The 72,089-nt window shown below is 47.0% G+C and overlaps 2 protein-coding genes across 3 annotated transcripts in view; both read left to right on the forward strand.

The window, feature by feature from the left end:
• Positions 1 to 2,389, forward strand: part of LOC123068287 (cysteine-rich receptor-like protein kinase 6) — a 4,392-nt gene extending 2,003 nt beyond the window's left edge. Inside the window, exons 3-6 of the mRNA XM_044490819.1 lie at positions 1 to 186; positions 766 to 1,009; positions 1,775 to 1,934; positions 2,052 to 2,389. The exon at positions 1 to 186 is cut by the window's left edge and continues 25 nt beyond it. Of these exons, the coding sequence (XP_044346754.1) occupies positions 1 to 186; positions 766 to 1,009; positions 1,775 to 1,934; positions 2,052 to 2,387 (926 nt within the window). The 3' untranslated portion in view covers positions 2,388 to 2,389. The remainder of the gene's footprint in view (positions 187 to 765; positions 1,010 to 1,774; positions 1,935 to 2,051) is intronic.
• Positions 2,390 to 15,897: 13,508 nt separating this feature from the next.
• On the forward strand, positions 15,898 to 45,403 carry LOC123068288 (cysteine-rich receptor-like protein kinase 6). 2 transcript variants are annotated; one of them, XR_006431683.1, is made up of 5 exons: positions 15,898 to 16,842; positions 43,224 to 43,488; positions 43,775 to 44,199; positions 44,741 to 44,831; positions 44,937 to 45,403. XR_006431683.1 is itself a non-coding variant. In XM_044490821.1 (2 exons), exon 1 carries the CDS (start codon positions 15,951 to 15,953, stop codon positions 16,794 to 16,796), a length of 846 nt encoding a protein of 281 aa, XP_044346756.1. In that variant the 5' UTR covers positions 15,898 to 15,950; the 3' UTR covers positions 16,797 to 16,842; positions 43,224 to 43,721. The 2 variants fall into 2 exon arrangements, 1 of the variants encoding a protein (XP_044346756.1); XM_044490821.1 differs by lacking the exons at positions 43,775 to 44,199; positions 44,741 to 44,831; positions 44,937 to 45,403 and having other exon boundaries at positions 43,224 to 43,721.
• Positions 45,404 to 72,089: the final 26,686 nt, after the last annotated feature.

A 72,089-nucleotide genomic window follows, 5' to 3' on the forward strand; every position in this document is an offset into this window, starting at 1 on the left:
TAGCTGTAAAAAGATTAGACAAAGCTTCAGGGCAAGGTCTGAAGGAGTTGAGAAACGAGCTACTGTTGGTGGCGAAGCTGAAGCACAACAATCTCACAAAGCTTCTCGGCGTGTGCTTGAAAGGAGAAGAGAAGTTACTTGTGTACGAGTACCTGCCCAACCGAAGCCTGGACACCTTCCTTTTTGGTACGTATGCAGACGACATTGGCATAATACTCCCTCCTTTTATCTATAATACAAGACTTTTGAAATTTGAATCTAAATTTGACCAACAATATATATATAATTACATGGCACAGAAGGTATATCATTGGATTCAGACTTCGATGATATTTTTTTGGCATGTAATGTACTCACTCCTTGTCAAACTGTAGTAATTTTTCCCATAGTCAAACTTTATAAAATTGACGCAATTTACACAAAAGCTTTATTACTCCCTCCTATCCTATTAATTATCACAGCTTTAGTACAACTTTAGTACAAAGTTGTACTAAAATTGCTAAAATTAATTTGGATCCAAGGGAGTAACATTACTGTACCAAAAAATACCATTAGGTTTATCATGAAATACTTTTTATTAGGGTAAACATATGGTATTGTAAATGCCCACAGTTTGTTTTAACACAGTTGGTCAAAATCTACATCAGAAAAATCTAATATGTAGTATGATTAGACCCAAATTATAACGTGACCTTGTATGTATGAAAGAAGAGTGTAACTAATCAAGATACCAATGTATACATGAATGGGTTGATCAACTTGCAGCACCTGAAATTGAGAAGCGTCTGCTGCTGAGCTGGGAGATAAGGTTCCGTATAATCTATGGGACGGCACGAGGTCTCTTATACCTTCATGAGGACTCACAGATAAAGATCATACACCGTGATCTCAAGGCTAGCAACATCTTGCTCGACACCGACATGAACCCCAAGATCTCGGATTTTGGCCTGGCAAGGCTCTTCAACAGTGACAAGCCGAGTACCACCACGGGCCAAGTCGTCGGAACATTGTAATGCATCTAATTATCTATCTATCATCACTATACTAAATTTTAGATTCTCCAACGATTTCTGTTAAAAACTATCTGAAAGCCCATCTAGGTGGCGCCTAGGTATATTGGTCTAGACAAAAATTTAAGTAAGTGTATATAGTCCCTACAATTTTTTGGATAGTAACATAGTCCAATAACACATTTATGGCAAAACTAGAGGCACATGGTTTCTCATTGGTCAACTAATATATGCCTAGGAAATAATTATTCTATATGAAATGCCTAGGAATTAATTATATAGGAAGTCCAGTCACTTCTAAGTAATATACTCTGTTTGTAAGATTTTTTTGGCCCCGTTGCCTTTAATAATACAGTGGCTATGTGCATTGTTGGATACAAAGCCTTGTGGCCTCTTTGATTCACAGGATTCCAAAAAACACAGATATATAGATAAAACATTGGATTGTAATGTCACAGCAATTTGAATCCTACATGATTTTGGCTTGTTTGATAGCATCACAGAAAAATCAAAGGATTCTTACCAAGTGTTTTCGCTGAATGCTAAAATTCATCTGAAATTTAGTACATAGGTATCCTTACGAAAGATCCTTATAGAATTCAATCCTATGAATCAAATGATTAGTGTAAGAAAATTTTCGAAGGATTCTAATCCTCTAAAATTTCTGTGAGAACCCTTTGAATTAATCAAAGCGCCCCTTTGATAGAGTATACTAACAATTTCTTTTAAAAAATTATATACATTATATTCTTGCTGCATGGCAGAGGATACATGGCCCCGGAGTACGCGGTTCTGGGGCACCTGTCGGTCAAGATAGACGTGTACAGGTTCGGCGTGCTGGTCCTGGAGATTGTTACGGGCAGGAAAAATACAGACGCATTTGAAGAATCATCTGCGGGAGAGTCCGGCACTCTGCTCAACTATGTAAGCACTACCCTAGTAAGAAAGAAAAAAAAAACTATGCAAGCACTACCTGAGATCATTCATGCATGCCGCGTGCATGAGTACTTGTGAACATGTTGCCATGTAACATACCTGCAGGTGTGGGATCAGTGGTCCAAGGGAACGGCGCTGGCGACGATGGATCCAATGTTGGAGTGCATGGTTGCGGAGGAGGGCGAGGTGATGAAATGCGTCCACCTGGGGCTCCTCTGCGTCCAGGAGAACCCGGCGGACCGGCCGACCATGCTGGAGGTTCTCGTGATGCTGCATGGCCACGCGTCGAGCTTCGTGGCGCCGTCGAAGCCTGCATTCACCTTCACCTTCGCGAGCTCGACGGACGACATTGTGCTGTCCGCATCAGATCCAGGCGTCCAAAGTGCATCGGCCACGCCGTCCGTCAACGAGATGTCGGTATCAGAGTTCGAGCCTAGATAGATACAGAGATCATACATAGATTTCCTTCATGGGTTCCTGTGTACTCCCTCCGTTCCAAAATAGATGACCCAACTTTACACTAACTTTAGTGTAAAGTTGGGTCATTTATTTTAGAACGGAGGGAGTAGTACCTTATGTCCTAGTGGATAGGCACCGTGCATATAGACGTACGAACTCATGCATCTAGCTAGTCAGCTAGAGGAAACCATAATAAGAAGTAACATGCTAGCAGGTGCCTGGTAACTCGAGAAGGTCGTGGCGTATATGTTCGTGCACACTGTGATATATAATAAAATTTATTTATATAGAAAAAGAAGAAGGGTAGAAAAAGCTGCATATATTCACAACTCGAGAAGGTTGGCCATAAGATTTTTTAAGCTCTGACCTCCTCCGGCGCACTCAAGTGGCACAATCATGTCCACCGTGTTCTCCTCAAAATCATCGAGTGGTGCACTAAAGTCCACCGTGTTCTCCTCCAACAATTCGCTATATGTTGGATCAACATGATAGCTACAAACTTGGACGACCAAAACACTAAGAATCCTTTGCAAAGCTCGATCAAATTTGACTGGCGCAAAAAGACTTTTTTTTACATCTCCGGCATTTCATCGAGCACGTTGTGGGCGCCAGGGCCGATGGGATGAATTGGCTCATTCACGGCAGGAGGGGGTGGAGGAGGGCCCCTTCGCTTGGCCGCCTTCTTCTTATTGGGGCCCTTAGCCTGTGTCTTTACACGGCCGCTGGAGGGGATGAAGGAGGCGGCCGTGGGAAGAACCGGGGGACGAAACAGCACCGATGGTGCGGCGGCCACCACGACGCCATGGATGACGTGGCTGCCCTGCAGCTTCTATTTTCCGACGGCGGCCTAAGGAAGATGCGTGCCAGTGACAGGAGGACGAGGAGGCCCCGATTGGGCCGCCGATGGTTGGAAAACACGGGCGGGGGGGGGGGGGGGGGCTGCAGCGGCTCCCTGGCAGCGATCGGAGATGGCGCGGGGGCAGACAGAATTGCGGCAGCGGCGACGCGGGCGGAAGGTGAGCCGTTTCCCTCCCGCCAAATCACGGGTGGAATAGGCTCGGCGGAAAATGGAGGAAGAAAACGCAAGATTTGGCGGCCGGAGGGCAATTTTAATTTATAGCCCTCACTAAAAACATTTACAGGCCGTCCGGATATATGGTACCTGTTCGAGTGTTTTTTCCGGCCAGATACCGTATATCGGTGGTTATTTTGCGGGCCGGACCGATATAACGGCTCTGCTAGGGATGCTCTAACTCGGAGCTAGCTAGCTCCGCGTTCGCCCCTGCAGCCTAGCCTCTACTTTCTAGCTTGTGCTGTTCGACCAAATCCTTCTAATCTCAAGGTCAAATGCTCCTTTTGAGAACAGTAAAATAGAAAATACATTAAAAAATTCTGATTTTTTTTATAAACTTTAAGAAATGTTTGTAGTGCATGAATAATTTCATCACAAAATCACATTGGAGGAAGTCCTGGCAAAAAAAAAAAGAATCGGAGCTCCAAAATGCGTTGGAAAGTAACATTTTCAGAGCATCATTTTTTTACCATGCCCGACACCAATGAGATTTTGCGATGAATTTTTGCATGCGCTCCAAACATTTCTTAAAGTTTCCCAATAAAATTTTCAGATTCTTTTGAATTTTTTCTTATTTTTTTAGTTTACTGTTCATTCAGGAGCATTTGAGCTCTAGATTAGAAACTCCACGTCCTGTTGAACCTCAATTCATGGATTTTAATATTCAAGGCGATGACGCGTTACGAGCTCAACGACGAACCAACACGAAACTGATCAACGAGATCAAAGTATGCATTGTGGGAGAAGCTTCCCTATGATTGGTGACCCTGCGGACTGCAGTGTGAGAGCAAGATAAGTCGTAGCTAGCAGGAGAGAAAATATTGATTGATTTAAGTCATATCATCGTATCATCACGGGCTTATTACCTTCAATCTTTCTCACGCGAAGGCGACTAATCGAGCAATGATGTATTTGGACCACATTTTAGGTTACGTCACTAGTAGAAAACAGGGCTAACGTTCGGGCCTGGCCAGCCCATTAGTCCCGGTTCTTCAAGAACCGGGACCCATGGTGGCTATTAGACCCGGTTCGTGAGCCCAGGGGGCCGGTCGGGGTCTCGTGGGCATTGGTCCCGGTTCGTGTGGAACCATTTGTCCCGGTTCAAGCCATGAACCGGGACCAATGGTTGGTCCCGGTTCGTGGTTTGAACCGAGACAAAAGGGCCGGCTTTAGTCCCGGTTCATGCTACGAACCGGGACAAATAACTTGCATATATATACCCACCGCCGCGGCAGAGCACTCCAGAGTGCTCTGTTTTGTCAAGCCGGCGAGGGGAGGGCATTTGGGTGCTCTAGTTCACCTCCTATGCACATGAGGTGTTCGATGAAATGTCCGAGCCACACTAGTTAAGCTTTCTCCTCTCAAAACTCGACCTCCGAGCTCCATTTTCAACGTGATTTGTCTAGATTTAGCGGTCCGTCACGCCCCGTCCCCGCCCCGTCTTCACCGCCGTCGATCGCCCGCGCTGATCTCGTCGCCGGCACCACCGTGGTGAGCCTCTTGTTCTTATCTTCTTTCCGAAAGAAAAAAAAAATCTGACTTCAGATAGATAGTTGTCTAATTTTCTTACTTTTATTATTCCTTGTTATTATATAGTGCGATGGTTTTGGTATCCGCCCCCATCGGCCCTCGTCCTGTCTATGATTCAGATGTGGTATATATTATCTTTTCATAACTATTTGGTTCATTTATTGTTTATGACAATTATGCCGACCAATGTGACATAGATTTTATTTATCTAGGAGGTTGTTGAACCGGAAATTCCAACCGACCCTATTGTCGAGAGGTTAAGTTCAGGCATAGCAGTAACAATTAGGCCCGTAAGCCTGGAATGGAGAGAAACTCGAGAGGGGTGCGGCAGTGGGGCTTATAAAGCACCGTGCGCCCCTCTCAACTAGCGAGGTGGGACTAAACTTTGGCCGCGATGCGGACAACACAGGGGTCTTTGGTCCCGGTTGATGGCAACAACCGGGACTAAAGGGGGTGCATTGGTACCGGTTCGTGGCACCAACCGGTACCAATGCCCCCCCTTTAGTCCCGGTTGGTGGCACCAACCGGGACCAAAGGCCTCTGCTTCCCGCTCTTTGGGCTGCTGAAAAGAGACCTTTGGTCCCGGTTGGTGCCACCAACCGGGACTAATGCACCCTTTAGTCCCGGACTAAATGCCTCGCTATATAAGTTCACACTTAGGATTTTTTCACTCTCATCTCGCAGTTGCCGCCCCCGACCGCCCCCGACGACGCCGACGTCATCGACGCCACCAGGCTGCCCCGACGCCGCCCGCCGTCGCCGTCACCGTCACCCGCGCCCTCGCCGTCGCCGTCGCCCGCTCCCCTGCCCCGACGGCGCCGCCCCGGCCCGCCCCCGTCGTCTCCGTCGTCGTCGCCCCCTACCCCGCCCCCGTCGTCGCCGTCGCCGTCCTCCTCACTTGGTCCGGCCGGCGCAGCATTTTTTTTTCATATATATATATATATATATATATATATATATATATATATATATATATATATATATATATGCTTATTTTTTTCATATATATGTATATGCTTGTTTTTTCATATATATGATGATATATATGCTTGTTATCATAATTGTTTTTGTTCATATATATATGATGATTTTTTTATAGAATATGATGTTTTTTTTCATAGATGATCACATATATATATGATGTATGCATGGATGTGGATGAAATATATGATATTTTTTTGTTCATAGAACATGATGTTTTTTTATTCATAGTTTTTTTGTTCATGAGAGAGGCGGGGATGTCGAGGGATCATAGATATGATGTAATTTTTTCAGAATTTTCTCTCGTGCATAGACCGATTTTAGACCACGGGATAGGAAAAAAGAAAATAAGAAGAGGAATAAAGAAGAAGAGGAGAGGAGGAAGAGGAGAAATAAATAAGAAGAGGAAAAAAGAAGAAAAAGAAGAGGTGAAGAAGAAAGGAATAGAGGAGAAAGATTTTTTAATCTTTCTCCTCTATTCTTTTCTTCTTCTCCTTTTTTTCTTTTTTTTCTTCGATTGCTTCTCTTCTATTCCTTTCTTCTTCTCCTTTTTTTATTTCTTCTTTTGTCTTCTTATTTTTTATCGGGTATGTCGTTGTCGATATACCCCCTCCCGATATAACTTCAACACGAGGGGGGCGGTCGATATACCCCCTCCCCGATAACATTATTTTCCCATGTATGTATGTCGCGTAGTTATCTATATAACCCCCTCTCGACTGTGATAACTTATACCACGGGGAGCACCCCCCTCGGCCCTCTCGCTCAACCAAAACTCTCGAGGACACCCAAACCCTAGAAAAAAAACAATGTTGGTCTCCTACCCCCTCCCGCCGCGCCCCTACCCGACAAACTCTCTCGAGGCCACCCAAATTTACCAAGTTAAAAGAGCGTTGTCATCGAGGCCACCCCAAACCCCTTGAAGCGTTGTCGAGGCACCCCAAACCCTTGAAGCGTTGCCGAGGCCACCCCAAACCCTAGAGAACCAGCGTCGAGGCTACTAATATGATTCCTTATTGTGATTATATTAGCTAGCTAGTTCTATGTTTGCCAGTAATATATCCAGCTGTCATGTTTGAATAATAATTGCCATGTTGTAAATATTTGTAGAAACTATGGAGCACCCCCGAGATGAAGAAACAGAAGATATGTTGGGGGACATAATCGCAAAGGAAGTGATGTCGTTGCATCGTTTCTCAACGACACCGATGGTCTGGAAGGACAGGGTATTGAAGAAGAAGGTTATGAGTATGAAGGCTCCGGTGACCCAATGACGGCTTCGGTACAAGAAGAAGTAGACCGTCATGACGGCTCCGGTGACCGAACCGAGTCCGGCCAGGTATATATATTAGTTAAGCCTGTGCTGACTAACTAATTGATGCATTCATTGTTTTCCTATGTACACATATTAATTAACTCTGGTCTTTCTTCTTTTCTCTAGCCCTCCGGATCGAGCACAACTTCAGTAAAGAAACGAGGCCCGAAGAAAAAGTTGCGCCTCGGATGAAAGGTTTGAGATCACAGCAATCGCGCACGATGGCAAGCCGATTGAACCCATCCGGACAAGGGATGCATTTCGTGCTCAGTGCGGGGTTCTTGTTAGGGACAAGATCCTGATCAGTATCCAACAATGGTTAAAGCCTAAGAAGGAAGACCCTCAGGTGTCTTATGTCTTCGATATGCAGAAAGAAGATCTGTGGACATCGCTTAAGGCAAATTTCACCTTACCGCCAGAGGAGGATCCGGAGAAGCCAGTTAAAGAGCAATTGATCAAGTCTCATGATCTTAAGAAGATGACAGAACTATTCAGGAGGTGGAAGAATGAGCTGAAAACAGAGTTTGTCGACAAAGATTCGACACCAGAATTCACCGGAAAGTATGAAAAGATCAGAGATCACTGGCCCGCATTTGTGGCCCACAAGACATCAGAAAAGAATAAGAAGATGTCAGCGATAAACAAGATAAATGCTGCGAAGAAGAAGCATCACCATCACACGGGGTCAGGTGGCTACCTCAAAGCCCGACCTTTGTGGGACAAGGCGAGAATGACCTGATTGCTAAAGGGGTCGAACCAGAGACATTGAACTGGCCATACCGTTGTCGGACTTGGTTCTTCGGGGTTGGCGGAACCTTGGACCCTATAACAAGGAAGTGCGTTTCGACGAATGAGCAACTGCGAATACCCGTCAGAAAGCTTCAGGAGTATATCGAGAAAGCGCAGCAAGGGACGTTCGTCCCAGACAGAGAGAATGACGAGCTCACAATGGCCCTCGGAAATCCTAAGCACCCTGGACGGACACGAGGCACGCCAGGCTCCATTCCGTGGAAGGCTGGTTTTCCGGACGCAGGGGGTTACAAAACCCAGGAGATGAGGAAGAAAGTGGAGTATAGCCAACTGCAGGCGCTGCACGAATGGGTACAAGGGCTAGAGGAACGAGAAGCAGATCGCAGCAAACGACCTGCCGAATCTTCCCCTGAAGCTACCCCGCCATCTCAGCGGAGAAGCGGCGTGGCTTCCACCGAGCAGACTTAGCAGCTGGAGCATGTCTTCACGACTCCTGCTAGCTTCCCCGTGGATGCTATCACAGATCTCAACATTGCCACCTTATGACGCAATGGATGACATTGAAAGTCAAGGCGGCTGTTGGCTCTGTTATACCTAATAAACCTAACTCAACCTACCACGGCTAGCCGATTCCAGAAGGATATGCTAGGGTGATGGTGGATCAAATAACGGACGGATTTGAGGACCTTCAACTTGACCACCCTATGGGTGAAGGGGAGATTCGGCTGGGTTCTTCTCTGAAGACTCCATGCCTATGGCGGAAGGAGCTCATCAACCTTCCGAACTGTACGCCTCCGCCTCCTCCTCCTCCTCCTCCGGCGAGTCAGGGCAATGCACCTCCTCCTCGGCCTCCTCCTCCGGTGAGTGATCAGGGCACTCAGCCTCCTTCTCCGGCGCGTGGCGGCACTCCGCCTCCTTCTCCGCCTGAGCCGGCACGCCTGAGCAGCCAGCCTCCTCCTTCTCCGCCTCGTCAACAAGGGTGGATCAAGAGACCCGCCGCTGCTCCGGCTGCTCCGGCGCGTCGTAGTCCTTCGCCTCCGCCTCGTAAGAAAGGAAAGACAACCGCAGCCGCTCCGTCTGCTCCGGCGTCTAGCAGCACAGCCAGAGCCGGGAGGCAATACAAATATGGTCCTTCTCCCAAGACTCTAGAGAAGTTACCATACGAGAGGACCGTGGAGGAAAACACGCGGATCGTGCAAGCCGAAGTGGATAACCTCTTTGAAGGGGTGAAAGCAAAGAAACATCCACCTCCGGAGGAGAAGATAGATCCGGTAAAAGTGAAGTGTACTCTGGCTGCCCTGCAGAAACCGCCAAAGTCTCCGGTGAAGGGCAACTATGAGCGCATTCTTACAAAGTCATTTGTGGAAGTGTCACAGTCGGGAAGTACTATCAGTGCTCAACGACGAGCTGGGAAAAAAGTTGCCCAGCTCGGCGAACAAGCGAACCAATCGTTCCCCCCGCTCCAGGTGTCTAGCGATATCGTCGCTAATGTTCTGGGCGGGATGGTGCCCGGTTATAACAATCCTGAAGATTACCTGCCCGACGAAGTACATTATGATTTATTGGAGGTGGAAGAACACAAATACGTGTACGGGAAGCCTCTCGTCAAAGATGAAAGATCTCTACCAACGATGATGTTCAGATTCCATGAGTGGTACATGAAAACCTGTAGAGAGTTTGAGGGGAAGAATATTTTGACGCTGATGGTCAGAGAGGAGCATGACCTCGTTGGACTCGAACGGTTGAATGTTCCATTTGAGGAGTTCTTTGCGTTTTTCAATCTAAAGGCCCTCGATAAATTAATGATCACTTGCTACTGCCTGTAAGTACAATAGTACTTCTGTCATTAAGTCTCTATATATAGGTCAGCTCTTTCATTGCATGTATTTTTAGTTATCCTTACTATATTATGCAGATTGAAGATCGTCGAATTGAAGAAATGACAAATTGGTGATATTGGGTTCATTAACACAAATCTCATAGATGCATATATGGTTAAATCTCAGGCCAAAGAAACCGAGGCCAAGCTGCTAAAATCGTTTGTATTAAATCAAAAGAAAGCTATAATACTCTTTCCTTACGAATTCAAGTGAGTGTTACTGTCTTGGCATATTCGGTTTCCCTTATTAGTCGAGGTTATAGTAGTAATGTAATTGATGAGTTATGCATGCGTGCGCAGGTTCCACTATATTCTCCTAGAGATTAAGCTTGAGCAGGGACTAGTAACCGTCTTAGACTCGAGACAAAAAGATCCCACGGAGTATGCGGACATGACTGAAATGCTAGAGGAGTTAAATCAATCATTATCGCATCATATCGGCAACTTTGTTCATTTTCTGATATCAAGTAATTGTTTTCTTTGTCTGCTGGTAGGGTTTGGAAAAAATTCACCTCAAAAACTCCGGGACTGCCGAAGAAGCTGCAATTTAGACACCTGAAAGTAAGTACTATAGTAGCATGTACCACACATCTCCTAGTGATCCAAGCGCTAGTTTCATCAATACCATTTAGCATGCTTGCTAATTATCAGTTTGATTGACCTCTATTTCTTGTAAAGTGGTTGTGGCAGGAACAGGGAAATGATTACTGTGGATACTACATTTGTGAGTCCATCCGCCACACGACCTGTGAGCGGGGCTACTCTGACAAACAATATGAAGTGCGTAAATAATAATATTCACAATTTTATTTTATTACCATCATTTGTGTTCAGTTTCATTTTTTCATATATATGTATTGACCCCCTTCTTTAAATTAAATATTTCGGATGCGGGATGAACTTCTACCACCAGATCGTATGCGAGGAATTCAAGAGGAATTGGCGACATTCTTTCTTGACCACGTGATCGCTAAAGATGGAGAATACCATGTGGACCCTGATTTCATTTGGAATTAGGAGATTGTATTATAAGAGATAATTATATTGTATATATGTAGCCAGTACGTAGCGTCGGATAGATATACGAGAACTTGTTGTTCGACCAATCTCTCAGAGAAGGAGATTTGGTCGATATCACTTCTCTCTATATTCATATGTTCATGACGATCTTCTGTTTCCTTCATTTGCTTACTAGCTAGGGTGTCTAGTCCTCTCTATACGTATATATAGTACGTAGCGTCGACCAAGCACGGAGATAAGAGAGGACACTTCTCTCTATTAATTAGCTAGCTAATACAATATATGAAACACCTAAATTAACCCCCGAAAACCCCCTAACCCCCCCCCCCCCTTTCAAAAACAAAAAACAAAAACCCTAGCATTTGAAACGCTGACGCGTGGATGCCTATTGGTCCCGGTTGGTGCCACCAACCGGGACCAAAGGGCCTCCTGCCTGGGCTCGCCGCACCGGCCACGTGGAGGCCCATCTGTCCCGGTTTATGCAAGAACCGGAACTAAAGGTTTAGGGTATTAGTACCGACACTTTAGTCCTGGTTCAAAAACCGGTACTAATGGCCCTTACGAACCGGGACTATAGGTCATTTTTCTACTAGTGCGTGTGTACCGTTACAAGTACAGAAACAGCTTGACACATAGAGCACTCAGACCAATCAATCAGCTGGCTAGCTAGCTAGGGGTGCTTAAAAAGTGACCAACAAGCTAGTACCGAATCCAATCGGCTAGCTAAGCTAGCTAGAAGGGGTTTTACAATGTGGCATGACAATGAAAGAGGTACTTCCTCCACGTACGTCCTTCTTGCAAATATCAATCAACTTCGAACGGGATTCAACAAACATCCCATTTTCTACAGTTCGGGTCGTATTTATGTCGCCCCTATACTGGAATTAAGCATCAACGAGCACAATGAACCGCTCACATGCATGGAAAACACTTTAACCAACTATTAAACTTATCCATATCAAATTTCATCAAAATAAGAGCAACGGCTTAAAAAAAGGCAATGTGATATCTTGCTTCAGCATTCTGGCAAGGTGGGTGACGTGTGTGCTGAGTGGCGCGGCTGTTATTCATGAACCTGCACATATTTATTCATTAGCAGTTTTTCCTATTGCATGCAAGTAATGTAGCATGTGTATGAAGCCCTGATTTTCTGTGTGCACGTCTTGCCGGAATTAGTGGATCAAATCTGGCGTAGAGTTCACGTTCAAATGGCACCATAATCTTCGGATCAAGCCATGTCTCGTATTTTTTTCTTCTGCTCAACTGAATAAAAGAACCCAAATAATAAGTGTCACATGTGTGGCACAAAGCAATATGGTCCAAACACCCCATTATCACCCATTTTGCCACATCAAACAGATGACATCAGCTGAATCTTTTTGCTTTTTTAAACTTAAATTTTATCTTTTAAATAAAAATTCTGATTAAAAATCAGTTTTCATCATTAAATATGTCTCAAAGAGATCTTCAAAACTAGATCCCTTATTGATATGTTTCGATGAATTTTTTTTTGGCCAAAAGTTGCCATGACGTTAACTTGAGTTGCCACAGTGTTTACACTGAAGTTGTCATGATATGTTTCATCTACTTTTCTCTTCTATTTTTAAAGCTACCACTGTATTTCAACTACTTTTCATGGCAAATTTTATTAATTGACCATGGCAATTTTTAGTAATTAACCACAACCAATTTAATTCATGGATCAAGACAATTTTTAGTAATTCATCATGTCAAATTTAGTTTGTAGATCATGGCAATTTTAGTATTTTGACCACGACAATTCTAGTATTTTGACCATGGAAATTATTATTCTATGAACCATGGCAGATTTTAGTGCATGTATCATGGCAAATTTAAGTAATTCACCATGGAAATTTTAGTTTCTGATTCATGGCAAATTTGACTCATTGACTATGCATTTCGAAAGTAATTGACGACGGATTTCTTTGTAATTATGAACCATGTCAAAATTATTTTATGGATCACGGCAAATTCTCCATGGCAAGTTTAGTTTCTTAATTCCATTTTTTATAGCATGTCAAATTTTACTTTAAACATAGAAGAAAATGTAATTGAAACATATAATGACAACTTCTGTGCAAACACCATGTCAATTTATGTGCAATAGACATGGAAACTTTTGACCGCCAAAAAATATCGTCGAAACATGTCGATATGAGATCTAGTTTCGAAGTCCTCGCCGCAACATATTTAATGGTGAAAACAAATTTTGAATTGAATTTTTTTCATTTAAGAGATAAAACATTTTAATGTTTGAAAAAACCCAAAAGGTTTCCACTGACATCATCTATTTTTGTCCCTCTTTGCATGCATGTGTGAAAAAACAAAGTCTGACGCGTCACAATGGGTGGCTACAGGGCGTTTAGCCAGACGTGCTTCAACCCACACGTGTGTGTGGAATTGCTTCATGCCACACGTGTGGCACTTATCAGGGTCCTAAAGGAAAACTGCAACGTGGGATGATGGCCCGTGATTATAGAAAGTGGGCGCACGCTATTAATATTTAGCGCCCTTCAGAAAATACTTGCCTGGTTTGTTAGATGCGAAAATCAAGGTTGAGCATTTCTCCCATGATCATTAGAAAATCATGGAGAAGGTAGTCTACTACAGGCAGGTGAAGATGGCGACGGTCGATGATGGTGGTCAGGTGCAACCCTCCTTTCCTAGCGTGCAGGTACAGATGAGGAGGGGTTCGTCCGCGAGACTAAGGGGAGATGATGAGATGCTGGTGATCGACGATGGCAACGACATGTCGGCAGCCAGCGGAGGCGGCGCTCCCTCTCTCCTGCAGCTATGGCGGGCAGTGGCTCGGGAACTAGGATTGGCTGGTTATGCACTGGCAACTCGATGGACTGCAGTTTTGGCCTGGGCCAAAGGTCGTGGTCCAACCGAGCTTTAACCTTACCGGACTGAAAACATTTCGGGCCATTTTACACATACTAGCACTGGTGTTTTTTTAAGCGGGTCGAGACCTATCGGTCCGGTCCTTAGCAGGCCAAAAAGCTCACTCGGTACGTCGAGCCTGACTTATATGTAGCTCCAAAACCATGCGAGAGCTATTTCTTAATTTAAGCGAGACGATACGATAGCTTGCTCTCGCTGAAACCTCCGAAGTAATGGGCCGGCACATTTAGTGCATATATTGTAACAAAAGAGAAGAAATAGGGACGCAAAAGAGCTCCGCGGGAAAACTCGGGTTACCACGGGGTGGTGCCTCGTGCTTCTAGCCACCTCGCTAGGGTTGGGTTCGCATTAGGATATCACATTTGTACTACTTGAGGGAAAACCATGGGTTTTTTTGTTCGTTTTCTTCTCTTTTTTTCGGTTTTTTTGTAATACTTGAGGGAAAACACCATGTTTTTTTTTCTGTTTCCTCCTTTTTTTGGTTTTTGTTTGGTTTCTTTATTTCTTCTCCGGTTTTCTTTTTTCCTTTCCATTTTTTGTTTGGTTTTCTTTTTTCATCTCCATTTTGTTTTTCTTTCTTCTTTATTATGTTTTTTTCACTCTATATTTTCGTATATGTCAAAAATATTCTTTTAATAAGTGATCAATTTTTTTCTATACACATTCAACAATGTCCGAAATGCTTATTCAATTATTTTCAAATACTTGTTCAACATTTTAATACTTATTCAAGTTTTTTCAAATACATATTCAACATTTTTCAAATATTTGTTCAACATTTCACAAATACTTATTTAATATTTTCAAATACTTGTTCAACATTTTTCATATACTCGTTCAACATTTTTTAATCTATACCTAATAATAAAGGGACTATTTCTTCTGGAGGTACGTCATTGAAATTGGCCCCAGAATTAAATATTACTCACCGATGCCATCTAGAAATGATAGAAAAAAATTTCACACACCGCCTGGGCAGGAACCTGCAGTAGAAACATTCTATACTGTGCTCTGCAGGCTGGGAGAAGACAAGCCGCGCACATTTGTGCCGGCCCATGTCTGGGAGGCCTGTTTTTTTCTTTTTCGTTTTTTTCTACTTTAAATATTTGAGGACTTCAAAAAAGTTCAAGATTTTCATAATTCATAAATGTTTGTAGATTCAGAAAATATTCTCGATTTTACAAGGTAGTATTAAAAAATGTATGTAAAATTGAACAAAATTTCCTCAATTATTTTTTTTCAAGAATTGATATCCTAAAATATTAAAAAATTGTTCATGACTTACGGAATACATTCAAAAAATGATCATGCATTTCAAAAATGTGCGTTTAATAAAAAAAGGTCTTGAATTTAAAGAATTGTTCCACCAATTTCCAATAAAAATGTTCACCTATTAAAGAAATTGTTGTAAAAAATGTACACTATTTTCTAAAAGATATTTGCAAATAGTATATATGTTCATGATTTCAGAAAAAGTTCGCTTTTAGAGAATGTTCAAAAATATGTAAAAATGTTCATGAATTTGATAAAATTTCACGATTTTTAAAAATCTTTACGAGTTTAAAAATGTTCATGATTTTGAAAAAAAATGTTCACGATTTCACAAGATTGAGAGAGATAGTGTATCATGGCCATTGGAGATTATGATTTTTTTTCTCCCGTTGCAGCGCATGGGCCATTTTGCTAGTACTTATTCAACATTTTTCAAATACTTGGTCAATATTTTTAGTACTTATTCAACAATTTCAAAGACTTGTTCAATATTTTTCAAATTCTTGTTCAACACTTTTTAATAATTATTCAACATTTTTAAAATACTTGTTAAACATTTTGCAACTACTTGTTCAACATGCAGAATATTTTAAATTATAAATTTAAATAGAAAAATAAAGCAAAAAGAGAGAACAGGAAACAGGAGGAAAAAAAAGGCCGTGGCCTCCTCCCCCTCCTCCCCGAAAAAATCACACCGCACGTGTGTGAGCTTCCCCCCTGTGTGGCTTAAAGCGAGACATAGGGGCGCCCCAAAAACCATTGCGCCTCGTCTGACGGTGATACGGGCGACCGCCGCACAACATGGACATACACCGCCGCTCCGTATGCACTGCCGCCGTCGAGCTACTATTATTATTATCATTTTCCAGCTTCCCAAAGCCGTCCGCCAGCTCCGCCGCCAGAGCCGAGCTCGTCACCTGGAAGTGCGACAACGGCACGTACTACGGGGAGAACTCCACCTACCAGTCCAACGTCCGCACCCTCCTCGCGTCCCTCGCCGCCAACGCCTCCCGCTCGTTATTCCCGGTGGGCTTCGCCACCGCCGTCGTGGGCCCAAGCCCCGACATGGTGTGGGGTCTGGGGCTCTGCCGCGGGGACACCACCAACGGCACCGAGTGCGCGTCCTCCTGCCTCGACCTCGCGCCGGAGGTCGCGTTCGGCAGGTGCATGGGCGTCAAGGACGTGTCCATCTTCTACGACCGCTGCACCGTCCGCTACTCTTTCCGGGACTTCCTCACCAGCCCGGACAACCGGCAGGTGCAGGTCTGGGGAGCCAGCGACGACTCCGTCGCCCCCCGGGACACCGGCCGGTTCGACGCGCTCGTAGCGAGCCTCGTCGGCGCGCTCTCCGACTGGGCGGCGTTCAACACGACGACCAGGTACGCCTCCGGGGTCATGGTCTCCGACCAGGGCTTCCCGACCACCCCCAGCAAGGACTTGGTGCACAGGATCAACGGCCTTGTGCAGTGCACGCCGGACCAGGCGCCGGGCCAGTGCCGCGAGTGCCTCCAGGGGCTCATCGACGAGATGCCGGCGGTGTTCAACGGCAGCGTTGGAGGGCGGATCCTCGCGGTATGGTGCAACCTCAGGTTCGAGGTGCACGAGTTCTACGACGGCAGCCCCATGCTGAACCTCACCGCCCCGTAGCCAACGCCACCTACTTCTCCCGTCCGGTCCACACACCAGACTGCAGGTATTCTATCTTCTATATGCATATGGCTTACTTGTTACCTGCCGATCGCTTGCATACTTGTCCGTATCGATTGTTTTATACCATACCTTCATTGTAAAACACATGACATTTTTATCTTCAACTTTGAGCATTAATTTTTATATTAATATGTAAGTAAATAATATAAAAAATAGATTTGGAAAATATTTTTCATTAAAAATCTAATGATAAACTGGAACAGTTTGTTACTTAATTAGTGGTCAAAGATAGAGAAGTTTAACTGAAGCTTTTTTGGGATGTCATGTATTTTAGAACGGAGAGAGTATATATAAGAGCATCATCAACCACGTACTTCTAATTTGACCCCTCAAACGCCCGCGGACGTGCCCGGTCCGTTTTCAGCCCCTACTTTTTCGTCCGCGCAGCCACACTTTTCATATTTTCCTCATATGCCCGGTCACTTGCACATGATTGGCGGAGAAGAAGAGAGAGAGAAAAGAATGGATAAAGAAAGAAAAAAGGTGGTCCGGGGTGAGGTCACGTCGTACGTGGCAGACTAATCGGGCGTGCCCAGACACGTCGGCGAGCCCTCATATCGTCCTCATATTTGAGATAGATATGAGGGGTGCGGGTCTGTCCGGGCGTTTGAGACGGATATAAAGAGTCCGATTGGGTCGCGTTTTTGTGACTGGTCACTGACCAGGCGATCTGCCTGGGCGTTTGAGATAGGTATAAGGGGTCTGGTTGTAGATGCTCCAAGTGATTCGTGCAAAGCATTAAAGTCAGAGCGGCACACCAGTGCACTGATTGACGGCTAGCATACTGTAATTGAAAGAGACATTGGAAAATTGTATTGTTGTGAGCTTGTGGGACGCTAGCATGTAGAATGGTAGTGTATTGTTGTGACCTTGTGGGAGGCTAGCATGCAGAATGGTAGTGTATTGTTGTGACCTTGTGGGAAGCTAGCATTGCAAAATTGTATTGTTGTGACCTTCAGTGACTTTGTGAAGCAAAGTCACACAGCGCCTTAGCCTTATACATTAGCCCCTCATTCTACATCCAGCGGACATGATTTACTCAAGGAAAAAAGGGCCCAGCCTTGCTTACAAGTTTTACAGGTTTGCAGCGACATGAACAAAGCAACGATGAACTGGACACTCTCCAGCCTGAATACTTGCATAATATATTTGATCGCTAGACATAATATGAAACTAAATACTGAACCGATTGCAAATGCAAAAAGTAATTCCACTAGAGGAGGAAACAATAATCGCTGAACATAGCAAAATGCAAAAAGTAATCGCTGAACATAGCACATGCCGGTTGCAAATATTTTCAGTTTCTAATGACAATAATAAATTAGCGTATCACAATTTTTTTTTTTAGAAATACTGGACATCGAAATCTGAAGCAATCAGAGAAGGAAACTATGAGGAGCTAAGGCTGAAAAACTTGTAACACTAGGCCTTTTTTCCTTGAGTGAATCCTGTCCATCGGATGTAGTTTGAAGGGCTGATGTATGGGGCTAATGGGCCGCGTGACTTGGCTTCACAAAAGTCACTGAAGCTACGTCCGTGCCATGAACGGGCCACTGGATCCAGTTGCATCTCCCCGCGGCCAAATTTTCTTCGAAACTTTAGCACGGTCTGACCTCACATTTAAAAAAAATCAGGATTTAACCCTGACAGTAGGGTATAACATGCTATCACCAATGTCTCCAACAGTAGCATTTAACTGCACCGTCACATCGCCATAACATGAAAAATATGCTACCGTCAAGGTTTTTGACGGTAGGACATTATACCCTACCGCCAGAATCGTTAGCGGTAGAGTCTGCACTGGACCGCAGAAAACGGATTAGCCTGCCTCCCATGCCCTGCACTGCCTCAGACATCCCAAAATATTAACCTAATCATGCGTCAGATTGCATGGCACAAATATTGTACTGCCCATTTCTCACTATTCTTTCTCATTTCTTTAGGTCTCTTTCTCGGCCGCTCTAGGCCCTTTGTCCTAGGCCTCTAGCTGAAACAGCACGTAGCAAAGCAACAGCGAAAGAGAGAAAGGGTAACAGAGAGCTAGCGCATGCAGCTAGCTGCAGAAGCAGGCGCATGGTGATGGGGGGCATGAATCACTGTGGCAACTTTAGTCAGCAGGTTCAGCATTGTACTCCTCCTGCTCCTTATAGCATGCACGTCTGCAACCACATAACTACAAAATACAAAGGGTGGCATGCGCTGCTGTGTCGTGGGGGTATATGCATGGCTGATCCACTGTACGGTGCTGCCAGCGTAGGGTGTAATGGCCTGCTGCCAGCAACCTTGGCTACAGGATTTTTCACGTTATGACGATGTGACAGCAGTTAAACCCTACCGCAATAGACCGTGGCGGTAGCATGCCTACCGCCGAAGAATGTGGTGGTAGAAAAATGATCAGATCCCGATTTTTTTTGTATGTGGGGTCAGATCGTGCGAAAGTTTTCAAAAGGATCAAAACATCAAAGTTGGCCTCTGCCCCTCATTCCTCTACCTCGGACGCGCGGCGCTCTCTCGACTTCGGACACACGACTCCTGGATCCCGACCCTGTTGTCCCCTGTGTATGGTGGCGTGGGCTCGAGCAGGACCTTGGGGCGTCAGGGGTCTCTAGAAGGGCTAGTCGGGATCCCCATGCCGGATTTGGTACATGGTGCGCTGACCGTGATCGTTCTCCCTCTAAGAAGAGGGCACGAGAGGGATCCAGAGTGCCCTCCCCATGCCACTGCCTGACGAGGTCCCCCGTGCTTAGGTGGAGCGGGTCCCATCCTTGACTTAGGCTTGCGGAGCAAAAGTGCTGCAACTATGGCATCAAAGGCCACAACTGCTCCGAGTGTGACAGGTCTGCTGATGCCTCATGTGTAGGGATGCTTCCCACTACGCGGCGGCGTGCATCGTCAAGATGCGTCCGACTGGCCTTGAGTTCCATAGTTAGCTGCTGCTCCGGCTCTGGCATCTTCGCATGGAGCTCTCCTACTAGCGCAGGCCCCCTCCCCAGGAGTGCGCCGGTGAAGTTGGCGCATGTGGGGCACCTCCGTTACCTTATTTTCAACACGCCGGTGGTCATTGGACCCCATCTTTGTCACTACGACACTAACTTCTCCAAGGTCCTTGGATCCCCGGAGCTCTCCATACTCGACACCAAGGCCTTGGGTCTCCCTCCACTGCCCCCTCTGCACCCTTCATCAGTCTAAGGATGGCGTGGGTGAGGACTCTACAAATGTGGGTATGGAGGTCATGCTTCCCTCGTCGCCTCACTCACCAGGGTAGTCTGCTACCACCTCTCGCTAGGGTCTCCCTCACCCCTCCGCTCTGACCCTGGCTATGGTGACGCCGATTTTGCCTGCTTTGGAGCTGGCCATGGTCTTCTCTGACACCCTTGTGGCTGGCCCAATGACCATACTCCTCCATGCTCATGCCCTGCTCCACTGCTAGGATCCCATCATAGCACCCAACTGGTCCGTTATAGGGTCGGGGATAGGGTGGTGGAGACAACCGTCGCCGAGCGTGTAGCACGGTGGACCACAGAGTCAACAACCTCGATCCAGGTACTTCAGGCTTTCTCCTCTTCCCCCTGGGGTTTTTAGTTCTCGGTCCTTGAGTCGTACCCTCTGGATCAACTATCTCAAGTCGCCTCGGATTGTGTCGTCATGTTCTAAGGCGAATGTGGTCTCGGTTGGAGAAAATCACCGTGATCAAAGTTAAGGAGATTTACGAGGGGGCCCTAGTTACGTCTCGTGCTTAGGCGGTGCAGTAGCGTTCGAGGCCCTTGGAGCACGCAAAACCCATGTAGTTGTAGCATGGGTCCAGCAGTGGTGTCCCCCCTGTGACCTCTAGGGAGGCGACTTCCGATGGGACCCCAGGTGGGGGGAGCGTGGGAAGCCTCCAATGGCGACGTCCTAACCCTTGACTCTTGGTAGGGCCTGAACAGTCCCTCGTAAGGGGACCACCCCAAATTGTTTCCCGATGAAGATTCTATGTTGGAACATAAGGGTGTTTGGCCAAGAGGGCCGACAACGTCAGTTGATTGATTATGTCAGTCAAGATGAGATGTACATTATGGTAATTCAGGACCTGATCCGTTAGGATTTCTCTATCCCAGAGATGTTGAGAATTAGTCGTCACAAGTTTGCATGCCAGTGGCTCTTGGCCATCGGGCACTCGAGTGGCATCCTCCTAGGTCTCTAGGAGGATACCTTTGATGTAGATGATATGGACCATGGGGAGTTCTTTGTGAGCATACCCCTCACCCATAAATAGCCTAAACTCAGTTGGGAGGTGATTGTCGTCTATGGTCCTGTGGACCCCCGGAGGTCTGAAGTGTTCCTGGATGAGCTGAAATCCAAGGTGGAGCAGAGCCTCATCCCGATGGAGGCGGATGGGGACTTCAACCTAATTCACTCCCATGAAGACAAAAGCTCAGCCAACATGGACCTCCCTCTGATGTGGTAGTTCAAAGACTGCATTGTTGACTTGGCCATGAGAGATATCATGCATGTGGGATCGTGGTACACCTAGACTAATAACCAGGTGGACCCGATCTGGAGTGTGCTGGATCGGTTTCTTGTGTTCATTGAGTCAAAGGTTTCCTTCCCTCTGTGCTCCTCACACGTGGTTACACGGATCGGCTCGGACCACTCCCCCTTCTCTTTTCGGGGGAGGATCAGCTCCCTAGTTCGAACCGTTTACACTTTGAGAACTTCTAGCTACTTTAGCCTAGGTTCATGGAAGCGGTCTAGTTAAAGTGGGCCACCTCAACCACCTATCTTCCATGCGTCTTTGCTGCGGTGGATGATTGGCACCATTGTGCCAAAGTTTTTCCCCAACTCATGTCTAGCCATGGTTCCATTGTGAGGGATGAACTTCGGTAGCATATGGTCACTTTCGTAGGCTATGTTTAGATGCTAAATGTGGCGTCTGACTTGGTTGGTCTTACTGCTGACGACTGGCTTCAGTGGTACATTCTTTAGGCCACCTTATGGAGATCTACAAGGATGAGGAGACTTTCTGGCGGGAGTGGAACTACCAAAACTGGATCTTGAAGGGGAAGCTAACACTGCCTACTTTCATGCCATCACGAATGGGTGACATCGGAAGTGCTCCATCCCATGCCTCTGAGAAGAGGAGCTTCTCTTGGAGGATGTCAAAGATATCTCCACCCACATTGAATCCTTCTATAAGGAGCTCTTCACGACGGGACCCCACTCTCAAGTTGCGTTAACTGGCTGGGGCGGTCTCAGCTGACAAGAATGCCAGCCTCACCTTCACATTCTTTCCTAAGGAGATTGGCCGGGCGATTATGGAGATGAAGCTAGTTCGGTTCTCGGTCCGGATGGCCTTCTGGCCACCTTCTTCGGGAAGTACGAGGAGCATCTTTAGGCGGTGATTATGCCCATATTCTAGGTATTCTGTAGTGGTACTTTGGACATGTCTCGCATGAATTTTAGTGTGACTACCCTCCCAAGTTAGTGGGTGCCATGGACATTCGACACTTTAGGTCGATCAATGTGATTAACATCCTCCAACGGATCTTCCCCAAGTTATGTGCAACGAGATTTGCCTTAGTGGTGACACCTCACACATCCTTACCAGTTGGACTTCCTTGAAGGGTGCTCTATACATGATGAGATTTTGTTGCTTCATGAGATTATTCATGAGGTTAAGGTTCAAATCCAAAGGGGCGTGTTCCTTAAGCTAGACTTCTAGAAGGCATATGACCGCTTGGACTGTTCCTTCGTCCTCCAAGTCTTAGAGCGGAGTGGGTTCGATGATTGTTGGATTTGTGGGATCATGTAGATCATCATCACTGGTATCACTTCTATCAATATTAATGCAAAAATATTTATGTCATTTAGGTCTTCACTAGGCGTAACATTGGGGATCACATTTTCCCCCTCTTTCACCTTGTGGTGGACACCCTGTCGGCTATCTTAGAGAAGGCTAAGATTGATAGCCACATCTCTAGTGTGGTTGGGCATATTATCCCCAAGGTGGGGTACCTAGAGGTGGGGTGACCGATCTCCACTATGCAGATGACACCATGATCATGGTGGAGGGGTAGAACTTCATATTATCAACCTTAATTCATCTTACTTTGTTTTTTCCATGTCGGGCCTCAAGATCAACTTCGATAAAAGTGAAGTTATGGTTATTGGTTACCTGCCCGAGGAGCAATAGTGAATTGCGGATAGCCTTAATTGTAAATTGGCCTATTTCCCAGTCACCTACCTAGGGATGCCATTCGATGACACTAGGACCTTGATCCGGGACTTTGACCTGCTAGAAGAGTAGGTTAAGGCAAAGGTGGAGCTGTGGCATGGGAGGTTCATCTCCAAGACAAGCAAGTACATGCTCATCGACTCTTGCCTCTCCAGCTTCCCCATTTATATGATGGTGGTCTATATCCTCCCGAAGGGAGTTCATAGCGCCTTCAATAAGGAGTTGTCGCGCTTCTTTTGGCAAGCAGCCAATGATCGCCAGGAACAACTCGCTCTTTGTGAGTACCTTGATCCAAGAACTAAGAATATCTACCATCCACACCATGTACTCTCGTTGGAGGAGGAGGCCGCTGAACAACAGATGTCGACGCTACTGCCTTGTTTGTATACCTCTTCTTAATAAATGGCACCACTCCTCCCGTGTTTTCCTAATGAAAAATGCGAGATAGGGGCCTCCCGATCATCATCATCGTCGTGAGTAGGTATCACCATAAACTCTAGCTCTCATACAAAGCAACCATCAATACATTCTAAAAAGGAAGTAAGTGGAGTATTATCTCATCTCGATGGTATGAATTTCATATCGAGGGCTTGGACTTGGAAAAATCCTCATCTCATGTGAACCCATCTGGATTCTCTTTGCATGTGCTGCCACATATTTGCTATTGCTGGTAAATTACACCGAGAGTTTGGGGTCATAATTTTGGGATGCTCGTGGAAGAAAAATATTCTATGGCGTTATTGTCACACAATTATCTTTGGCGTACAGTGAAGTGGGTTGATGTTTGCTTCCCTAAGGACCAGGGTTCTAGGTATAGCGATGTCTTGGCATATGAATGTGTCCATTATACTGAGGTGGGTGTGGCATATTGTCGGTGTCAAAACCGGCGGATCTCGGGTAGGGGGTCCCGACCTGTGCGTCTAGGCGGATAGTAACAGGAGACAAGGGACACGATGTTTTTACCCAGGTTCGGGCCCTCTCGATGGAGGTAAAACCCTACTCCTGCTTGATTAATATTGATGATATGGGTAGTACAAGAGTAGATCTACCACGAGATCAAAGAGGCTAAACCCTAGAAGCTAGCCTATGGTATGATTGTTGTTCGTCCTACGGACTAAAACCGTCCGGTTTATATAGGCACCAAAGAGGGTTAGGGTTACACAGAGTCGGTTACAATGGTAGGAGATCTACATATCCGTATCGCCAAGCTTGCCCTCCACGCCAAGGAAAGTCCCATCCGGACACGGGACAAAGTCTTCAATCTTGTATCTTCATAGTCCAGGAGTCCGGCCAAAGGTGATAGTTCGGCTATCCGGACACCCCCTAATCCAGGACTCCCTCAGTAGGCCCCGAACCAGACTTCAATGATGATGAGTCCGGCGCGTAGATTGTCTTCGGCATTGCAAGGCGGGTTCTTCTCCAAATCCTGTGTACCTGTTTGAATAGCATCCGGCTTCTTGTAAATATTGCGCTCCTCGGCTTCCACGCCCAATAATGGCCATCTTCCACGTGTCGAATGAATGCGAAAAGCCAGTGCATTTTTACATTAAACCCCCCTAGCCACGCAAATGAGCTGCCTATAAAAGAGACAAGGATCTAGATCCGAATCACACCATCCTCCCTTCGCGAGCATTCATCAGAGTGCATCTGACAGAGATCCATTCCTTCATGGACAGTCGACGAGGCTCCTCCTCTCGCCCTTCCAGCCCCCAGCCTGGAGATTGGGAGAGATGCTCTGTCCCGCACATCAAGTTAGTGGCGCTCCAAACCAAGGGATTTCTTCCCCCAGCCTTCATGGTTCCGGTTCGAGCCGGACTCACCACCTATGTGGGCGGAAAGGAAGCGGAGAGCGTCCCCAGCCCCTCCAAAGGAGAGCGGGTGTGCCTAGTCTCTTATTTGATAAGAGGGCTCGGATTTCCAATTCATCCATTTCTACGGGGGCTCCTGGAGTTCTACGGCCTCCGGTTGCACAACCTTACGCCTGCCTCTATTCTGCATATTGCGGGCTTCGTGGCCCTTTGCGAGCTGTTTTTGGGCATCGAGGCTCATTTTGCGCAGTGGGAGAAGCTGTTCTGCCTTGTACCCCATTCTCTAGAGGGGTCAATATATCAAGTGGGCGGAGCCGAGCTATGGCGCATTGCCGGGACCGGATATCTACCCGGAACCCCGAAGAAGGCGTCCGAAGACTGGCCTTCGGAGTGGTTTTATATAGAAGATGTCCCCCTGCCGGACCCTGTTCGGATCGACCACCCTGAGTTCAATAATGCTCCTTTGAAGAAACGCCTAAGCTGGCGTCCACGGAGCCCTCAGAAGGAAAATGACAGGGATGTCCTTTACCTGATGAGCCGGATAAGGTTGTTGGCTCATTCCGGACTGATCATGATCGGGGTCATGGCCACATGCATTATGCGGGGGGTGCAGCCGCTCCAGTATAGAGGCCACCCCATGTGGGATTTCAACGGGGAGGACGATGCCACCCGCTGCGGCCGTAAGGGGCCGGGATCGGTGGCCGATCTGGTGAAGATCTTGTCCGTGTTATACAAGGGAGAAGAGGAGGAATTTCTCCGCATCAATCCACAGAACGAATTTTCTATGCACAATCCCCCGAGCTGGGTAAGCGGATATTTCTTTTTGCCTATCCGATCCATATTCCCATAGTCAAGTATCTCATTTTGTGATTTCGGCGCAGGAACTGCGCCAGGCCGTAAGGACATAAACAACCCGCCTCCACAACCCAAGGATCCGGAACGGTTCCTCGATCTGACCTCTCAAGAGGATCCAGACATATCAGTGGAGCTGATTGATGGGGTATTTCACCAACTGAGCATTGATAATGCCTTGGTCACCATTACGGCTGATGACCCCAGAATATTTCCAGCCTCACAGGTAATTGAGACCAAAGTCCCAATACTTTGGAAATTACCCATCCGTGCTTCTTTTTGATCACCGTATACCGATGACGTTTTGCAGGGGGCTCCCTTGAGGCGGAAGGCCGAGCCCGCGGCGGCTAGCCAACAAGGGGCAGCACGACCCAGCAGGCTAAAAAGAAGTGCGTCCCAGATTGAAACTCCGGCGCAACGGTATGGCATGTCACCTTACTCTCAGGCTTTATTCCTGGGAGACGTACTAACGCTCGTGCTTTTTTAGAAAAAAGAGCGCTCGCCGGACTGTATCCGGAGAGGTTGCCAATCAATCCTCCACTCGCCAGGCTCCAAAGGCAGGTCTAGAAGCGGAGGCGAACACGAGGCATGCGTTGGATGCTCCTCCGACAGAGGATGCCGACAGGTTATCTGCCACCAATTCCAAAGTGGAGAGTGCCATGAATCACAAGCGTCGCCGGACAATTCTTCGCGACGCGTGTTTCTCCCCAGAGGCATTGAATGCCTTCAATTCGGGAGATGCGCACCTCTGTGCTGCTCAAAATGGTCTAGCCAGAGCCACGGAGCAGTATGTAAAAGACATACGGGTGAGAAAATTTGACAGTTATATGTGCTAGTAGCCCCCGAGACTTGAAATAGTTAGAATAACTGATTTAAGGATCATTTATTATGTAGGATCTTACAGAAAAGAATACCCAACTGTCCCAGGAGCTGGAGGAGTGCAAGGCCCAACTTGAGGCCGCACTAGCCGCAGCGGGGGAAGCCAAAGAAACCCCCTCTGGTAATATATGCTTCAAAAGATAAGTAGCTTGTGAAGTGCGGCGTGTGTAGAGGTCTGACAATAATATTGCAGATGGCACCGGGATAGATCCGGAGAAGCAACATCTCATGCACCGATTAAAGGCCGGCGAGAATGTGCTTACAAGGGTGAGGCAAGAGAAAAATAATCTCCAAGATGCCAACACCCAGCTGGGTGAGGAACTAAAGGATGTTCGTGGCCAGCTGTCTGACTCCGTTAAGGAGAATCGGCGGCTTCGACGCGTCATTTTTAGTAAGTGCTTAAACGAACTTTTGAAAAAAAAATCGGCGAGGAAGTCGACTAACAGAGTTATATCTGTAGGTATGCTCACAGGCCGTCCTGCAGAGGAAATGCCCGGTTCTACGGGTGACCTTCTTCCCGAGCTCTTACAACTGCACGAACGAGTTCGACAGGTGATGAAAGGCGTCGCCCAGGCCTTGTGGCCATCTCTCTCCCCGCCCGAAGGCCTTGGAGAGCTTGCAGAGAGGCTTCAGGGAGCACGGCGGCGCTTCCGATTATGGAAGATATTGGCCTGCCGTCAGGGCGCCAGGGAAGCCTGGGCCATGGTGAAGACGCGGTACACGAAGGCTGTCCCAAATCACATGGCCGAGGTCGGACCTGCGAGGCCCGATGGGAAGGAGATTCCCGTGAGCTTAGTGTACGACCAAGTAGAGTTGGCCGCAAAGTATTCCCAGCAGGACTGTAAACTAGACAACCTATTAGATGGTATTGAAGAGGAATACAATCAGTCGGATTGACTATGTAATTAAAGATGACATGTAAGATGCCTTCTAGCCAGATTGTAGATCATTTGTCATAGCGAACCTTTTCGCTTCAACCTCGGGACCCAATAGTCCGGAGTGTGTCCGAATACCCTCACGGTTATGTAAGAACCGGGGCATGCATGGAGACCAGGCGTAGGGGTCATTAATGCTTTATCAGACAAGTGCCCAACTAGTTATGTTATATTACATGGTTAGTAAGAAACATCTTCCAGGGAGAATAGTTCCGTTAGGGGTTCCTTTCCGTGGGAGGCATGCCCTAAAGTGCATGTCCGGACTACGAAAATAGCAGAAAAACATCTGGGGGTAGATAAATAAATAGGTAAGAAATCGTCTTTTAGTTCACCGACCGAATATTCTCTTAAGGATGCTAGCTTTTGACTTCACCCAGTCTGAGGTACACATCCGGCTGACCCGGCAGTAACAATCGCAGAGGTGCTCCCTTTACCGCCTAGCCGAACAATCGGGAGCGTAGGGGTAAGCACAGGAGCCAGGCAACCCAGCTTGGCCAAAACTTAAGGCATATCAATGCATATAATCGTGAATAAAAGGTACGTGCGGAAGTGTGACACATGTGTTGGGCATGAAGCTCGTATAGATAAACTTCTGTTAAAGAAGCCCCCAGGTATAATGAGCGCGGATAGCGCGTCAAGTGTTTGCGAACGATGCGCGAACAAGCTTTCAAAGGCTGCAATAGAAAAGGAGGGAGAAGGAGAGGAACAGAAGACAGCTAATATAAAAATGTAGACGGAGGAAGGAGACGAATTCAGAATCCGGCGCTAGGCGTAGAATCTTCGGAGACGGGCTGCATTCCATGGGTTCGGCTCGAGTAGGTTATCCAACGCATCTCGCAGATGGTACGCACCACCGGTCAGGACTTGGTCGATGATAAAGGGACCTTCCCATTTGGGCTTGAGTTTGTCCTTTTTCTTGTCCGGCATGCGTAGAACTAACTCGCCAATGTTGCTTTGATATCTTCGAGCTTGTTGTTGATAAAATGAGGAACGGGCTTTTGCCACATCCCGCTCCTCCTCCAATGCGTCCAAACTGTCCTGCCGATCGAGCTCGGCTTCTCTTTCTTCGTACATGCGCACGCGTGGTGAGTCATGAATTATGTCACAGGGCAGAACTGCCTCTGCGCCGTATACCATAAATAATGGTGTAAATCCGGTGGTGCGATTTGGAGTGGTCCGCAGCCCCCAGAGTACGGAGTCGAGCTCCTCTACCCAGTGCATATTAGATTCCTTGAGGACCGCACTAATCTGGGTTTGATGCCGCTCATGATTAGACCATTTGCTCGCTCGACTTGACCGTTAGTTTGAGGGTGATAGACTGAAGCATAGTCGAGCTTGATGCCCATGTTTTTGCACCAGAGTTTGACCTCGTCGGCCGTAAAGTTCGTGCCGTTATCAGTGATGATGCTATGGGGGACGCCATAACGGTGTATGACCCCTGATATGAAGTCTATCACCGGTCCGGATTCGGCCGTCTTAACAGGTTTGGCCTCTATCCATTTGGTGAATTTAGCCACCATGACCAGTAGGTATTTTTGCTTGTGGGCTCCTCCTTTAAGGGGTCCAACCATGTCAAGCCCCCAGACCGTGAAGGGCCAGGTTATGGGTATAGTTTTGAGGGCGGTGGGTGGCATGTGGCTTTGGTTAGCAAAGAGCTGGCAACCGACGCATTGTTGGACTAAGTCCTGAACATCTGCCCGTGCCATCGGCCAATAAAATCCTGTGCGGAAGGCCTTGCCTACAAGGGCCCGGGCTGCGGCGTGGTGCCCGCCGAGTCCGGCATGAATTTCAGCCAGAAGGTTCCGCCCTTCCTCTTCGGAGATACACCTTTGAAGGACTCCGGTTGTGCTTTTCTTGTAAAGCTCTCCCTCATGGACTTTATAGGCTTTAGATCGCCGCACTATGCAGCGGGCCTCGTTTTGGTCCTCGAGAAGTTCCTGCCTGGTTAGGTAGGCTAGGAATGGTTCCATCCATGGGGCAATGACTGCCATTATTACGTGGGCTGAAGATGTTACTTCGTTGGCAGAACCACCAATTGTGTCAGACTGTTCGACATCGGGCAGTGCGGTTGGGTCCGGGTTGTTATTTCCGGAATCTCCCTCCCATAGTACGGATGGCTTGAACAGCCTCTCTAGGAAGATTTTGGGAGGGACGGCATCGCGCTTTGCGCCAATGCGTTCCAATACGTCTGCTGCCTGGTTGTTATCCCGGGCTATATGGTGAAATTCGAGCCCTTCAAATCGAGCTGACATTTTTAGGACGGCGTTGCGATAAGCTGCCATTTTCGGATCCTTGGCATCGAAGTCTCCATTTATTTGGGATATCGCGAGGTTCGAATCCCCGTGTACCTCTAGGCGTTGAATGCCCATGGAGACTGCCATCCGGAGGCCGTGTATAAGGGCCTCGTATTCAGCCGCGTTATTGGAGTCCGTATACATTATCTGGAGTACGTATTGAACCATATCTCCGGTTGGGGACGTCAAAACGACGCCAGCCCCCAAACCGGCCAACATTTTGGAGCCGTCGAAGTGCATTATCCAGTTGGAATATGTGTTGTACTCTTTAGGGAGTTCGGCTTCAGTCCATTCGGCGACGAAGTCGGCCAAAACTTGTGACTTAATAGCTCGCCGTGGCTTATAGCTTATGTCGAATGGGAGGAGCTCAATGGCCCATTTGGCAATCCGGCCCGTTGCATCGTGGTTGTTTATAATGTCGTTAAGAGGTACTTCGGAGGCTACTGTCATCGAACACTTTTGAAAGTAGTGTCGCAGCTTCCGGGATGCCATGAACACCGCGTACGCTATCTTTTGATAATGCGGGTACCGTGACTTGCATGGAGTTAGGACAGTGGACACGTAGTAAACTGGTTTTTGAAGGGGGAACTTGTGTCCGTCCGTTTCTCGTTCGACAACAAGCACTGCGCTCACAACTTGATGAGTTGCCGCGATATATAATAGCATTGGTTCGCCCGTGTTGGGTGCGGCCAGGACCGGGTTTGTTGCCAATATAGCTTTTATTTCTTCGACTCCAACCGTGGCGGCATCCATCCACTCGAAGTGTTCGGTGCGTCGGAGGAGGTGGTAAAGAGGTAACACCTTTTCTCCTAAACGGGAGATAAAGCGGCTTAGAGCCGCCACGCATCCCGTCAATTTTTGTATTTGCTTGAGGTCCTTTGGGATATCCAGTTGTGACAGAGCTCGGATCTTGGCTGGGTTTGCTTCAATTCCTCTACCGGATACAATGAAGCCCAAGAGCTTTCCGGCTGGAACACCGAAAACGCATTTTTCCGGGTTAAGCTTAATGTCATATGTTCGGAGATTATCGAACATGAGCCTCAAATCGTCTACTAGAGTTTTGACGTGCTTGGTTTTGGCGACCACATCGTCTACGTATGCCTCCACTGTTTTGCCGATCTGGTTTGCCAGACATGTCTGAATCATGCGCTGATATGTTGCGCCGGCGTTTTTGAGCCCAAAGGGCATTGTGTTGAAGCAGAATGGGCCGTATGGGGTGATGAATGCCGTTGCGGCCTGGTCGGGCTCTGCCATCTTAATTTGGTGGTAGCCGGAGTAGGCGTTGAGGAAACACAATGAATCGTGTCCTGCGGTAGCGTCGATAATTTGATCGATGCGGGGGAGTGGGAAGGGATCCTTTGGGCAAGCCTTGTTGAGGTCCTTAAAATCGACGCATAGGCGCCAGGATTTGTCCTTCTTTGGTACCATCACCAGGCTTGCTAGCCAGTTCGGATATTTTATATCTCTGATGAATCTGGCCTCCAATAATTTGGCTAGCTCCTCTCCCATGGCCTCTCTCTTGGGTTCGGAGAAACGCCGAAGAGCCTGTTTGACTGGCTTGAATCCTTTTAGGATGTTTAGGCTGTGCTCGGCCAGCCGGCGTGGGATTCCTGGCATGTCTGAAGGGTGCCAGGAAAAAATGTCCCAATTTTCGCGTAGGAATTCTCGTAGTGCAGCGTCTACATCAGGGTTTAATTGTGCCCCGATGGAGGCCGTTTTCGTGGGGTCCGTTGGATGGACTTGGAATTTGACTATTTCGTCCGCTGGTTTAAAGGAGGTGGACTTGGATCTCTTATCGAGTATCACATCGTCCCTATGCACCATGGAGCGCAGCGCAGTGAGTTCTTCGGCTGCTAGGGCTTCGGATAGTGCCTCAAGGGCCAGTGTGGCTGTCTTATTTTCGGCGCGGAGCGCTGTGTCCGGGTCACTAGCAAGAGTGATGATTCCATTGGGCCCGGGCATTTTGAGCTTCATGTACCCGTAATGGGGTATAGCTTGAAAAATTGTGAATGCCTCTCGCCCTAATAGAGCGTGATATCCGCTGCTAAACGGGGCCACTTGAAACGTGACCTCCTCGGACCTGTAATTATCCGGCGTGCCGAATACCACATCCAGTGTGATTTTTCCTGTACAACATGCTTCCCGACTGGGGATTATTCCTCTAAAGGTTGTGCTGCTTCGCTCAGTGCGGCTCCAATCTATTTCCATTTTTTGGAGGGTTTCCTCATAAATGAGGTTCAATCCGCTACTGCCGTCCATGAGTACTTTTTTGAGGCGAAAGCCTTCCACTATTGGACTGAGGACCAGTGCGGCTGGTGCTCAGGCTGTTCGGAATTTAGGTTCGTCACTTGCATTGAAGGTAATAGCCGTGTCACTCCATGGGTTTATTGTTGCTACATGGTAGACTTCGGCAAGGCTGCGGAGTGTTTGTTTCCGCATATTATTTGATGCGAACGTCTCGAAGACTGTTAATACCGTACTGGTATCCTTGGGCTGATGCTCTGGAGCTAGAAGCTCTTCGCCACTTTTGGCCACCTGCCGTAGTATCCAACATGCTCTAAGGCTATGAGTTGGAGTGGCGCCCGCTGTACTATGAATTTTGCAGGGTCCGTTGAGCCATCCCTCCAGTACGGTTCCATGCCCTATGGAGGGTTTTTGCTTTTTGGTATTTAACCCAGGTGCCTGGCGATGATGCACCCTCTTATTTCGGACTGGGGTTGTATTCAGGGCCGGATTGTCCCAAAAATTGATTTGGGTTTTCCAGGCGCTTTCCATCTCACAGTACTTTCGTACTATGGATGCCAAGTCAGCGAAGCGTGTAATTTCACGACGACTTACGGCGTTGAGGATTCCCTTGTCCGTGCAATTATTGCGAAAGAATGTAATCGCGTCCTCCTCACGGCAGTCCTTTAGCCTGTTCATAACCAGGAGGAATCTGGCCGAGTAATGGTGTACTGTTTCTATGGGCTCTTGCCGGATTTGGGATAGATCGCTTATGCTTGGGTGGGCGGGTGGAATTAAATCCGAAACCCCGTCCAATCTCAGGCTCAGGGGCCAAGAAGTTTCCGAATTCGGAAGCTTGGTTTCTTGGATGTTGTCCAATGCATCTGGCCTGCTGCCTGACTTTAGGTTCAGGGCTTGAGCTACGTCCTCCCCTCCATGGGAATCCGGCATGCAGGGATCGGGAATACGGACATAGCTAGTCCTTAAAATAGAGGAAGGGTCGCTGTATTGCTCCTCAACCACGGCAATGTGGTGGGTAACCTGGGGAGAATTGATCTCTCTTAGATCGGTTTTGAGCCCAATCTGATCGTAGTCTGTCGCGACTCCCAGGGCGGTGATGCGATCCAAGAGCTCGTTTAAGGAAGAGAGCTCCATCGGATCTAACTGCTCGGCGAGTTCTGAGCTAACGTGAAGATTGCTTTCGATGACCCGAGAAGTCATCATCGGCGCGGTGGCCGGACAGGCAGTCATAAGGAAACCGCCTAGCTGGAGAGTTTGGCCGATAGCCAAAGCTCCTTTAGCAATAGTGCCGTCTTTAAAGACGATACATGGCATCCTTCCTGATGGCGACGACACATAGGAACTCTCAATGAAAGCACCAATGTCGGTGTCAAAACAGGCGGATCTCGGGTAGGGGGTCCCGAACTGTGCGTCTAGGCGGATGGTAACAGGAGACAAGGGACACGATGTTTTTACCCAGGTTCAGGCCCTCTCGATGGAGGTAAAACCCTATCCTGCTTGATTAATATTGATGATATGGGTAGTATAAGAGTAGATCTACCACGAGATCAAAGAGGCTAAACCCTAGAAGCTAGCCTATGGTATGATTGTTGTTCGTCCTACGGACTAAAACCGTCCGGTTTATATAGGCACCGAAGAGGGTTAGGGTTACACAGAGTCAGTTACAATGGTAGGAGATCTACATATCCATATCGCCAAGCTTGCCCTTCACGCCAAGGAAAGTCCCATCCGGACACGGGACGAAGTCTTTAATCTTGTATCTTCATAGTCTAGGAGTCCGGTCAAAGGTGATAGTTCGGCTATCCGGACACCCCCTAATCCAGGACTCCCTCACACATCCTTAGGGATAAGGGGGCCTTTGACTTCAGCTTATAAAATCCAAATACCGGGAGGGTCTCCCTCTCCTGGCATGTGATCGGTGGGAGGGGTCCTAGTTCTGGAAATTACTCCAGTCGATCAAGAATGGGCTACACTTGGGTATCGGTATCTTCATAGGTGACGGTGAGGGTACCCTCTTCTGGCTTGAACTGTGGCTCAGTCGGAACTCGTCACAGGCCAAATTTCTGTCCCTTTTTGGGATTTGATCATATTGGATGCTTTTGGTTTTCTTAGTGGCCCACAATGGGAATCGAAACATCCTGTTCCAATGAACACTTGGCCCCAAGGAAACCTTAGCTTGGATTGAGTTGTGTGTAATTCTTCCACCATTGCTACCAGGGTCCTCGAATGTTGTGTCATGACAACTCGCCATCTCTGGGCTCTTATATGTCAGGTCGGCATACTGTGCCCTTTGCCAACGCCAACCCTTGCGTGTACCGTCCACTTGTGAAAATCTTCGCAGCCTATGAATATAAAAATATTTGTTTGGCATCTCCCCCGTGATCGCCTCTGCTCAAGTATGGAGGTGGCAAAACGACATGGGGCGCGTGATGGACTTTGTCTTTTTTGCATTGTTTTCGAGACTGGGACCAACATTTTCTTCTCTTGTCCCGGTGCCTTCTTGGCCTGAGTGGCAGGTGTTGGAGAACGTAGTAATTTCAAAAAAATGCCTACGCACACGCAAGATCATGGCGATGGCATAGCAACGAGAGGGGAGAGTGTTGTCCACGTACCCTCGTAGACCATAAGCGGAAGCGTTATCACAACGCGGTTGATGTAGTCGTACGTCTTCACGACTCGACCGATCCAAGCACCGAACGTACGACACCTCCGTGTTCAGCACACGTTCAGCTCGATGACGTTCCCCGGGCTCCAATCCAGCAAAGCGTCGGGGATGAGTTCTGTCAGCACGACGGCGTGGTGACGATGATGATGTTCTACCGGTGCAGGGCTTCGCCTAAACTCCACGACGATATGACCGAGGTGGAATATGGTGGAGGGGGGCACCGCACATGGCTAAGGAACGATCCGTAGATCAACTTGTGTGTCATGGGGTGCCCCCTGCCCCCGTATATAAAGGAGCAGGGGGGAGGGGGCGGCCGGCCAAGGGAGGGCGCGCTAGGGAGGAGTCCTACTCCCACTGGGAGTAGGATTCCCTCCTTTCCTAGTCCAACTAGGAGACCTTCCATGTAGTAGGAGTAGGAGAGAAGGAAAGGGAAGAAAGAAGGGAAGGAAGGAGGGGGTGCGGCCCCTCCCCCTAGTCCAATTCGGACTAGGCCTTGGGGGGGGGGGCGCGGCCTGCCCTAGGCAGCCCTTCTCTCTTTCCCGTATGGCCCAATAAGGCCCAACACTTCTCGCGGCGAATTCCCGTAACTCTCTGGTACTCCGAAAAATACCCGAATCACTCGGAACCTTTTCGAAGTCCGAATATAGTCGTCCAATATATCGATCTTTACGTCTCGATCATTTTGAGACTCCTCGTCATGTCCCCGATCTCATCCAGGACTCCGAACTCCTTCGGTACATCAAAACTCATAAACTCATAATAAAACTGTCATCGTAACGTTAAGCGTGCGGACCCTACGGGTTCGAGAACTATGTAGACATGACCTAGAACTGTTTCCGGTCAATAACCAATAGTGGAACCTGGATGTTCATATTGGCTCCTACATATTCTACGAAGATCTTTATCGGTCAAACCGCATAACAACATACGTTGTTCCCTTTGTCATTGGTATGTTACTTGCCCGAGATTCGATCGTCGGTATCCAATACCTAGTTCAATCTCGTTACCGGCAAGTCTCTTTACTCGTTCCGTAATACATCATTCCGTAACTAACTCATTAGTTACAATGCTTGCAAGGCTTAAGTGATGTGTATTACCGAGAGGGCCCAGAGATACCTCTCTGACAATCGGAGTGACAAAACCTAATCTCGAATTACGCCAACCCAACATGTACCTTTGGAGACACCTGTAGAGCACCTTTATAATCACTCAATTACGTTGTACGTTTGGTAGCACACAAGGTGTTCCTCTGGTAAACGGGAGTTGCATAATCTCATAGTTGTAGGAACTTTATATAAGTCATGAAGAAAGCAATAGCAACATACTAAACGATCAAGTGCTAGGCTAATAGAATGGGTCAAGTCAATCACATCATTCTCCTAATGATGTGATCCCGTTAAACAAATGACAACACATGTCTATGGTTAGGAAACATAACCATCTTTGATTCAACGAGCTAGTCAAGTAGAGGCATACTAGTGACACTATGTTTGTCTATGTATTCACACATGTATTATGTTTCCGGTTAATACAATTCTAGCATGAATAATAAACATTTATCATGATATAAGGAAATAAATAATAACTTTATTATTGCCTCTAGGGCATATTTCCTTCAGTCTCCCACTTGCACTAGAGTCAATAATCTAGTTCACATCGCCATGTGATTTAACACCAATATTCACATCTGTATGTGATTAATACCCATAGTTCACATCATCATGTGATCAACACCCAAAGGGTTACTAGAGTCAATAATCTAGTTCACATCATTATGTGATTAACAACCAAAGAGTACTAAGGTATGATCATGTTTTGCTCGTGAGAGAAGTTTAGTCAACGGGTCTGTCACATTCAGAGCCGTATGTATTTTGCAAATATCTATGTCTACAATGCTCTGCACGGAGCTACTCTAGCTAATTGCTCCCACTTTCAATATGTATCTAGACCGAGACTTAGAGTCATCTAGATTAGTGTCAAAACTTGCATCGACGTAACCCTTTACGACGAACCTTTTATCACTTCCATAATCGAGAAACATATCCTTATTCCACCAAGGATAATTTTGACCGCTGTCCATTGATCTACTCCTAGATCACTATTGCACTCCCTTGCCAAGCTTAGTGGTAGGGTATGCAATAGATCTGGTACACATCATCGCATACTTTATAGAACCTATGGCTGATGCATAGGGAATGACTTTCATTCTCTTTCTATCTTCTGCCATGGTCAGGTTTTGAGTCTTACTCAATCTCACACCTTGTAACACAGGCAAGAACTCTTTCTTTAACTGTTCCATTTTGAACTACTTCAAAATCTTGTCAAGGTATGTATTCATTGAAATATTTATCAAGCGTCTTGATCTATCTCTATATATCTTGATGCTCAATATGTAAGTAGCTTTGCCAAGGTCTTTCTTTGAAAAAACTCCTTTCAAACACTCCTTTATGCTTTGCAGAATAATTCTACATTATTTCCGATCAACAATATGTCATTCACATATACTTATCAGAAATGTTGTAGTGCTCCCACTCACTTTCTTGTAAATACAGGCTTCACCGCAAGTCTGTATAAAACTATATGCTTTGATCAACTCATCAAAGCGTATATTCCAACTCCGAGATGCTTGCACCAGTCCATAGATGGATCGCTAGAGCATGCACATTTTGTTAGCACCTTTAGGATTGACCAAACCTTCTGGTTGCATCATATACAACTCTTCTTTAAGAAAACCATTAAGGAATGCAGTTTTGACATCCATTTGCCAGATTTCATAAAATGTGGCAACTGCTAACATGATTCGGACAGACTTAAGCATCACTACAGTTGAGAAAATCTCATTGTAGTCAACACCTTGAACTTGTCAAAAACCTTTTTGCGACAAGTCGAGCTTTGTAGATAGTAACACTACTATCAATGTCCGTCTTCCTCTTGAAGATCCATTTATTTTTTTATGGCTTGCCGATCATTGGGCAAGTCCACCAAAGTCCACACTTTGTTTTCGTACATGGATCCTATCTCAGACTTCATGGCCTCCAGCCATTTTGCGGAATCTGGGCTCATCGTCGCTTCCTCATAGTTCGTAGGTTTATCATGATCTAGTAACATGACTTTCAGAACAGGATTAGCGTACCACTCTGGTGTGGACCGTACTCTGGAAGACCTACGAGGTTCTATAGCAACTTGATCAGAAGTTTCATGATCATCATCATTAGCTTCCTCACTAATTGGTGTAGGAATCACTGAAACTGATTTCAGTGATGAACTATTTTCCAATTCAGGAGAAGGTACAATTACCTTATCAAGTTCTACTTTCCTCCCACTCACTTCTTTCGAGAGAAACTCCTTCTCTAGAAAGGATCCATTTTAGCAACGAATATCTTGCCTTCGGATCTGTGATAGAAGGTGTACCCAACAGTTTCCTTTGGGTATTCTATGAAGACACTCTTCTCCGATTTGGGTTTGAGCTTATCAGGATGAAACTTTTTCACATAAGCATCGTAGCCCCAAACTTTAAGAAACGACAACTTGGGTTTCTTGCTAAACCACAGTTCATATGGTGTCGTCTCAACGGATTTAGATGGTGCCCATTTAACGTGAATGCAGCTGTCTCTAATGCATAACCCCAAAACGACAATGGTAAATCAATAAGTGACATCATAGATCGTACCATATCCAATAAAGTGCGGTTACGACGTTCGGACACACCATAACATTGTGGTGTTCTAGGTGGCGTGAGCTGTGAAACTATTCCACATTGTTTTAATTGAAGACCAACCTCGTAACTCAAATATTCATCTCCACGATCAGATCGCAGAAACTTTATTTTCTTGTTACGATGATTTTCCACTTCACTCTGAAATTCTTTGAACCTTTCAACTATTTCAGACTTATGTTTCATCAAGTAGATATACCCATATCTGCTTAAATCATCTGTGAAGGTCAGAAAATAACGATACTCGCCACGAGCCTTAATACTCATTAGTCTGCATACATCAGTATGTATTATTTCCAACAAGTTTGTTGCTTGTTCCATTGTTCCGAAGAACGGAGTTTTAGTCATCTTGCCCAAAAGGCACGGTTCACAAACATCAAATGATTCATAACCAAGTGATTCCGAAAATCCATCTTTATGGAGTTTCTTCATGCGCTTTACACCGATATGACCCAAACGGCAGTGCCACAAATAAGTTGCACTATCATTATTAACTTTGCATCTTTTGGCATCAATATTATGAATATGTGTATCACTACGATCGAGATCCAATAAACTATTTTCATTGGGTGTATGACCATTGAAGGTTTTATTCATGTAAACAGAACAACAATTATTCTCTGACTTTAAATGAATAACTGTATTGCAATAAACATGATCAAATCATATTCATGCTCAACACAAACGCTAAATAACATTTACTTAGGTTTAACACTTATCCCGAAAGTTTAAGGAGTGTGTGATGATGATCATATCAATCTTGGAACTACTTCCAACACTCATCGTCACTTCCCCTTCAACTAGTCTCTGTTTATTCTGTAACTCCTGTTTCGAGTTACTAATCTTAGCAACCGAACAAGTATCAAATACTCAGGGGCTACTATAAACACTAGTAAGGCACATATCAAAAACCTGTATATCAAATATACCTTTGTTCACTTTGCCATCCTTCCTATCCACCAAATGTTCAGGGCATTTCCGCTTCCAGTGATCATTTCGTTTGCAGTGTAAGCACTCAGTTTCAGGCTATGGTCCAGCTTTGGGCTTCTTCGCAGGAGTGACAACTTGCTTGTCTTTCCACTTGAAGTTCCCTTTCTTTCCCTTTGCCCTTTTCTTGAAAGTAGTGGTCTTGTCAATCATCAACACTTGATGCTCTTTCTTGATTTCTACCTTCGTCGATTTCAATATCACAAAGAGCTCGGGAATCGTTTTTGTTATCCCTTGCATACTATAGTTCATCACGAAGTTCTAGTAACTTAGTGATGGTGACTAGAGAATTCTGTCAATCACTATCTTATCTGGAAGATTAACTCCCACTTGATTCAAGCGATTGAAGTACCCAGACAATCTGAGCACATGCTCACTAGTTGAGTGATTCTTCTCCATCTTTTAGCTATAGAACTTGTTGGAGACTTCATATCTCTCAACTCGGGTATTTGCTTGAAATATTAACTTCAATTCCTGGAACATCTCATATGGTCCATGACGTTCAAAACGTCTTTGAAGTCCCGATTCTAAGCCGTTAAGCATGGTGCACTAAACTATCAAGTAGTCATCATATTGTGCTAGCTAAACGTTCATAACGTCTGCATCTGCTTCTGCAATAGGTCTGTCACCTAGCGGTGCATCAAGGACATAATTCTTCTGTGCAGCAATGAGGATAAACCTCAGATCACGGATCCAATCCGCATCATTGCTACTAACATTTTTCAACACAATTTTCTCTAGGAACATATCAAAATAAACATATGAAAGCAACAACGCGAGCTATTGATCTACAACATAATTTGCAAAATACTACCAGGTACTAAGTTCATGATAAATTTAAGTTCAATTAATCATATTACTTAAGAACTCCCACTTAGACAGACATCTCTCGAGTCATCTATGTGATCACGTGATCCAAATCAACTAAACCATAACCGATCATCACGTGAGATGGAGTAGTTTTCAATGGTGAACATCACTATGTTGATCATATCTACTATATGATTCACGCTCGACCTTTCGGTCTCCGTGTTTTGAGGCCATATCTGCATATGCTAGGCTCGTCAAGTTTAACCTGAGTATTCTGCGTGTGCAAAACTGGCTTGCACCCGTTGTAGATGGACGTAGAGCTTATCACACCCGATCATCACGTGGTGTCTGGGCACGGCGAACTTTGGCAACGGTGCATACTCAGGGAGAACACTTCTTGATAATTTTTAGTGAGAGATCATCTTAAAATGCTACCGTCAATCAAAGCAAGATAAGATGCATAAAGGATAAACATCACATGCAATCAATATAAGTGATATGATATGGCCATCATCATCTTGTGCTTGTGATCTCCATCTCCGAAGCACCGTCGTGATCACCATCGTCACCGGCGCGACACCTTGATCTCCATCATAGCATCGTTGTCGTTTACGCCATCTATTGCTTCTACGACTATCGCTACCGCTTAGTGATAAAGTAAAGCAATTACAGGGCGTTTGCATTTCATACAATAAAGCGACAACCATATGGCTCCTGCCAGTTGCCGATAACTTCGGTTACAAAACATGATCATCTCATACAATAAAATATAGCATCATGTCTTGACCATATCACATCACAACATGCCCTGCAAAAACAAGTTAGACGTCCTCTACTTTGTTGTTGCAAGTTTTACGTGGCTGCTACAGGCTTAGCAAGAACCGTTCTTACCTACGCATCAAAACCACAATGATAGTTCGTCAAGTTAGTGCTGTTTTAACCTTCGCAAGGACCGGGCGTAGGCACACTCGATTCAGCTAAAGTGAGAGAGACAGACACCCGCCAGCCACCTTTAAGCACGAGTGCTCGTAACGGTGAAACCAGTCTCGCGTAAGTGTACGCGTAATGTCGGTCCGGGCCGCTTCATCTCACAATACCGCCAAACCAAAGTATGACATGCTGGTAAGCAGTATGACTTGTATCGCCCACAACTCACTTGTGTTCTACTTGTGCATATGACATCTACGTATAAAACCTGGCTCGGATGCCACTGTTGGGGAACGTAGTAATTTCAAAAAATTTCCTACGCACACGCAAGATCATGGTGATGGCATAGCAACGAGAGGGGAGAGTGTTGTCCACGTACCCTCGTAGACCATAAGTGGAAGCGTTATCACAACGCGGTTGATGTAGTCGTACGTCTTCACGACTCGACCGATCCAAGCACCGAACGTACGGCACCTCCGTGTTCAGCACACGTTCAACTCGATGACGTTCCCCGGGCTCCAATCCAGCAAAGCGTCGGGGATGAGTTCCGTCAGCACGACGGCGTGGTGACGATGATGATGTTCTACCGGCGCAGGGCTTCGCCTAAACTCCGCGACGATATGACCGAGGTGGAATATGCTGGAGGGGGGCACCGCACACGGCTAAGGAACGATCCGTAGATCAACTTGTGTGTCATGGGGTGCCCCCCTGCCCCCGTATATAAAGGAGCAAGGGGGAGGGGGCGGCCGGCCAAGGGAGGGCGCGCCAGGGAGGAGTCCTACTCCCACCGGGAGTAGGGTTCCCTCCTTTCCTAGTCCAACTAGGAGACCTTCCATGTAGTAGGAGTAGGAGAGAAGGAAAGGGAAGAAAGAAGGGAAGGAAGGAGGGGGTGCGGCCCCTCCCCCTAGTCCAATTCGGACTAGGCCTTGGGGGGGCGCGCGGCCTGCCCTAGGCAGCCCTTCTCTCTTTCCCGTATGGCCCAATAAGGCCCAATACTTCTCCCGGCGAATTCCCGTAACTCTCCGGTACTCCGAAAAATACCCAATCACTCGGAACCTTTTCGAAGTCCGAATATAGTCGTCCAATATATCGATCTTTACGTCTCGACCATTTTGAGACTCCTCGTCATGTCCCCGATCTCATCCGGGAGTCCGAACTCCTTCGGTACATCAAAACTCATAAACTCATAATAAAACTGTCATCGTAACGTTAAGCGTGCGGACCCTACGGGTTCGAGAACTATGTAGACATGACCTAGAACTGTTTCCGGTCAATAACCAATAGTGGAGCCTGGATGTTCATATTGGCTCCTACATATTCTATGAAGATCTTTATCGGTCAAACCGCATAACAACATACGTTGTTCCCTTTGTCATTGGTATGTTACTTGCCCGAGATTCGATCGTCGGTATACAATACCTAGTTCAATCTCGTTACCGGCAAGTCTCTTTACTCGTTCCGTAATACATCATTCCATAACTAACTCATTAGTTACAATGCTTGCAAGGCTTAAGTGACGTGTATTACCGAGAGGGCCCAGAGATACCTCTCCGATAATCGGAGTGACAAAACCTAATCTCGAATTACGCCAACCCAACATGTACCTTTGGAGACACCTGTAGAGCACCTTTATAATCACCCAGTTATGTTGTGATGTTTGGTAGCACACAAGGTGTTCCTCTGGTAAACGGGAGTTGCATAATCTCATAGTTGTAGGAACTTTGTATAAGTCATGAAGAAAGCAATAGCAACATACTAAACGATCAAGTGCTAGGCTAACAGAATGGGTCAAGTCAATCACATCATTCTCCTAATGATGTGATCCCGTTAATCAAATGACAACACATGTCTATGGTTAGGAAACATAACCATCTTTTATTCAACGAGCTAGTCAAGTAGAGGCATACTAGTGACACTATGTTTGTCTATGTATTCACACATGTATTATGTTTCCGGTTAATACAATTCTAGCATGAATAATAAACATTTATCATGATATAAGGAAATAAATAATAACTTTATTATTGCCTCTAGGGCATATTTCCTTCAGCAGGCCCCGGGCCTAGGTGAGTTCCTGGATGTCCGGCCAATTGTACCGGTAGGACGAGGTGCCTCTTCTGGTTAGTGTTCGTGGCGATTATCTAAAGCCTATGGACTATATGTAGCAAGATGGTTATCGAGCGAGTCTTTTTGAGACGTGCTTCTGACTTTGTATTTTTTTGTTTTGCAATAGTGCCATCCGCTATGTAGGCAGCAGGACAGGGACCAGCTAGACAACATGATTGATGATCTTTTGGTGGTAGGCCTCCCTCACACTTCACCCCCTAGTCATTGATCTTCTGCCTCTAAGGAGTCATGTATTGCCTTTTCTTTTGCTTTTGGGTGTGTTTGTGTTATTGCCCAACAGAACTCTTTTTTACTTTCCTGCAATTGAACTACTTGTATGGATGTGGTGGTTGCTTTATTTATGAAGCGGATCGAAAGCCTATTTCAAGAGTGTATTGATTATTCTTAAGGTTGCTTTCATGTGTCAGGAGCACTAGGGTTCTGTTCGTCATTGATCTAATCTGATTTTTTTCGAGCAGATGCACCTATGGGCCGAAATCACTATTCTGACCCTTTTTAAAAAGTTAAGCATGATCTGGCCCACGTTTCAATTTTTTTATGAATGTAACCCTTTTCCTACTGCCATGGCCGATAGCGGTAGGGTACAACTAGGGGCCTCGCAGTGCAAACAGAGTCCTATAGCTGACGTGGATTACTTCCCTACTGCCAGGGCCATCGACAGTAGGCTGTAATACCCTACCACCATCGGTCCTGGTGGTAGGGTACAAAACAGGTAAAAGAGGAGGGGGATAGCTGGCGGGTCCCACCTACCAAACCAGCCCACATCTCCTCCTCCTACCTCATAGAATAGCAGCACCGACCCTCTCTCCTCCCCTCCACCCCCTTGGATCTCCTTCGATTCTACACCAGTTTTGTAGATCGAGATGCCTCCACGACAAGGAAGGTAACCTCTTGCTATCCCTCCTATTAGTTTTTGTAGAAATATTGTATTTTTGATGCATTATTTGTAATTGACTGATTGATGAGTAGGTTAGTAGTTAGATGGTTGGATGTGGATGGATGGTTTGATTCATATGGATGCATGCTTGGATATAAATGGATGGTTGATTAATATTGGATATAGATTCATTCATATTGAATAAGTTGATCATATTGCATAGATGCTTATTATGTGTTGGTTCAAATTGGATATTGGATATTTTGTGTTAATTCATATTGGATAGATGTTTATTTTATGTTTATTCATATACATATTTTTTTTATTTTTCAATGTTGTGGACAGATAGATTCAAATTGATGAATGAATATGGATGGATGGTTGTTTGCTTTAGTAATGTTGTTAAGTTGATCAATATTGATAAGTCAAAATTCATTTTTGTGTCATATTCATAGCGGATAGTTTGTTAGTTGTGGATAGATGCATATATGTTTTTTCTGAATTTGTGTTGGAAACAATTTATTTGAATTGGCAATTGTTTGAGAAGGGCTCTTGAAGATGCCAACGGCCCTTGGTACACTAGGCTCGACCCTGCCTTCGACAAGGGCCATCGTGCACACTCAATCGAGAATGGAGAGGTACGTTGTCATGCACATGATCAAATGCATGCAACCTTTTCTGTTCTTTACAAAAGAAAAGTCATTGATTATTTTGACTGAAATGTTGGCAAATGTTGCATCCAGTGCATATGAGGGTTCACACGAAGGCCTGCGAGATGGAGTACTACATGTGGTACAAGCCGTACTTCCAGAGGGCCGGGTTGCTGCCATTTGTGCTCTTGTTCAATCGTGCGCCACTGACGATCAACCAATCGGTTCTCACAACCCTGCTTGGCCGTTGGCGGCTGGAGATGCACACTTTCCATCTCCCTTATGGGGAGATGACGGTGACACTCGAGGAATTCGCCATGATCACTGGCCTACCGCTGCACGGCAAGGCTCTCATAGGCTTAAGGATGGCAACTTTATCCATGGACATGGATATCCATGAATATCCGACCTGAATGGATAGGGTTTGGATATGCTTTTGTGTCCATAGGCGGTGCCCAAACCCGACCCGATTGTTCGTGGGTAGGGCATGGATATAATCTTGTACCCATGGATATACCCAAACCCGACCCGATATAATGACTTAATGGGAAAAAATCTGCTACCCCTGCCCCATGTTCACATCTCCCACGGTAATTTTACACTTTTTTTATCTAAAACATGCATAAGAAATTACACAATCCCCATCGTAACTTTTATAAGTTGATAGTCAATCCCGTCCGAAACATACTCCAACACCCCTTCCCTTATTTTTATTTCCTTCTTAAATGACTCATCATTCTCATCTATTAGAAAAATACTAAATGATATTAGGTTGTTACTGGATGTTGACTTACCATAAGTGAAGCCTAGCCTGCCACGAGGTGTAGAATGGAAGAGTTTATGTTAATATTGTGTTAAGTATTATTTACATGTCTCGAGAGGACCCAATGGATATCCAGTGGATATGGATATCCATCGGCTTTGGACATGGACATAATTTTTCACCCATGGATTTTTTCATGGGCGGACAAAGACTATCTTCATGGATATGGATATGGATTTGATATTGTTCAACCCGATCCAAACTCGACCCATTTCCATCCTTACATAGGCTAAGTGGAGAAGGCCAACTGCCGGCTTTACGAACCTCATTGGTGCTTGTCAGTGTCAAAACCGGCGGATCTCGGGTAGGGGGTCCCGAACTATGCGTCTAAGGCTAATGGTAACAGGAGGCAGGGGACACGATGTTTTACCCAGGTTCGGGCCCTCCCGAGAGAGGTAAAACCCTACTTCCTGCTTGATTGATCTTGATGATATGAGTATTAGAAGAGTAGATCTACCACGAGATCGTAGAGGCTAAACCCTAGGAGCTAGCCTAAGATAATTATGATTGTCCTTCCTCTTTCTACGGACTAAACCCTCCAGTTTATATAGACACCGGAGAGGGCTAGGGTTTAGACAGAGTCGGTTACAAAGAAGGAGATCTAACATCCGAATCGCCAAGCTTGTCTTCCACGCAAAGGAGAGTCCCATCCGGACACGGGACGAAGTCTTGAGTCTTGTATCTTCACGGTCCAACAGTCTGGCTGTCCGGATACCCCCTAATCCAGGACTCCCTCAGTAGCCCCTGAACCAGGCTTCAATGACGATGAGTCCGGCGCGTAGATTGTCTTCGGCATTGCAAGGCGGGTTCCATCTCCGAATACTCCGAAGCAGATTTAAGGATTGTGTCCGAATCTGTGAGATAATTTCTGCACACCACTGTAGAGAGCATAACACCTTACAAATCTAATCTGCTGACAATATTTTTACGGTGTGCCCTTATGCCAAGACCTGGCTCAATACGAGCTGGTTCTTCTCGGCCGGCCTCGACATGCGTTGCGAGGCGGTTTTATTGGTACGCCTTTGTCGAAGCAGAGATCGTGTTCCCCTTATTGCGGGATCCTCCATCAATATGGGCGCGGGCAACCCCATGACGCCTGTTGGTATGACTCCATGTTTTTAGGCAAGTCCCAAGCGGTTACGCTGAGGATGCTTGATATTCACCCCCTTTATAGAAGGGCCGAGGCCTATCCCTCTTTCCTACCATGCTTGCGCCTTTCCGCATCGCGAGTTCCAACACCCGAAGCCTAAGCGTAGGCACTTCGGACCTTCAATCATGTCTGGATCCAACCTTCAAGGCCAATGGATGGCCTCCTCTGTCACAGAGGAGGACATTGCGAAGCTTAGGGAGGTCAGATATCTGACCGCCGACATCAAGCACAGGCTTCTGCTCCACGACAGGTCATCCCTACTCCCAAGCCCAACGAGAGCATCGTATTTGTTTCTCACTTCCTCCGCGGCTTAGGCTTCACCCTTAATCCCTTTGTGAGAGGGCTCATGTTCTATTACGGGCTAGATTTTCATGATCTAGCTCCGGACTCCATCCTTCACATCTCGTCGTTCATCGTCGTGTGCGAAGCCTTCCTCCACATCACCCCGCACTTCGGCTTATGGCTCAAGACCTTCAATGTGAAGCCGAAGATGATCGAGGGGCGACACGCGGAGTGTGGAGGTGCTGCAAATAGCAGGAACACCGACACCCCATGGCTAGAGGGCTTCTTCCCGGAGGTGTCCGATCTATGGCAGCGGAGGTGGTTTTACGTCACGGCTCCTAGAGGCACAAAGTGGGTGGCTGCCCCCGACTTCCGTTCGGGCCCTCCGCCTCAACTGGCATCATGGGGCAATGTGGGACTGGATTGGGGGCTTGCTAATGATGTACCAACATTATAGAGCTGCATTCGGGAGCTTCTTGAGAGGGACATTAGCCTTGTCAGTGTAATTCGGGTAATGCTAGTCCGACGGATCTTGCCGTGCAAAAGTCAGCCTCTCCGGATGTGGGAGTTCAACCCAGAAGGTCCGCGGACTATTCTGCACTTCTTCGGCATGACGCTCGAAGGGATGTGTAAGTTATTCTTCGGACCACAAGTAATGTGTCCGGACACCACCGAGGATGCGGGCCTGAGCTGCAACCGCCCAGATACCCAAGTAAGTAACCCAGAAACCAAACACTTCATTTATATTTATCATAACATTATTCTGAAAACCATCCGCGGCCAGGAATGGCTCAGCAAGGCGGAGAGAATTAGGTGTCCGGCACCACTTCCCAAAGGCTCGGCTAGTCATGCCATAGCCATGATGCTTAGTCATGTGCTAAGTCAAGTGCCCTCGGGGAAAGACGAAGGGAAGAACAGAGAAGCAGAGCTTCACACATTGAACATCCAAACTGGGGGAATTACTTCCTCCGCAGAGGAGGATAGTCGGGGAGGGGAATCTACGATCTCCTCCCCCCGTGGGAAGAAGAGGTGAAAGTGCAACTATCCCTAGGTGGTTTTGGTAATTCCTAACAACATATAGCTCATTGAGCTAACATTATTCCAAGATAAATATTTCAGGAAAAGCTCAATGAATTGCATGGCATGGATGAGAAAAGTGGACCCCTCAAAATGCTAAGGACAAAAGGATTGGATCAAGATCAAAGCTCAAGACTCTACATTTTATATTTTAGTGATCCAAGATCACATTGAGTCTATAGGAAAAGCCAATACTATCAAGGAGGGATGAGGTGTTGCTTGATGAGGTTCTTGCTTCATAGTGCTTAGTGATATTCTCCAAAAACCCTCAACTACTTTCCCACATAGACATATGACCTAAACCAAAAGTCAAACTCGGCCCCACCAATTCTTTCTATCCGGCGCCACCGAGTTCAGATGTCATAGCCGCTGCCACAAACCCTAGGCAAATCGGTCTCGTCGATAGGGATCTCGGTCTCACCGAGATGGGATTGTAATCTCTCTGTCTCCCTTCGTAAAGTTTCGGTACCACCGAGATGAGCGAATGGTCCCACCGAGATTGCAATCTAAAATCCCCGTTTCCTTTTCGTAATGTTTCGGTCCCACCAAAATGAGCGAACCGGTCCCACCGAGTTTACCTGACCAACTCTCTGGTTAGCTTATTATCAAAATCGGTCCCACCGAATTTGTGTAATCGGTCTCACCGAGATTACGTTATGCCCTAACCCTAACCATATCGGTCCTACCGAGTTGCATGTCGGTCCCACCGAAAATCCTAACGGTCACTAGATTTGCTGAATCGGTCCGACCGAGTTTATCAATTCGGTCCCACCGAGTTTGGCAAGTTGTGTGTAACGGTTAGATTTTGTGTGGAGGCTATATATACCCCTCCACCTCCTCTTCATTCGTGGAGAGAGCCATCAGAACGAACCTACACTTCCAACTTGCATTTTCTGAGAGAGAACCACCTACACTTGTGTTGAGGCCAAGATATTCCATTCCTACCATATGAATCTTGATCTCTAGCCTTCCCCAAGTTGCTTTCCACTCAAATCTTCTTTCCACCAAATCCAAATCCTGTGAGAGAGAGTTGAGTGTTGGGGAGACTATCATTTGAAGCACAAGAGCAAGGAGTTCATCATCAACACACCATTTGTTACTTCTTGGAGAGTGGTGTCTCCTAGATTGGCTAGGTGTCACTTGGGAGCCTCCGACAAGATTGTGGAGTTGAACCAAGGAGTTTGTAAGGGCAAGGAGATCGCCTACTTCGTGAAGATCTACCGCTAGTGAGGCAAGTCCTTCGTGGGCGACGACCATGGTGGGATAGACAAGGTTGCTTCTTCGTGGACCCTTCGTGGGTGGAGCCCTCCGTGGACTCGCGCAACCGTTACCCTTCGTGGGTTGAAGTCTCCATCAACGTGGATGTACGATAGCACCACCTATCGGAACCACGACAAAAACATCCGTGTCTCCAATTGCGTTTGAATTCTCCAAACCCTTCCCTTTACATTCTTGCAAGTTGCATGCTTTACTTTCCGCTGCTCATATACTCTTTGCATGCTTGCTTGAATTGTGTTAAGATTGCTTGACTTGTGCTAAGATAGCTAAAATCTTCCAAAGACTAAAATTGGGAAAAGGATAAGTTTTTATTTGGTCAAGTAGTCTAATCACCCCCCTCTAGACATACTTTCGATCCTACAAGTGGTATCAGAGCTTTGGTCTCCATTTGCTTTGATTTCCATAGCTTTTGGTGGTCATAGCCTTGGTTTCACAACCTAGGAGAGTATGGCGTCTAGCAAGGGAAATTATCACCGTAGAGGTCCTTACTTTGATGGTACTAATTTTGCTAGTTGGAAGCATAAGATGAAAATGCATATTCTTGGACATAACCCCGCCGTTTGGGCTATTGTGTGTATTGGCTTGCAAGGTGAATTCTTTGATGGGAGAGAACCGAACCGTGAAGCTAGCGCGGAAGAGTTGAAGATGCTGCAATACAACGCTCAAGCTTGTGATATCCTCTTCAACGGATTGTGCCCCGAAGAATTCAACAAAATCAGCCGTCTTGAGAATGCAAAGGAAATTTGGGATACTTTGATTGATATGCATGAAGGTACCGACTCCATCAAGGAATCCAAGTTGGATGTGCTTCAAAGTCAACTTGACAAGTTCAAAATGAAGGATGGTGAAGGTGTCGCTGAAATGTACTCTAGGCTTGCTCTTATCACAAATGAGATTGCCGGCTTAGGAAGTGAAGAGATGACCGACAAATTCATCATCAAGAAGATCCTAAGAGCTTTGGACGGAAAATATGATACCGTGTGCACATTGATCCAAATGATGCCCAATTACAAAGATCTCAAGCCAACGGAAGTCATTGGAAGAATTGTTGCTCATGAGATGTCACTCAAGGATAAGGAGGAACTTCACAACAAGTCAAGTGGTGCTTACAAAGCCTCATGTGAAGCCCCCACATCATCAAGTGAGAAACAAACCTTCAATGAAGAATTGAGCTTAATGGTGAAGAACTTCAACAAGTTCTACAAGAGTAGAAGCAAAGAGAAAAGCTCCAAGTCAAGGTCCTACAATGACAAAAGATCTTCTAGTCGGGAGCGTAATTGCTACAATTGTGGAAGACCCAGACACTATTCCAATGAGTGTACGACACCCTACAAAAGAAGAGAAGAATCACCTAAAAGGAGAAGTAGAAGAGAAGAATCATCACCAAGAGAGAGGAGGAGTAGAGATGATCGTTATGAATGAAGAACATCCCGGAGAAGCAAGGATTTGGAAAGGAAGGACAAGTCATCAAGGAGCTACACAAAACGAAGACATCAAGCTCATGTTGGTGAATGGGTATCCGGCTCCGACTCCAACAATCACTCTGAGAGATGCTATCACTCTGACTCCAAATATACTCAAGATGAAGGTGTTGCCGGTCTAGCACTTATGTCAACCAACTCCTACGACATTGATTCACCAAATGAAGGACTTGGAAGATGCTTCATGGCTAAAGGCCCAAAGGTAACACACCCCGAGTATGTTGATTTCAATAGTGATGAAGATGACTTGTTAGGTGATGATGATTTACTTGTTGCCAACTCTAGTGATGAATACTATGATGAAACGTCAATTAATTATGCTAATCAAGATAAAACGAATGACAATGATAAGGAGAAGATTGAGCTTCTAACTAAAGAACTAAACACTCTTAAGTTAGCTCATGAAACTATCTTAGAAGATCGTCGAGAACTTTTAAGGACTCATGAGAAGTTACGCTTTGAAAAGCTCAACCTTGAGCCAGAGCATGAGTTCTTGAAGGCAATCAATGATGATCTTCGAAAGAAAAGTTCTTCTTACATTGCCAAGCGTTTACTCTTATCTACTTACATGCCTCAAGTCAAGTCTAGTAACAAGAACAAGAAGGATTCTCCCTCTAGTAGTAACAATAATCATGCTAAATCCAATGTTGTTGCTTCTAGTAGTTCTCTTGATTCCACTAATGATTCTCTTAGCCAAGTTACACTTGAGCAAGAAAATAGCTTATTGAAGGGAATTATAGAGAAAGGTGTTTACAAGAGCCTTGCTGGGAGTAATAAATTTGAGGAAATTGTACGCAAGCAAGGAAGGCACCTGAAGAACCAAGGTGTTGGTTTTGAATGAAATTTCAATGCCAATGGAGTTGAGTGGGAAGAAGATCAATACCCCAAGACGAAGTTTGTTCCTCAACAAGAGAAGTACGATCCTACTTCCTTCAAAGGGACACAAGCTCAAGATGATCTTCCACCACAAGACCACAAGCAAAAAGGCAAGGGCAAGCTTCAAGAGGAGATTGATGCATTTGAAGAAGCTCCTAAGGCCTTGGTCAAGTGGGTTCCCAAGACTTCATCAAGTTCTACTTCATCAAGTACGACTACAACTCCAAGGATTCCCATCAAGATGATGTGGATCCCGAAGAAGAAGAACTAGATAGTTCTTGAGGGTGACTCTGCCAACATCTTTCACTCATATCATTTTGGCAATAACAAGTGCAATCAACTTCCACATCTTGCACTAGTTCAAGGATTCACAAACCCTCTTGTTGGTAAGACAAGGGACAAGGTAACCTAATGCTTTCATAGACATCATCTTGTGTGTGCATCACTCTATGTCTATGGATATCCTTGTTTGTTCCTTGTGGGACTAAACCATGTAGGTATTGAAAGTGCAACTCACTCCAAAGGATTGCTCCAAATGATCTACATCAACATTGAGCATCCACATCTTCAACACCTATATGAAGTCATCATCGACAAAACCCAAGGTTAGTTCATCCCTCTAAGGGGGGATTTCACATCTAGGGGGAGCTCTACTCTAAGAATTGAGTCAAAGAAACTCTAATGGTGTGAACACATCAATGCATTATGTAAAAGTGGTAACCCCACTTGAGCTTAAACGATGAGTATGACCTATGATCAAATGTTCTCATTTGACTCCTATGTCAATATACTCATATATAGATGACCTAGTCATCGCCAATTGCTTGATATATTCTAGAATTGGTTGTGCATGCTTTGCCACATATTTCATTTGCCATTTTATTGTGTGAGCATGTTGGTTGCATATTTTACTCATTCGAGGACATCCACTTGTTGTTTTGATTGATTGGTTTTTTTTCTTTTGCCAAGAGGATGGACAAGAATGCCTAAGAACCTTCTCTAGCTATCTATGCTTTTCTTGTCTCAAACTCTATTCATGCTACATCACAAAATTTGATCAAGTTAGATTCGAACCACTCTGTGTGAGGAGCACTCCGAGTCCCTGATTCGTCATAGACTTAAACTTCCAAAACTTCTTTGTGCGTTTCGGTCTAACCGATTCTTCCATTTCGGTCATACCGAGATCACTAAGTCGATCTAGATTTTCAATCTCGGTGCAACCGATTTGAACATTTTGGTCAGACCGAGTTGCTGTAACTGTTAGCAGTTATGCATCTCGGTGCCACCGAGTTATTCCACTCGGTCACACTGACAGGGTCGGGCTATATATACCCACGGGCAAAACTTTGGAATTTTTCTTCGAACTCTTTCGCCCGCGCTTATCCTGCTCTGCCTCCAGGGTCTCCGGATCATCCTCCTCGTCGCCAGCTGCCTCCTACCGCTAGTCTCTACCGCCGTCAACGGAAATCATCCCCGCCATTGCTGCCGTAGCGAGTTCATCGCCGAACTAGGGTATGGACTCGATCACTGTGCTATCCCTATCTGATTCCTAGCACATTGTGTTCGCCATGAATCTTGCCACGATTGAAACTATCTTATCCAGTCAAAACACTCCGTAGATTAGAGATGAATTGAAAAATTTAGGGTTAGGTTTCTGCCGAAACCATCTCGGACCCACCGAGTTGTAGAACTCGGTTCCACCGATTTGGCTAAGGCCATTGCACATGTGATTCTCGGTCTGACCGAGAATTGCAAATCTGTTTGACCGAGTTCAGGACTTTGTGAAACCCTAGCAGTCTCGGTGCCACCGAACTGTGACTTGGTCTGACCGAATTCACTAGTTTAGGTTCCAAAAGCTGCTTTTGTATCACCGAGTTTACAAATCGGTAGATCTGAAATGCTTTCTGTGGAAAACTAAAACTAAGTTTTTGACTCATTCTTTTGCAAAAACCTCTGTATTTTGTGATGCTCATCCACTCTATCTCATCTATATCTATTCACAGGGTCTGTTGTTAGTGTTTGCAACATGTTTGATCAAAATGACAGCCAGAACAGGGAAGAGGAGCAGGTTCAAGTGAGTGAGGGCACTAGTCCCTCTAGCAGTTATGATGGCAGCAGGAGCACCCCAAGCAACTTACCCAAAGCTGCCACCAGGGCCAGAAAGAAGAAAACCTCAGAATCTGAGGATGAAGACTATGTGGCCATTGAGGATGAGGCCACTTCCAAGAAGAAGCTGCTCAAGAAAGAATATGGCTCAGCTGCAGCCACTAAGCCAGGAATGCATAAGAAGGCACCTGCAAGAAGGATTCCCACTTCCAAACCTAGGAAGGTTGCCACTGGGGAAATCATGAAGTTTACCATTGAGTCAGAAGATGAAGCTGTTGCCAAGACAAGAAGAAAAAGAGAGTCAGAACCACCACTGCCAAGGTTTTTGGCAATCCCTCTACGAGGAGAGACTCTCAAGGAGAAGAAGAAGAAGAGGTTCCTGCACCAGCACCCAAAGCTCAGAAGCTTATGGGGATGATATCAGGTCAGGGGCTGCTTCATCAAAGCCCAAAGAAGCACCCAAGGTTGTCTCCAAGCCCAAGACTGCACCTAAGAGGAATACCAGGAACATATCAGCTGCTGAGAAGAACAAGGCCCTAGTGCCTGAAACTGTTGCTAAAGAAGAAGATGAGGAAGAGCATGTCTTGAGAAAATTGAAGCCAAAAATTCCAGATCATAATGATGCTCATCCTGTAGCTGAGAACATGAAGCTGAGAAAGGATGCAGGACTCAAACAATGGAGGTTGACTGATCCTTATTCAGTCAGGAGGGGAATTGCTGTGGACTACAAGTTCCATACAAAGGAACATCAGGATTTCTATGAGAAGTGCTGCTAGACAAGAAGCCAATAGTGTGTGACATGAGGTGGGTGGACTGGAAGTACATGAAGGAGAATGAAGAACACTATCCTGGTGTGTATGACAGCTTTAGTGCTTGTGGAGTGGCAGACTTTGTTGGGCAGAAGCTCACAAAGTGGAATGATGAGCTCATAATGCAATTCTACTCCACAATACACTTCTATCCAGATGGCAAGATAGTATGGATGTCTGAAGGTACTAGGTACCAATCATCAATTGAAGAATGGGCTAATGTGATCAATGCACCTAAGGAGAAAGAGGATGACTTGGATGTCTATGCCAAGAAGAAGATGGATCACAACACTATGGCACATATGTACAAGGAGATCCCAGATGTTGCCGTTGAAACACACAAGTTTGGATCAGTACATTATCTTCTGTCAGGACTGCCAACCATCAACTGGATCCTCAGGCACACTCTCTTGCCCAAGTTAGGTGATCACAACATGATCAGAGGCCATGCAATAAATCTGCTACACTTATTTGATGTCACATAAGTTCAAGGTCATGAGTCTTATTGTTGAAACTATCAAGAGGACATCTGCTGACCAAAAAAGAAGTTGTGGGTATGCCCCACAGATCCAGGAGCAGATTAACTCCAAGATGGACACTGGCACATACTTGTTGGACAGGGATCACATGCCTATCTATCCAGACTTTGAGGACAACCAAGTGGTTATGGATGAAGATGAACCATCTTCTATGCAAGCACAGGCAAAGAAGGAGAAGGCAAGGACTGAGAAGGCGACCAAGATGCCAACAATGGAAGAGGGATCTCAGTACTTTTTGAAGAGCAAACAGGATCAGCTTGGCTACTTGATTGCATCCACTCTGAGGATTGAGAAAGGCTGGCCACCATGACTCAAAACCAGGAGAGCCTGGAGAGGATCATGGAGCAAAAGTTCTATGACTTGGATGTGAAGGTAACTGAGATCCAGTTTGTTATTGGGAAACTTCAGGATGATATGCAGGGGAGGAAGGGCAAGACAACCACTGAGGCATTTGCTAGAGTGCCTAGAGCTCAGAGATCAGCTGCAGTGCAGTGACAAACACCAGAGCCACTTCATCTGCACTAGCTACAGCTCCAGTGCAACCAGCTCCAGCACCTACTCCACCAGCGCCATCCACATCTATTGAAGTCTTCGTCCAAGGAGCCATCTCTACACCACCACCTGAAGATCAAGCCTGAGAGACGATTTAGTGCTATGCATTTTCTATGAACTTTTTGGTAACTTGTTGCCAAAGGGGGAGAAAAATGTATAGATCATAGGCTTCGAGAGAGAGCGTGCGTTGCTTTTTATTCTCTCTTGCTTCGGTGGTTGAACTTTATTTGCTTGATTGAGATACTTTATGTCTGTGTGATACTTGGATGATCATGTGTTTGATCATATGCTACCTTAATGCTTGTTGGATGACATTATCCTTTTATCCCTATATGATCATTCACTTTGCTTGGTGATGAGTGCATGTATTCAGTTATTCATTTTGATCGCTCCACCAAGATGTATGTGACATGGAAGAGTAACCCATAAGCCTAACTATTTGTGCATTTGCAGTCCAAAGCAAATCTTAAACTATGCACAAATTTAGGGGGAGCTCTTGCTTATCACATACTTCTCAAAGCGACAATGTTTTTACTCTTATTATCACTTGTCGAAGCTTTGATCTATATGTTGTCATCAATTACTAAAAAGGGGGAGATTGAAAGTGCAACTATCCCTAGGTGGTTTTGGTAATTCCTAACAACATATAGCTCATTGAGCTAACATTATTCCAAGATAAATATTTCAGGAAAAGCTCAATGAATGGCATGGCATGGATGAGAAAAGTGGACCCCTCAAAATGCTAAGGACAAAAGGATTGGCTCAAGCTCAAAGCTCAAGACTCTACATTTTATATTTTAGTGATCCAATATCACATTGGGTCTATAGGAAAAGCCAATACTATCAAGGAGGGATGAGGTGTTGCTTAATGAGGTTCTTTCTTCATAGTGCTTAGTGATATGCTCCAAAAACCTCAACTACTTTCCCACATCCACATATGACCTAAACCAAAAGTCAAACTCGGCCCCACCGATTCTTTCTACCCGGCACCACCGAGTTCAGATGTCATAGCCACTGCCACAAACCCTAGGCAAATTGGTCTCACCGATAGGGATCTCGGTCTCACCGAGATGGGATTGTAATCTCTCTGTTTCCCTTCGTAACATTTCGGTACCACCGAGATGAGAGACCAGTCCCACCGAGATTGCAATGTAAACTCCTTGTTTCCTTTTCGTAATGTTTCGGTACCACCGAAATGAGCGAATCGGTCCCACCGAGTTTACCTCACCAACTCTCTGGTTAGCTTATTACCAAAATCGGTCCCACCGAGTTTGTGTAATCGGTCTCACCGAGATTACGTTATGCCCTAACCCTAACCATATCGGTCCTACCGAGTTGCATGTCGGTCCCACCGAAAATCCTAACGGTCACTAGATTTGCTGAATCGGTCCAACCGAGTTTACCAATTCGGTCCCACCGAGTTTGGCAAGTTGTGTGTAACGGTTAGATTTTGTGTGGAGGCTATATATACCCCTCCACCTCCTCTTCATTCTTGGAGAGAGCCATCAGAATGAACCTACACTTCCAACTTGCATTTTCTGAGAGAGAACCACCTACACTTGTGTTGAGGCCAAGATATTCCATTCCTACCATATGAATCTTGATATCTAGCCTTCCCCAAGTTGCTTTCCACTCAAATCTTCTTTCCACCAAATCCAAATCCTGTGAGAGAGAGTTGAGTGTTGGGGAGACTATCATTTGAAGCACAAGAGCAAGGAGTTCATCATCAACACACCATTTGTTACTTCTTGGAGAGTGGTGTCTCCTAGATTGTCTAGGTGTCACTTGGGAGCCTCCGACAAGATTGTGGAGTTGAACCAAGGAGTTTGTAAGGGCAAGGAGATCGCCTACTTTGTGAAGATCTACCGCTAGTGAGGCAAGTCCGTCGTTGGCGATGGCCATGGTGGGATAGACAAGGTTGCTTCTTCGTGGACCCTTCGTGGGTGGAGCCCTCCGTGGACTCACGCAACCATTACCCTTCATGGGTTGAAGTCTCCATCAACGTGGATGTACGATAGCACCACCTATCGGAACCACGATAAAAACATCCGTGTCTCCGATTGTGTTTGAATTCTCCAAACCCTTCCCTTTACATTCTTGCAAGTTGCATGCTTTACTTTCCGCTGCTCATATACTCTTTGCATGCTTGCTTGAATTGTGTTAAGATCGCTTGACTTGTGCTAAGATAGCTAAAATCTGCCAAAGACTAAAATTGGGAAAAGGATAAGTTTTTATTTGGTCAATTAGTCTAATCACCCCCCTCTAGACATACTTTCGATCCTACAAGAGGGCCGCCTCCGAAGACTTGGAAATGGAGGTGCCTAGACAAGGGAAGAAAACTTCACCAGGGGCCCCTACCCCGAAGGGCGTCCTCACCGCGCCATGCCCGCAAACGGGCCAGCCCTCAGCTGAGCTGCAAGTGAATTGTAAATACAAAGCTACTGCTTCCTCCTCCGAGAACAATAACCATGATCCATTCTTTGCAGTCCGGCTAGCAACTCTTCTCGACAGAGTTCGTCTTCGGGGGATCTTCTTCCGGAGATGATGGAGAGTGAAACCCCGCCTGCCTCTCCGCCTCATGGGGCGGGCAACCCCGAGGTGTCATCATGGAGGAGTCCAGATTTGACGAGGCCAGAATCTAATACTTCGGCCGCCCTGAGCCTGGAGCGTTTGGCTCCCATGGGGGCGATAAGAGGGGTCCGACACAGTTCGACGACCGGCCGAACACGCTGACGGGCCTTCTGGAGCAAGCTGCTCTCTCGAAGGATCACCATTCATTGATGAGCACGGTGCTTGAGAAGATTTCATCCGCCACAAGTGGGTTGAATGAAGCTTTTACGAGCCTGCACAAAGGCTTTGAGGTATGCAATGAAATACGTAATTTTTTGATTGTGGCGCACGCGCTAGGTGTGCTCCGTATAGATAGTAGCCCCTGAGACTCTGGTTGCTAGCCCTAGGCAGCAAACGAAGGATCACATTGTTAAGTAATGATCGCACTGTATTCATGCGCAGGTGGCTAAGGGTTCAGCAGCCGACCGGTCCGTTCAAGTCGCCGAACTGAGGCGACAAATTGAAGTTGTGGATGCTGACATCACACTTGTGAACGAGCGGCTTAATGAGTCACAAAGTTTGTGCTCTACTTTCCTTATTTTTATAGGAAATATTTAAGAGGAGCATAATGTTAATGTAATATGCTTCGACTACAGGTGGAGCTGCTGCCGTGGAGTCACTGAGGGCGGAGTTTGCCCTAGCCAAGGAGCAAGCCCGGGCCAGCAATGCGGCTGCCCTAAAGGAGGCCAAAGAGTGGAGAGCCGAATAGGCTGCTCATCACCGAAGAGAAGATAAAATAGCCGAGATGGCTTTGGAGCTAAAAAACGCCCCCGGCCGGTATGAGCTCCTTGAGAAAGAGAATCAGGCAAAGTTGGCTGACCTGAAGAAGGCCCTTGATGCGGCCAAGGAGACGCGTTCCGAAATTAGGGATGCACGGGAGGAGCTTCGACAGGCCAGAGAAATCGTGGCTGGAAGCCCCTATTTGTTGCGGATGAAGTTCTCGGATCCAAAGTACGCTCCTCTGGATCGACGCTGGAGCCCTGCAGACGCGTATGCAGATCTGGCAAAGAGTACGGCTGATGCGGCCAAGTTTTTCGAGGATCAAAAAGATAATGAAGTGGAAAGGCTGTTCTGGTCGCAATTTAGTGCTCCAACGCGCCCGTTGCCATTGAGTGAAAGGATGGCCGCTGTGGCCGAGCTCCATAGGTTGTCCGGGCATGCGATGAGGTCTGTAATAGACCATCTATGGCCAAAGGGGCCGAAGCCGGACAATTATTTTGGTTTAGTGCAACAATTCCTTGGTGCCGTATCACGAATCGATGCCATGAAGAGGTCGGCCTGCATAGAGGGTGCGCGGATGGCTCTTGCCCATGTTAAAACATTTTGGACAGATATGGAGGCCACCATCATTGCAACCCAGAATCCGGCTGGAAGCCAGGATCCAGCCGAGCACTACTTGGAGCAGGTAACAGAAGGTGCTCGATAGAGGCTCAGTGCTCGAAGAATGTCATGTTCGAGTGACAAACCGTTCCGTTGTAAAAACAATTGTATTTTAATTATAGAGGCTATGTTTATACTTTCGCCCGGAAGTGTTATTGTGCCTCTTGTGCGGCCGTTTGATGTATATATAACCTGAAAGTTAGCAGTCGTTGGCTTCAGCCCCCACACATACAGTGCGGGGGTGTTTGAAAAAAGATGCGTAATCACACTTGATCCAACGTCTTGGTCCGTTAAGGAGGTGATCGCATGTCAAACTAGTCAACCGGACTATATAGCTTTAACACTTTCACTTAGCCATAGCAGTTTGACGGTGGGGATACTATGTAGCCCCTGGTACCTTCGCGTGCATCCGGATACGGGCGCGTGCGTACATGACTGGGGAACAGTCCTTCGTTAATGCGGAGGAACCCTAAAGATTCTGATGAGTCCTCGAGTGGTTGACCAGTCTCTCGCTATATCATGACAGTCAGTTTTCAGCTATCTCTACTGAGGTGCTCATCCGGAATAACTAGGGCACAATCGCAGTAGTTCTCCTTTGACCGCCTTAGCCGATAAAAACGGAATGTAAGGCAGCAAACCCAACATTTGACCAAAGACATGATTCGGAGCTGATGCATATAAGGCCAAACTCGCGACGCCGAACACTCCCGAGGGAGTTCGAACTTTATAACATATACTGGGCTGAGTAATGCCCTTTATTATGAACCCTGTATTTCCAGGTACGTGCATTATTCTGTCGTGGTGAAATGCCAATAACGCCAGTATCCCCTATGGGTGTATTGAGTACCCATGGGATGTTAAGCAACAAGAGACGATAAAGAAGGTTTACATAGGGGCTTAATCTAAAGAGAAACCTTTGAGCGGGGCCCTGCTGCACATTTGTGCCTTTGTCTCCATTGTGCCATGTCCTGGGAGGGTATCACACGAATGGTGTCTGTAAAAAGGAAAACTCATGTAAAAGAGTATGACGTAAGTGTGCGAAGAGTTGGTTATTATCAGTGGATAGTAGAAGTGTAAGACATTGGCCTATTTAATATGGTCAAGCCAAAAGGTGGGATTTATTGAATATCTGTAGCCCCTGTTGTCCTCTATGGGATTACATGTATAGCACCCAGCTCAGGTTTATTTGGGCTATTACCGACGGTGGTGTGCCGGACTCGTCTAACCGTGTCCGTGGTCTTAACGACCGATCATGCGTTCTGATATTAGAGGCCGCTTAGTGTCCGGCTGCTAGAGCCGCCGCATACTCTTCCGCGCATAAGGAACGCTCTATATTTCCGTTAACAGTGATGACGCCACATGGACCGGGCATCTTGAGTTTAAGGTAGGCATAGTGCGGTACTGCGTTGAAGCGGGCGAAGGCTGCTCTCCCAAGCAACGCATGATAACCACTTTGGAGGGGAGCGATGGTGAAGAGTAGTTCTTCGCTTCTGAAGTTGTCTGGAGAACCGAATGTCACCTCTAAAACGAGGGAGCCCCTGCAGCGGGCCTCAATGCCTGGTATCACCCCTTCAAAGGTGGTGTTACTTTGGCTGATTTTGGATGGGTCTATCCCCATCCTGCGGACAGTGTCCTGGTATATTGATTGAGACTACTGCCACCGTTCATGAGGACACGAGTGAGATGGTATCTGTCGATTATTGGGTCGAGCACCAAGGCAGCCAATCCTCCGTGCCGCATACTAGTCGGGTAGTCCCTGTGATCAAAGGTGATCGGGAAGGCCGACCAGGGGTTGAGTTCGAGGGCGACGGGCTCTACAGCGTATGCATCTCTGAGCGCGCATTTGCGCCTTCTCTCGGGTGTGTGAGTCGCGTAGATCATGTTTACTGTTTTTACCTCTGGTGGGAATTTTTTCTGTCCCCCAGTGTTCGGCTGGCGGGGCTCATCCTCCTCTTCAATGGTGTTTCCCTTCCCTTCTGTTCGGCATTTAACTTGCTGGCCTGCTTAAAGACCCAGCATTCTCTGTGAGTGTGGTTCACAGGTTTTTCGGGGTGCCATGAATTTGGCACAGTCTGTCCAGGACTTTGTTCAGGCCGGACGGTCCCTCTTTGCTGCCCTTAAATGGCTTATTTTGCTGACCGGGTCGAGAGCCCCTAAATCCGGCGTTGACCGCTATGTTGTCCGGACTTTCTTCCTTGTTTCGACGCTTGTTTTTATTGCGCCGTGGCTTCCCATTGCCATCCCTGATTTGGGATGTGCCTGGGTCGCTGGTGCCTCTACGGGCCAACCAGCTGTCTTCACCCGCGCAAAAGCGGGTCATAAGGCTTGTTAGGGCTGCCATTGTCCTCGGCTTTTCTTGGCCGAGGTGTCTGGCGAGCCACTCATCTCGGATATTGTGCTTGAAGGCCGCTAGGGATCCGGCATCCGGACAATCAACAATTTGATTCTTCTTAGTGAGGAATCTATTCAAAGCTTTCGGGCGGACTCTCCGGGCTGTTGGATTATGTGACTTAAATCGTCAGCGTCCGGAGGTCGGACATAGGTTCCTTGAAAATTGGCCCTGAAAGCGTCCTCAAGTTCCTCCCAACTTCCGATTGAATTTTCTGGGAGGCTTTTCAACTAGTGCCGAGCTGGTCCCTTCAACTTGAGGGGAAGGTATTTGATGGCGTGGAGTGAGGGAGTCCTGGATTAGGCGGTATCCGGATAGCCGAACTATATACTTTGGCTGGACTGTTGGACCGTGAAGATACAAGACTCAAGACTTCGTCCCGTGTCCGGATGGGACTCTCCTTGGCGTGGAAGACAAGCTTGGCGATCCGGATATTAGATCTCCTGCTTTGTAACCGACTCTGTGTAAACCCTAGCCCCCTCCGGTGTCTATATAAACCGGAGGGTTTAGTCCATAGAGGGACAATCATAATCATCATAGGCTAGCTTCTAGGGTTTAGCCTCTACGATCTCGTGGTAGATCAACTCTTGTAATACTCATATCATCAAGATCAATCAAGCAGGAAGTAGGGTTTTACCTCCATCGGGAGGGCCCGAACCTGGGTAAAACCTCGTGTCCCTTGCCTCCTGTTACCATTAGCCTTAGACGCATAGATCAGGACCCCCTACCCAAGATCCGCCGGTTTTGACATCGACATTGGTGCTTTCATTGAGAGTTCCTCTATGTCTTTGCTGCAAGGCTCAATGGCTCCTTCAATCATCAACAACAATGTATCCCAGGGTGAGACTTTTCTCCCTGGAGAGATCTTCGTGTTCGGCGGCTTCGCACTGCGGGCCAATTCGCTTGGCCGTCTGGAACAGATTGGCAGCTACGCCCCTGGCCATACGGTGATGTTCGGAAACTTGAACTACACGGCCGATATCTGCGGAGACTTGATCTTCGACGGATTCGGGCCTACGCTAGGAGCGCCGAATAGTCACGACGAGCAGGGCTTAGACATGCTGTCAGACAATACTCGGGATATCGCACCTGCAGGAGCTCCGGACCTAAATCCGGGGCAGATTGCGTCGTCCAAGGACGGGTGGATGGACCCTGCCCCGGAGGCCACACACTCATCGGCGGTAGAGCCGAGCACAGACTTCACCCCCAAGGAAGCCTGTGTCTCCGGACCCCCGGACTGGTGTCCGACTGTAGGTTCCAGACTGCGTGCCCCCGAGCCTGCTGACTCTGGTGGGGCTCCAGTAATGGAATTCACCGCCGCGGATATCTTCCAGCACTCACCCCTCAGTGACATGCTGAATTCATTAAGGTCTCTCTGTTTGTCTGGAGACGCTTGGCCGAACTATGTCCGTCCTGAGGGGGAAGAAGGCGACGAAGAAATTCGTTCCCCACCCACCACTCACTTCATAGCCAGACGTAACAAACATGCTTGACTTCAACTCTGATGACACCAACGATACGGACATTGGCGCAGGGGACGATTCTGAACCACCGCCCACGGGGCGTCGGACTGCCACCTCATCATATAATATATACATGGTGGAAACGCCTAAAGAGGATGATGGCGACAAAATGGAGGATAAAACCCAGACAAATGCCAAAACAACAGCGTAGACGCCGCTCTAAGTCCAGCCACAGTAAAAACAGCGATAACAACGCTAGAAACATTGACACCCCAGTCAACTCCGAAGGCAACAACGACCATATGGACCCAGCGATGGAGTAGGATGAGCCAGGTCACGCCGAACACAGCCCGGAGCAGATGCCCGATCACAGTGATCCCGACGACCGAGCTCATCAAACTGCCCCGGTACAGGAGCACAGTCCGGGCGACAACGCATTCATCATCCCGGAAACACTTTTGGAACGAGATAACCTCCACAGAAGGCTTATGGCCACTGCGAGAAGTCTAAAGAAGCAGAAGCAAAGTCTTAAGGCCGCACAGGAAACGCTCATTCGCAGATGGAATAAAGTGCTAGACACTGAAGAAAAATACAGCGACAATCACCACACAAAGAGCTATCCAAAGCGCAAGCTGCTGCAAGAATTCGAGGATGAGGCCGCTCCACCGAAGAACAATACGGCCAGTAGGCCGGACCAACCACTTCATAACCGCAATAGAGCAACTACTGACGCCGCACACGATTTATGTGAGCTCCTGGATAAAAAGGCCGACGCGACCATGTCCATCTATGGATCTAGAGGACACGCTCCGGTGCAGGATTATGCTCACCAACACGATCAGACTGATCGAGTACCAGTTCGGAATCAGCACCGGACACAACAACAGTCGACAGCACGCCACAACATGTCCAGATACAGAGGGGCCGCTCACCCTCTGTGCTTTACCAAAGAGGTAATGGACCACGAATTTCCACAGGGTTTCAAACCCGTGAACATAGAGGCATATGACGGAACGACAGACCCCGGGGCCTGGATTGAGGATTTTATCCTTCACATCCACATGGCTTGTGGGGACAACCTCCATGCTATTAAATACCTTGCCCTCAAGTTGAAGGGACCAGCTCGGCACTGGTTGAAAAGCTTCCCCGAAAACTCAATCGGGAGTTGGGAGGAACTTGAGGATGCTTTCAGGGCCAATTTTCAAGGAACCTATGTCCGACCTCCGGACACTGACGATTTAAGTCACATAATTCAACAGCCCGGAGAGTCCGCCCGCAAGCTTTGGAATAGATTCCTCACTAAGAAGAATCAAATTGTCGATTGTCCGGATGCCGAAGCCCTAGCAGCCTTCAAGCACAGTATCCGGGATGAGTGGCTCACCAGACACCTCGGCCAAGAAAAGCCGAGGACAATGGCAGGCTTAACAAGCCTTATGACCCTCTTTTGCATGGGTGAAGACAGCTGGTTGGCCCGTAGAGGCACCGGCGAACCAGGCACATCCGAAATCAGGGATGGCAACGGGAAGCCACGGTGCAATAAAAAAAACGTCGAAACAAGGAAGAAAGTCCGGACAACACAACGGTCAATTCCAGATTCAGGGGCCCTTGACCCGGTCAACAAAAGAAGCCATTTAAAGGCAGCAAAGAGGGACCGTCCAGCCTGAACAAAGTCCTGGACAAACTATGCCAAATTCATGGCACCCCTGAAAAACCTGCAAACCACACTCACAGAGAATGCTGGGTCTTTAAGCAGGCCGGCAAATTAAATGCCGAACATAAGGGAAGGGAAACACCAAGTGAAGACGAGGATGAGCCTCGCTAGCCGAACACTGGGGGACAGAAAAAATTCCCACCAGAGGTAAAAACAGTAAACATGATCCACGCGGCTCACATACCCAAGAGAAGGCGCGAATGCGCGCTCAGAGACGCATACGCTATAAAGCCCGTCGCCCCTAAACTCAACCACTGGTTGGCCTGCCCGATCACCTTCGATCACAGGGACTACCCGACTAGTATGCGCCACGGAGGACTAGATGCCTTGGTGCTCGACCCAATAATCCACGGATACCATATCTCACTCGCGTCCTCATGGACGACGATAGTAGTCTCAATCTAATATACCAGGACACTGTCCGCAGGATGGGGATAGACCCATCCAAAATCAGCCAAAGTAACACCACCTTTGAAGGGGTGATACCAGGCGTTGAAGCCCGCTGCATGGGCTCCCTCGTACTAGAGGTGACATTCGGTTCCCTAGACAACTTCAGAAGCGAAGAACTACTCTTCACCATCGCCCCCTCCAAAGTGGTTATCATGCATTGCTTGGGAGAACGGCCTTCACCCACTTCAACGCAGTACCGCACTACGCCTACCTTAAGCTCAAGATGCCCGGTCCACGTGGCGTCATCACCGCTAATGGAAATACAGAGCGTTCCTTATGCGCGGAAGAGTACGTGATATCTCCAGCAGCCGGACACTAAGCGGCCTCTAATATCAGAACGCATGATCGGTCATTAAGACCACGAACACAGTTAGACGAGTCTGGCAGCCCAGATAAACCTGAGCTGGGCGCTATACATGTAATCCCATAGAGGACACAAGGGGCTTCAAATATTCAGTAAAGCCCACCTTTTGGTCTGACCTTATTAACAGGCCAATGTCTTACACTTCCACTATCCATTGATAATAGTCAACTCTTCGCACGCTTACATCATACTCTTCTACAGGAGTTTTCCTTTTTACAGACATCATTCGTGCGATACCCTCCCAGGACATGGCACAACGGAGACAAAGGCGCAGACGTGCAGCAGGGCCCTGCTCAAAGGTTTCTCTTTAGATTATGCCCCTGTGTAAACCTTCTTTATTGTCTCTTGTTGCGTACACATCCCATGGGTACTACACCCACAGGGGATACTGCCGTTATTGGCATTTCTCCATGACAAACTAATGCACATACCTGGAAATACAGGGTTCATAATAAAGGGCGTTCTTCAGCCCAGTATATGTTCTAAAGTCCAAATACCTTCGGGAGTGTTCGGCGTCGCGAGTTTGGCCTTATATGCATCAGCTCCGAATCATGTCTTTGCTCAAATGTTGGGTTTGCCCGGCTCCTGGGTTTGTCGCCTTACGTTCTGTTCTTATCGGCTAAGGCGGCCAAAGGAGAACTACTGCGATTGTGCCCTAGTTATTCCGGATGAGCACCTCAGTAGAGAAAGCCGAAAACTGACTGTCATGATATAGCGAGAGACTGGTCAACCACTCGAGGACTCATCCGGCTCTTTAGGATTCCTCCGCATTAACGAAGGACCGTTTCTCGGTCATGTACACACGCGCCCGTATTTGGATGCACGCAAAGGTACCAGGGGCTACATAGTAGCCCCACCATCAAACTCCTATGGCTAAGTGAAAGTGTTAAAGCTATATAGTCTGGTTGCCTAGTTCGACGTGCGATCACCTCCTTAATGGACCAAGATGTTGGATCAAGTGAGATTACGCATATTCTCGCGAACACCCCCGCATTGTATGCGTGGGGGCTGAAGCCAACGACTGCTAACTTTTAGATTACATACATACATCAAACGGCCGCACAGGAGGCACAATAACACTTTTGGGCGAAAAGTATAAACATAGCCTCCATGATTAAAATAAAATTGTTTTTACAATGAAACGATTTGTCACTCGAACATGACATTCTTCGAGCATTGAGCCTCTATTAAACGAGCACCTTCGGTTACCTGCTCCAAGTAGTGCTCGGCTGGATCCTGGCTTCCCGCTGGATTCTGGGTCGCAATGATGGTGGCCTCCATATCTGTCCCATATGCTTTAACACGGGCAAGAGCCATCCGTGCACCCTCTATGCACGCCGACCTTTTCATGGCATCGCACTAAACCAAAATAACTGTTCGGCTTCGGCCCCTTCGGCCATAGATGGTCTATTACAGACCTCATTGCAAGACTGGACAACCTATGGAGCTCGGCCACAGCAGCCACCCTCTCACTCAAAGGCAACGGTCACGTTGGAGCACTAAATTGCGACCAGAACAGCTTTCCACTTCATTATCTTTTTGATCCTCGAAAAACTTGGCTGCATCAGCCGTACTCTTCGCCAGATCCGCATATGCGTCTACAGGGCTCCAGCGTCGATCCAGAGGAGCGTACTCCAGATCTAAGAACTTCATCCGCAATAAATAGGTGTTTCCAGCCGCAATTTCTCCGGCCCGTCGAAGCTCCTCCCATGCATCCCTAATTTCGGAATGCGTCTACTTGGCCGCATCAAGGGCCTTCTTCAGGTCAGCCGAATTAGCATGATTCTCTTTTTCAAGGAGCTCATACCGGTCGGCAGCGTTTTTCAGCTCCACCGCCATCTCGGCTATTTTATCTTCGCTTCGGCGATGAGCAGCCTGTTCGGCTCTCAACTCTTCGGCCGCCTTTAGGGCAGCCGCATTGCTAGTCCGGGCTTGTTCCTTGGCCAGGGCAAGTTCCGCCCTCAGGGCCTCCACGGCAGCAGCTCCGTCTACAGTCCAAGCATATCACATTAACATTATACTCTTCTTAAGCCGCTCGTTCACAAGTGTGATATCAGCATCAATAACTCCAATCTGTCACCTCAGTTCGGTGACTTAAACGGACCGGTTGGCTGCCGGACCCTTAGCCACCTGTGCATGAATACAGTGCGATCATTACTCAATGATGTGATCCTCCGTTTGCCGCCTTGGGCTGGCAACCAGAGTCTCAGGGGCTACTATCCATATGGAGCACACCTAGTGCATGCGCCACAATCAAAAATTACGTATTTCATTACATACCTCAAAGCCTGTGAGCAGGCTCGTAAAAGCTTCATTCAACCCGCTTGTGGCGGATGAAACCTTCTCAAGCACCATGCTCATTAAAGAACGGTGATCCTCCGAGAGAGCAACTTGCTCCAGAAGGCCCATCAGCGTATCCGAACGGTCGCCGAACTATGCTGGACCCTTCTTATCACCCCCCATGGGAGCCGAATGCTCCGGGCTCAGGGCAGCTGAAGTACTAGCTTCTGGCCTCGACAAATCTAGACCCCTCCGTGTCGACACCTCGGGGTCACCTGCCCCATGAGGCAGAGAGGCTGGTGGGGTTTCACTCTCCATCATCTCCGGAAGGAGATCCCCCGAAGACGAACTCTGTCGAGAAGAGCTGCTAGCCGGACTGCAAAGGATGGATCCTGGTTATTGTTCTCGGAGGAGGGAGCAGTAGCTTTGTATTTACGATTAACTTACAGCTCGGCTGAGGGCTGGCCCGTTTGCGGGCATGGCGCGGGGAGGGCACCCGTCGGGGCAGGGCCCCCTGGTGAAGTTTTCTTCCCTTGTCGGGGCACCTCCGTCTCCAAGTCTTCGGAGGTGACCCTCTTCTTCTTGCGGGGGGAGGAGATCCTAGATTCCCCTACCCGACTATCCTCCTTCATGGAGGTAGTAATTCCCCCGGTTTGGATGTGCAATGTGTGAAGTTCTGATTCTCTGTTCTTCCCTTCGTCTTTCCCCGAGGGCACTTGACTTAGCCCACGACTAAGAATCTTGGCTATGGCAGGGCTAGGCGAGCCTTCGGGGAGTGGTGCCGGACACCTGATTCTCTCCGTGTTTTTGAGCCATTCCTAGCCACGGATGGTTTTCAGAATAATGTTATGATAAATATAAACGAAGTGTTCGGTTTCTGGGTTACTTACTCGGGTATCTGGGCGGTTGCAACTCAGGCCTGCATCCTCGATGGTGTCCGGACACTTTACTTGTGGTCCAAAGAATAACTTACACATCCCTTCAAGCGTCATGCCGAAGAAGTGCATAATAGTCCGCGGACCTTCCAGATTGAACTCCCACATCCGGAGTGGCTGGCGTTTGCACAGCAACATCCGTCGGACTAGCATTACCTGAATTACGCTGACAAGGCTAATGTCCCTCTCAAGAAGCTCCCGGGTGCGGCTCTGCAATATTGGTACATCATTAGCAGGCCCCCATAACAGTCCTACATTGGCCCATGACGCCAGTTAAGGCGGAGGACCCGAACGGAAGTCGGGGGCAGCCACCCACTTTGTACCTCTGGGAGCCATGACGTCAAACCACCTCCGCTGCCATAGATCGGACACCTCCAGGAAGAAGCCGTCTGGCCATGGGGCGTCGGCGTTCCTGCTTATTACAGCACCTCCGCACTCTGCGTGTCGCCCCTCAATCACCTTCGTCTTCACATTGAAGGTCTTGAGCCATAAGCCGAAGTGCGGGGTGATGTGGAGGAAGGCTTCTTACACAACGATGAACGACGAGATGTGAAGGATGGCGTCCAGAGCTGGATCATGGAAATCTAGTCCGTAATAGAACATGAGCCCTCTCACAAAGGGATCAATGGTGAAGCCTAAGCCGCGGAGGAAGTGAGAAACGGATACGACGCTCTCGTTGGGCTCGGGAGTAGGGATGACCTACACTGGAGCAGGAAGCCGGTGCTTGATGTCGGCGGTCAGGTATCTGACCTCCCTAAGCTTCGCGATGTCCTCCTCTGTGATGGAGTAGGCCATCGACCGGCCTTGAAGGTTGGATCCGAACATGATTGAAGGTCCGAAGTGCTTAAGCTTGGGATTCGGGTGTTGGAACTCGAGATGCAGAAAGGCGAAAGCATGGTAGAAACGAGGGATAGGCCTCGTCCCCTCTATAAAGGGGGTGAATATCAAGCGTCCTCAGCGTAACCGCTTGGGACTTACCTAAAAACACAGAGTCATACCAACAAGCGTCGTAGGGTTGCACGCGCCCGTATTGATGGAAGAACCCGCGATAAGAGGAACACGATCTCTGTTTTGAGAAGGCGTGCCAATGAAACCACCTCGCAACGCGTATCGAGGAAGGCTGAGAAAAACCGGTTCGTGCTAGACCAGGCCACGGCGTAAGGATACACCGCGAAAAAAAATTGTTGTCAGCAGATCAGATTTGTGAAGTGTTATGCTCTCTAAGGTGGTGTGCGGAAATTATCTCACAGAGCTGGACACAATCCTTAATCTGCTTTGGAGTATTCGGAGATGGAACCCGCCTTGCAATGCCGAAGAAAATCTACGCGCCGAACTCATCGTCATTGAAGCCTGGTTCAGGGGCTACTGAGGGAGTCCTGGATTAGGAGGTATCCGGACAGCCGGACTATATACTTTGGCCGGACTGTTGGACCGCGAAGATACAAGACTCAAGACTTCGTCCCGTGTCCGGATGGGACTCTCCTTGGCGTGGAAGACAAGCTTGGCGATCCGGATATTAGATCTCCTTCTTTGTAACCGACTCTGTGTAAACCCTAGCCCCCTCCGGTGTCTATATAAACCGGAGGGTTTAGTCCATAGAGGGACAATCATAATCATCATAGGCCAGCTTCTAGGGTTTAGCCTCTACGATCTTGTGGTAGATCAACTCTTGTAATACTCACATAATCAAGATCAATCAAGCAGGAAGTAGGGTTTTACTTCCATCGAGAGGGCCCGGACCTGGGTAAAACCTCGTGTCCCTTGCCTCCTGTTACCATTAGTCTTAGACGCACAGATCGGGGACCTCCTACCCGAGATTCGCCGGTTTTGACACCGACATGGAAGTCGTCCCCACGAGCCACGTGAATATGCAGGATAAAATCCTCAATCCAGATCCCGGGGTTTGTCGTTCCGTCATATGCCTCTATGTTCATGGGTTTAAAACCCTGTAGAAATTCGTGGTCCAGTACCTCTTCGGTGAAGCACAGAGGGTGAGCAGCCCCTCTGTATCTGGGCGTGTTGTGGCATGCTGTCGACTGTTGTTGTGTCCAGTGCTGATTCCGAACTGGTATTCGATCAGTTTGATCGTTTTGGTGACCATATTCCTGTGCTGGAGCGTGTCCTTTAGATCCATAGATGGACCTCATTGCGCCGGCCTTTTTGTCCAGGAGCTCACGTAAATCGTGTGCGGTGTCAGTAGCTGCTCGGTTGCGGTCGTGAAGTGGTTGGTCCGGCCTGCCGGTTGTATTGTTCTTCGGCGGGATGGTCTCATCATCGAATTCTGGCAGTAGCTTACGCTTTGGATAGCTCTTTTAGTGGCGATCGTCGCCGTATTTTTCTTCAGTGTCTAGCACTTTATTCCATCTGCGGTTGAGCATTTCCTGCGCGGCCTTAAGCCTTTGCTTTGTCTTTTTTAGACTTCTCGTAGTGGCCATAAGCCTTCTGTGGAGGTTATCTCATTCCAAACGTTTTTCTGGGATGATGAATGCATCATCGTCCAGACTGCGCTCCTCTCCCGAGGCAGGTTGATGAGTTCAGCCCTTGGGATCGCTGTGATCGGGCGTCTGCTCCGGGCTATGTTTGGCGTGACCTAGCTCATCCTGCTCCATCGCTGGGTCCATATGGTCGTTGTTGCCTTTGGAGTTGACTGGGGTGTCGATCTTTCTAGCGCTGTTATCGTTGTTTTTACTG

Source organism: Triticum aestivum, chromosome 3B, assembly GCF_018294505.1.
Source record: "Triticum aestivum cultivar Chinese Spring chromosome 3B, IWGSC CS RefSeq v2.1, whole genome shotgun sequence".
NCBI classification, from domain to species: Eukaryota; Viridiplantae; Streptophyta; class Magnoliopsida; order Poales; family Poaceae; genus Triticum; species Triticum aestivum.

Coding starts and splice junctions, on each gene's coding strand:
- LOC123068288 (XM_044490821.1), top strand. CDS start 15,951: ATGGACATACACCGCCGCTCCGTATGCACTGCCGCCGTCGAGCTACTA.